This window comes from Pinus tabuliformis, chromosome 8 (genome assembly GCF_031772625.1).
Source record: "Pinus tabuliformis cultivar Carrire ecotype Pingquan chromosome 8, CPIR1, whole genome shotgun sequence".
Lineage (NCBI taxonomy): Eukaryota > Viridiplantae > Streptophyta > Pinopsida > Pinales > Pinaceae > Pinus > Pinus tabuliformis.
Genome location: NC_142294.1, coordinates 1,546,816,797 through 1,546,888,885, shown reverse-complemented (window position 1 = coordinate 1,546,888,885; position 72,089 = coordinate 1,546,816,797). Strand labels below are relative to the sequence as shown.

Here is a 72,089-nt window from a genome sequence, read left to right as displayed (position 1 = left end):
CCCAGTTGGGTTCCTCTAGAAACCATTGTGTACTTGTGGTTTTGCTTGTTGCATGTCTATGCATGTTGCTCTAAATTGTGATTTTCATTTCGCATATTAGTAGAGTAGAATTTGTGTATCCTTATTTCAGTTCGATTTATTGAGTAGTTGCAATTTCTATCAAATTTCTACAACCACCTACCTATAAAATAGTTTGTCAAAACATCAAAATTATTAACTTTTGTCGCATAATTAAATTATCTACTGCATAACCAATTAAAAAAAAAAAAAAACTGGCAACAAACATTACAAAAGGCTACAAATCACAAGAGGTAACAAGTGTCAAATCCTTGACACTGGATCTTGGGGAGTTGACGTAGAAGAAACTCGTTGAATGTGTTGCTCAATATGAGCCACCTTAGTGTCCATTATTTCAAGACAAACATGTTGGTTTCTTTAGACACGTTTGACATCCTCAAGGCTTGCAAATGTATTATATTTTTATAATTGTTTCTCTGTAAGGACCCTACCCAATAAGGTTTCCATTTTCCACTATAGTGATAAGGAAATCAAATACTATTTTCTCCTTCCCCTAGCATGACTGGGGTCAGGAACCCATTGTCGAATTTCATCCATAGTATCTGAGTCTGAGAAGACTTGCCTATCTCTAGTTGTCAGGGTTTCCAATTGCCAAATTTCATTACGAGTTTCCAAGGGGGTAGCTGAATGAAGGTCTCAACAACCTCTTGGCCCTACTGTTGGGCTTGTTTTTGGCCCTGTGGCCTCCCCCCTCATTCTTGTTTCTTGTCCATTTGTGCTACATATAATTTGTGAAAATTTTAATGTTGAAATATTATTGCAGCAATTGGAATTAATTCTTCTAACTGTAAATTAATTATTCAATTTATTGTTTCTGCAAAAACAAATTAATCACACTGAAATCTTCACAAATAAAAATAATATTGCGGAAGATAAACTAGAATATGAGAAAACACTGGCACGCACACACCAATATGACATCGTTATTTTTGGACAAAAGGCCCCGGAAAAACCCAACTTGGGAAAATCGGTGATGCAGGTGAGGGTTTTTATTATTAAGCACCAGTGAGAAATTATGAGTACAATAAATATCACCAAAATGGAGAATATATCCAAGACAAATACTGACCAAAATTATCAGAGGGAAATTTCCCTCTCCAAGCAATCTCAACACTTGACTGCCACTGAAAAGCTAGCCATCCAACCAGCTTTGCGCAGGCCCTACATCACCCTAGCACAGTCCCTTAAATGCTCTGCCTGAATCAGTTTCCAATCTAGTTTCCCTGCCTTATGTCGACTGGAAAAATGCTTCTACGACCCTATGGAAAACTTTCACAACCTCTGGAATTGAAAACTTATTCCTCTCTAGTTGGATCGAATTGCCTTCTTGAGGCTTTGCGCTACCTCTATGCAACATCCTGGAGAAAATATCAACCTCCTTGCTTTTACTCTCTAGAACTGCAAAACTTCCTATGGACTCATTGTCTCTACCCCTTCTCTAACTCAAACTCTTATAGCTATTTCTCTCTAGAAAGTCGAATTGCCCAAGGAAATTGATCTCGAGTATCACAAGAGTGTCCTTCCATCTACCATCGAATTCTTCTTATAATCTCTAGTTGGGACTCCAATGACCAATATTCAAACTTAATCAATGGATGAGATTGTTTCCTAGTCGATCCATGTGAGTTTCTAGATAATTCTCCCATTTTCCTAAGTTTACACTTAGGAAATATTTTAAAATAGGCTAATAATCTAATTGAGACACTTCTAGGTGGAATTTCCAGAAACGATTTATGGGTTATGGAGAACTCTTGAGTTTTAGCCTCTCCATAAAGTTTAAAGAACACCTATGCTGCTACAAAAACTAACACTCCCTCTTAATGAGGAAGGTGCTCTATTGTTGAACTGCTCCAACACCCTGTCTCTGCGTCACCCTTTGTACATGCTGCTGATGTCTGGCCACTTTGACTGCATGCCACTTCCTACCAACCACTGCGCAACTCTAATGTTGAATTCTTATTGTTTCTGACACTTTTGTACTGCTGCCAACTTTGCATATGTGCTACAACTCCCTCTCATTTGTTGTTGTTGCAACTACAACTGAGAAGCATCCAAAATACGGAATCAACTGTGTTTGTGTTTCATCTATCTCTTGAGCATCTGACTGTTACTAGCACTTGCACTATCCACTAAATAATATGTGGTGTTGATGACTATATACTGAGCTACCTGCTCTGTTGTCAACACTACACCTGTGCTCCTCAGCACCCGACTACAACCAGTCTACAACTGTCACTCCAGAATCTAACTACATCAACTGACACCCATCCATCCTACTACTGAATATTTTGGGCCTCTGTAGCAAGGTAATGATCCATGAGGAGGACATCTCAAAGGACATTTCCCATATCTAAGCTACTCTGGGACTATAACTCCATATCGCCCCACCTCTCTCCTAGAATTATAGTTACAAACACGGAGAAGTCTTCCTCCAACCTAGAGGACAACTTATCTATCTCTACAGACATTGTTGCCTGGTCCTGCTTCTCTGCTTGTCCTTCTTATTGAGAGGACATTGAGTACTGTAGTGGTCAAATTCGCCACACCTGAAGCACTTGACCTTAGATAGGTCCTTCTTCTTCTTCTTCTCCCCTTGTTCCTGACTATGGCCCTTGCATCAAAGGGCCACATTCTCCTCTTCCTTTGCACCCTTTGATCCCTTATTGTTGCTTCCACTGATGGAGATCTCTACTAGACCTCGCCTCATCTCCTACTACTGCAAGTTTGACGACACCTTGTCCCACCTAAGCAATGTGTCTCGGCCCAAAATATTTTGGAAAAAGACTTATCACTCCTCTGAGACACTGTTGAGAGTCAAGCACACAAGATTTGTAGGTTGAGACACTTCCCCAACAACTGCAAGTTGATCCGGGATCTCCTGAATCCTGGTGAGGAAGGAATATATGCCTTCACCCTTATGCATCCTAATATTTCTCAACTTCTCTTGTAGGAACATCTTCCATTGCTCGGAAGGATTCTGATATAGATCAGTAAGAGCATCCCACATCTCCTTGGTCGTTCCTTTGTCTGCTATATGTGAGACTATATGATCTCAGACTCCATACAAGATCATTCGCTTCACCTTCTCTGTCTCTTTCTTGTACTACTTCAACTCATCTACATGCTAGGGTACTACCACAACATTATTTGCATAGGTTTTCAGGCCAAAGTCATCTAACATGAAGGACATCCTAGCCTTCTAGATGACATAGTTGGAGGCTCCCTCCAACCCATCCTTGTCTCTAAGCCTATATATGAATTTGAACTGGAAACTCCCTCTTTCATCTACTCAGTTGTTGAATATGTTATTTGCACTCCCTTCTACAGTGAGAAACTCTACTTGCAGCTACTATCGACTGCAATTGGAAATTTAGATTTCTTATGCTAGAAACCCTCTGAGAGAAATTCCCTCTTGTGTGTTGCTGCAAAACATTTTTGCGCCTAAACAAGGAATTTTCTCAGTGAAAATCTAACATACAACTACCTTTTTGCTTGTTATAATCACTCGAACTGGAAAGCTGATTTTTTCTGCCAACTTACATTGAAAAACTGAACTTGCTCAAGCAACCCACACTGCTCGACTTATGCCCTACACAACCTCCAAAAATCCATCATGATGCTCCCTCTGAATAGTGAATTTACGCTTCCACTTCTGAGCTTCCCCGTATGATAAATCTCACTCTGATACCATGTGAAAATTTCACTACTGAAATCTTATCATGACAACTGGAATTAATTCTTCTAATTGTAAAATAATTATTCAATTTATTGTTATGACAACAACAAATTAATCACATTGGAATATTCACAAAAAGAAAAAATATTGCAGAAGATAAACTAGAATTTGAGAAAATATTGACACACACACGTAAAATATAATGCAATTATTTTTGGACAAAAGTTCATGGAGAAACCCAACTTGGGAAAACCGATCCAACAACTAAGGTTTGTTATTATTAAGCAGTAGTGAGAAATTCTTAGTACAATAAATATCGCCAAACTGGCAAATCTATTTAAGAGAAATATTGGCCAAAATTATATGAGGGAAATTACCCTCTCTCCGAGCAATCTTGACACTTGAATGCCACTGAAAAGTTAGTCGTCCAACCAGCTCTACACGGGCCCTATGTCGCGCTAACATAGTCCCTCAAACAATCTTCTTGAATCAACTGCTAATCTAGTTGTCCTTCCTTCTGCTAATTGGTAAAATGATTCTTCAGACCTATGGAAAACTTTCCCAGTATCTGGAACTGAAAACGTCTTCCTCTTCAACTGGATCATATTGCCTTCTCGAGGCTCTATGCTACCTCGGCGCAACCTCCTGGAGAAAATATCGACCTCCTCTTTCTGACTCTCTAAAATTGGAAAACTTCCTCTAGACTCATTGTCTCTGCTTCCCTTCTTTGGTTCAAACTCTTCCAATTGTTGCTCTCTAGAAAGTCGAGTTGCCCAAGGAAATCAATCTCAAGTGTCACAAGTGTGTCCTTCCATCTACCCATCGACTTCTTCTCATAATATCTAGTTGGGACTCCAATGACCAAGGTTAAATCTTAATCGATTGAGATTATTTACTAGTTGATCCATGTAAGTTTCTAGATAATTCTCACCTTTCTCAATTAATACTGATTAATTAGCCCCTTTTCCTAATTTTAGACTTAGGAAATATTTAAAAATAGGGTAATGATCTAATTGAGATACTTCTAGGTGGAATTTCCAAAAAATAAAAATTTGGTTATGGAGAACTCTTGTGTTTTAACCTCTCCACAAAGTTTCGAGATTAAAACACCTTCGATGCTACACAAATTAACATATTCAAACATGTTTATCCTCTAGGTATTAACACAAGATTGGCTCAGAACATAAATTTGGGTGCATAGGTAAGGAAAAGTCAAAGTTGACGATAATATTGGGATGATGAGAACCAAGAGGTACAAGACCCAACTCCAAAGTGAAAAATGCCAACAATAGATAATTAGGCAACTCTGCTACATTAGGGTTAGGAAAATGTAAAAGGAAAGCTACCATAATGCAAGGATAAAATCCCATCGTTACAACTATGCAAACAAGACAGACAAAATGCAAATACTAGAAGCCAACACCATAAGCGAATACCAAAAGCAAACTCCTGAAGTTAAGCATAATACCAACATCTAAATAATGCATACAAGATGGGTTTATAGTTACCTAAGTTGCAATGACCTATATGTGTTGAGGGAACATGACTGCCGAGGGTCCTTGCGTGACAATTACATTGAGAGAAACCAAACCATGGTGGTCAATTGCTAGAAGGTGTTTCAAACTCCGATTGGACTCCCTGGGCCTCATGCTTCATAGAACCAACGCCTGATTCTCCCTCACATAAATTACATACAACACCATTGTGTTATCCTTTCCCTCCATAGTTGCTCTCGAGGATGATAAACGATTAGAATCCCGAATTTAATTTAGCTAGACACCTCTAGCTAACCCAAATTTCTCACAAAAAACATGCTAGACCTTATTCTTAAGGACTCCAAGCTTTTTCCCTGTAGCATTGCACCTCAGTTGGACTTGCAGCCCCACTTTCCGCATTTGTACTCCACTTGTCATGGTTGATGAAATATCATTTGCTCACATGCTTATACATACATGGGGGGTGGACACACCACCTCGTCTATTTAACATATTCCCCTTTGCAAAGTGGTAGGAACAACCCCCAAGTCCACCAATATCCTTGAAAAGCACCCCCATTGGGGAGACTCTATGACCTCCATTTTACTTGAACTACTATAACAATATTTATAAACATTAGTTAGTTATCATTTTTAATTTTAATTTTATTTTTAAATTTTAAATTTTAATTATTGAGCCATCATTAATAATTAACAATTATAATTACTAATTTTTTTATTTTTTATTTTTGTAGTTTTTAAGTATCGAGCTGATGGTATATTACATTACATGACATAACATTAAAACCTCTCTCCCATACCAGTTTGGAGAGCGTCTCTTGGCACAATAAAGTTTGATTTTACAAAGACTTTTAAATTTTGTATATGTATTTTATTTTTTATCTTTTAAACAAATATTTATGGATATTAAAGTTTAAGTGTTTTGAAAAATTAATTATTTTTTGTAAGCTAAAATTCTATTGATCAATCAAGAAAGCATACATCAAGCATATTTTCGTCGTGTTCTGCCACTTGGGAACCAAACCTACGTCGGAACAACAAAGTCCAAGTCCAAAATACAACATATAGAGTACAAAATTTGACATTATAAACATTGTGTTCATATAATTTGGTAGAGACAAAAAACTGAACTAAACTAGCAAAGTCAAGATAACAAAAATGCTGCGAAGATATCACAAAGCATGTCATGGAGGAAAATTGCTGAAATCTAGGTGGAGGTTGAGAGATCGATAGGGGCCATTGGTGTGCCTTGGGAGGCACATACTTTGCCTTTGAGCAAAATAGCATTGATCTTTGAGAGCTTTGTTGACTTTTTGTTGTGCTCCACTGAAAGCTACTTGTTTTCTGCTTAAATGTGGTTGAGTTTGTTAGGTTCCTATAATACTAGTGATCCCCCCATTACTATTGTCATTTTATCCTTTATTGTTATTGTTGTGACCCTATTGTCCCCATATTGTTATTATTGTGCCCCATAGAAGCCCACTATTGTTATTTTTGTGCCCTTATATTATTATTGTTATGTTGGCTTGATTATATTGTGACCCCTTAGACTCCTATATATAGAAAGGAGGTTTTGTCATTTGTATCATCCAAGAATTTTTCATTTGTGTAATGTAAAAGAGGTTGCCCCCTCAAAGAGGCTGATCTATCTTTTCTTCTGTTTTGAGAGCTGGATGGACTGTAGTTTTCTGTGAGTAGGTTTCAGGTCTGAAGGTCGAAACAGTGACATGTGGCACTTTGTACAAGTTATCTCTACTGAACAAACCCATAATTAGGTCATCGTGGGAGATTTGGCATAACTCTTCCTCGGAGAATCCAATCTTGATCAGACTTGCTGGGTTGGAATGAGGATGTAGAGGGCTACCACGTGACCAAATTTCAGACCTATTAGATCCACAATTACAGAGATACAACGGATTCAATATCAAGCTCCTACAAAGCCAAAAAAGGTGAGTAGTATTTTCAAGTTTTTGCATAAGTTTAGTTTGAAAAATTAGTTTGAAGGAATTCAAAGGACATAGTGAAGCATCATTATCTTTAATTGATGCCCCGAAGAAAGGAAATGGAAACACCTAGTAAGCAACCTGAAAGCTCTAGCATGACTCATGAAGAAGAGGAAGAAATGCAACATGATATATCAAAATTACGAGACCAAGTGCAACAAATTTCACTCTCACAAAAAGGAACAGAAGCTAATATGGATGGTTTAAAGAAAGGTGTGGAAGCTAATGTAGTAGCAAAAATTAAAGGAAACATGGAATATTTGAAGATAGACTTGACAAAGTTATTACAAGAAATGCTTGCTAATGGAAAAAGGGTAGAAAAGGAAACTTATGATGAGAAAAAAGAAATGCTAATCATGATTTCATAGACTCTAACACTGGATTGAAGACCCACCATGTTCCAAAGATCGATATGAGGAATTTTGATGGCAAGGATCCCATAAAATGGGTACTACAGATGGATCAATATTTTGATCTCCATAATGTACAAAACACACAAAAGGTACGCATTGAAACTTTATATTTGGAACCCAATCCGTTTGTATGATATCGATGGCTTTGCTCTCATAAACAAATTGTCACTTGGGGAATTTTTATGGAAGAAATGATATCACATTATAAGGATACAAAAAGCAACACCTTTTTTATCCAATTGATAAATCTCAAACGAAAGGGTTCAATGATGGAGCACATTGAGGACTTCCAAAAATGGAATATGGGTAAAAGATACCCCACATGAGCATAGGATTGATGTGTTCATAGGGACTTTAAAAGATAACATCCAACATAAGGTTTGCCTTTGGGAACCTGATTCATTGGAGAAGGAATTCAGGTTAGCAAGAAAAATGGAAAGCAAAATTATGGCAATAAGGAAGCCTACCACTCACAACTATAAAGATGGAAGTTTTGTTTCCCCTAACCTTCCACAGTCGACAAGGTTGACACCACAACAATTGGAAGAAAAAAGAGCAAAAGGGATTTGTTATAGTTGTGATAGAAAATACACTAAAGGTCATAAGTGTGCTGAGAATAAATTATTTTACATACACTGTGAAGAGGAGGAAGAAAAGGAACAAGAAACGTCAAAAGAAGAGGATATACACCACAAACAAACCCTAGAGAAAGAAGAAATGAATCCGACCATATCTTGTAATGCATTGGCCGGAATTACCACTCCTAAAACTATCAAGATAGAAGTACATATCAAGAAGAAAAAGGTAATAGTGTTGATTGATTCGGGGAATACCCATAATTTTATTCATTGTAGGATAGCTAAGGAATTGAATTGCTTCCTATATCCAGCACCAGAGTGTCTAATGATGGTTGCAAGTGGAGGAACCATAAATTGCTCTCGAAAGTGCCATAATATCAAGTTATCCATGGGAGAATACGTATTGAATAGCCCAATGCTTTCCATTCCAATGGGTGGTGCTGATGTTGTACTAGGAGTCCAATGGCTACAATATTTGAGTACAATTTGTTTTAATTTTCAAGAACTTTTCATGAATATTTTTTCGGAAGGAAAGGAAATTGAATTAAGGGGTATCGTAGGGAAACTGGGAAAGATAATCAGCTCTAATGGAATGACAAAGCTTCTAAAGAAAGAACAATGAGGCGTAATTACACAATTATGTTCACTAGAGGTTCCGACAACGAAATCATTTATTTCTCCAGATCTCCAAAAAGCCTTGGACAATCATTATAAGGTATTTGAGACTCCCAAAGGCCTCCAACCTATTCTGATCATGATCATGCTATTAATTTGATTCCAGGAAGTGTTCCTCCAAACATCAGGCCTTAAAGATATCCCTATGCCCAAAAGAGTGAAATTGAATGTATGGTTGCAGAAATGCTAGAGGTTGGTATAATTCAACCTAGTCAAAGTTCTTTCTCTGCTCAAGTAGTATTGGTGCATAAGAAGGATTGATCATGGCGCATGTGTGTGGATTACAGGTGTTGGAAATAATACTGAGAGGGGGGGTGAATCAGTATTAGTCAAATCAATAACTTTTTAATTTCATACTCTAATTTCTATACGCTACTTCAATGAAGGTAACTTGCGTGTACACGCAACTGTATTTAAGGCAACCAACGTATATCCAGTAAACCTATGATTCAGTTAATTCATCATATGTTGATCTTTAATCAGTGCATCAATACTTCATTAACCATATAAATAGTAACCATGTGCAGTAATAACAGAACAAACCATCACACACAAGAAACACGCATGAACACCAAGATTTAAGGTGGAAACCCAATGCAGGACAAAAACCACCTGTTGTTGTCTTCTTTTAATATAAGAAAAACATGTTTACAATCTTGTACTGGTGCATACTCATACCAATACGCAGGCACCCACCTACAGAAGGCTACAACCTTCTGTCATTCTCCAGCTTCCACTGGAAGTGAGCTACAACCCCCTAGCTCGTGTACTAGCCGATACGTTTACTAGTACGTAGGCGCCGACCTACAAAAGGCTACAACCTTCTTTCTTCCTCCAGGGACCACGTTTCATAAATTTTCAGACTAGATACTCCTAGAACACAACACCACAATCTAAAGGCCATGTTTCATTCAATTTTCATAATGGACCCATCAACAACATCATAACTGCAATACAATCATCAAATACATCTGCATCAACCAACCACTGAAACTCAATCATCAATCTCTGAATCACCCACAACTGAATCACTGAAGGCCCATCATCACTGAAGCAAATCACAACCAATCAATCTGAACATTCAAAGCACTTTTATCAAAACACAGTTACCAGAATACAGTCACCAGAACCCAAAGCAGAACCCAAAACTCTGCAACAGCAAACAGAAACAACTGAAACATACTTCATAAGGCATACGCTACTTCCATGTGTCGAACCAGCGTGTATATGCGCTTTTATCAAAGCCAACCAATGTACACATTTGCAAATATTAATTCATAATTTTGCAACTATTCCAGACTTCAGTTATACCCAGATCATAATGTTTACAGAATAATACATGCGTCAATATTCAGATCTAGACTATACATGATCAAACCACATAATGATAATTCATTTAAAGCCTTAAGATCTTGATTAGATCTTATCCCTCATTAGTCGCTAAAGTTCATCCTTGGTTCAAATCAAGTAAAGCACCATAAACATACATACTAAATCTCACACCTCATCAGATATTCGATACTTGCACCCCTTGGCCTAATGATCTTCTCCTCCTTATATAGTTTTATTCCTTTCTCAATACCATGGACCAATACCTTGGACCAAATACCTAGGGTCAATACCTCGGACCAAATACCTTGGATCGAAATACCTTGGACCAAAAACTTAGTTTTCCAACATGTACGCTCTTTTCCTCTTGTGAAAGTGCGTGTATATGGTATACGCTCCTTTTGTTCTGTTAACCCGCGTGTATACGCTACTTGGACAAAGTGAACCTACGTATACCTCTCTTTCTTCATTCTTTGGAGTCTGATCTGTAATCCTTTGCTTGTTAGTCTTCTGCACTGTGAACTGTCATCTGAGTGAGTTGCCATCAAGGACAACATTTGTATCATAATGCCAACAATCTCCCCCTTTGGACTTGATGGCAACAACAACAACACCAAGTTACTCTCCCCCTTTGACATCAAGGGCAAAGGGCAGACCAAGATGTTCTCCCCCTTTGATATACATTATGTTGTCCATGCTCCCCCTGAGTACATGCTGAATTCTCTAATTGAGCTCCCCCTTTGTACATGCTGAGATGCACTAAAACTGTCCATGCTCCCCCTGAGCACATACAGAGTCTGGAAAAATATTTTTCAAAAGAATAACATGACTCTATAACTCAACTAAGTGAGTATGATCTTCCTATCACCAATGACTCATACATACATCAATCTCCCAACCAAGTGGGGATACACCAATTTGTTTATACATGACTGAAAATTTACATCATCCTTCCCATGCAAAGTGGGGTTACAAATTAGGTCTTTTCATGACCTTTACATCAAATGATATACATGACATTTATAACAAGGACCAGCGATCTAAACAAGACCATGATAGCCATCAACAACTATCATACACCATATATGATTTGCACCATCAGCAGCATCAGGATCAACAACCTGTATATTTCTATCATCAAAAGAGTCACCTGAATCAAAACAACTATGTGGATTTGTACCAAGATCTTCTAAGATAATGCCAACAATGCATTATTAGAATCATATGCTCCCCCTGAACCTATGCCAACTGTTCATTGTTAGATTTGATCATTGCAAATATCAGTGAGAGTTATCAAGGTATCATCATTAATAAGATATACATCAACTTTTTAGCACCAACACATTTCTACAAATCATCAGCACATTGTAACCATCATCAAATAGAGCAGATAAGTGACTGAACCATATCAGACTCCTTTTCTTGAGTCTGTCCCGCTGCTTTTTCCTCAAAACACCATATACACGACTGTGCAGCTTCTAACTCGCGTATATACGCGACTTCTTTTCATAATAGCTGCGTATGAAAATTGGAATACTGAAGTTTTACACTTTCAGCTTCCCCTGGGTCTATTATGTCTGTAAACTGAGCTATGCCACATCTTTCTAACAATAATTCTATCTTCTTCAATACCTTGGATTGTGATGATGTATGCTCCTTTTGGTTTGGTGTCCGAAATTTGCTTCTGCATTCCCTTTCTTTATGTCCAAACTTGTTACACGCATAGCATCTTACATGTTTCATATTCCTTTTATTGCAATCAATAGCCTTGTGACCAAACATATTGCAAGCAAAACAATATCCCTTAAAGTACCTGGAACATGATGATCTTTCTATATGACAGTCTTGAACCATTCTACTTCTGCATCTGGCTGCAACATGTCCAAAATTATGACATATAAAACATTCAACATCATTCATCGAAGGAAATAATCGACTATTACTTCCACAGTTAGGAGTAAAAGATTTTCTTTGAAGAATTTCTTTCCTTGGTTGTTGATGGGGTTCACCTCTCATCTCCTTGTTGAGCATTTCAGATTTTGCATTAGAGTTCCTTGCCTCACCTTGTGAGCTAGATTCACCTTCAATAGATTCATGAAAACCAAGACCAATCTTTATAATGGGCGAACACTGAACTTTGATGATTTCATCTAACTTTTCTGATCCTTTAGCAAATCTAAGATTCAGAGTCTTTGTCTTTTCAAGTTCTTTTCTTAGACTTACTACTTCACATTCTAATACTTCATTGTGTTTGTCCTTTTCAGTGAGTTGATGTGTCACTGTGTTTATGATTGTATCCTTTTCTGCCAAACTGATTTTAAGTTGACTGATTTCTTTAAGGAAATCTTCCTTTTCTAAGGCATTATTTTCATATGCCATGAGTAGTTTAATTTCTTGATCATATTCATCACTATTGGACAAGCCATCACTATCATCATGAGTATAATAACTTCTATTACCTTCTTCAGACATCTTTCCTTTGACATGAGGGCATCTAGCAACGTAATGACCAACTCTACCACAAGAAAAGCATTTGAAAGGTAGCTTACCTTTGAACCTTCCAGAACCCCGTTGAAGCTTCTTGACAAAATTTACCTCATCTTCTTCTTTTGAAATGTATCCTGATTCATTGTGTTTTTCTTTTTCTTTTCCCTTTGCTAATGCTTTAAATGTTTCTTCTCTCATACCTGATGGTCCTCCTTTTCTCATCTCAAAGGTAGTTAAGATTCCGTGAAGCTACGTCATAGTGATATTCTGCAAATCCTGTTTTTCTTCTATGGCAGACACTTTGGGTTCAAATTTAGCAGACAAGGATCTCAAAACTTTCTCAACTAAGGTAACTTCCTTAATTTCTTCACCCATATTCTTCATACAATTGACAACCTCATCTATACGTAGGAAGTAACTAGCTATGCTTTCATCACTATGCATCTTAAGAGTTTCATACTGAATTCTGAGAGTTTGAAGCTTAGCACGTTTTACCTGAGAGTCTCCTTCATAGCTTAGAACGATTTTGTCCCATATTTCTTTGGTTGATTTGAGCTGCATGACACTGACAAACTCTGATTTTGACAAACTTTCCAATAAAGTATTGACAACTCTGGCATTGGTTTCATATTGCTTTTTACCTGCAGTATCTGTAGGAATTGTTGTTGGAAATGTATATCCTCCTTCCACAATTTCCCAGACATTCGTTCCAAGTGATTGTAGATAGGATTTGGTTCTTATTTTCCAATAAACAAAGTTGTTCCCATCAAAGATTGGCGGTCTGATGGATCCCATGCTTTCTTGATTACTCATGATGATGGATCTCCCTTCAAGTGATCAAGCTTCTTCTGAAGGACCTGCTCTAATACCAATTGTTGGAAATAATACTGAGAGGGGGGGGTGAATCATTATTAGTCAAATCAATAACTTTTTAATTTCATACTTTGATTTCTATACGCTACTTCAATGAAGGTAACTTGCGTGTACATGCAACTGTATTTAAGGCAACTAGCATATATCCAACAAACCTACAATTCAGTTAGTTCATCATATGTTGATCTTTAATCAGTGCATTAGTACTTCATTAACCATATAAATAGTAACCATGTGCAGTAATAACAAAACAAACCATCACACTTAAGAAACACGCATGAACACCAAGATTTAAGGTGGAAACCCAATGCGGGACAAAAACCACCTGTTGTTGTCTTCTTTTTAATATAAGAAAAACCTGTTTACAATCTTGTACTAGCACAGACTCATACCAGTATGCAGGAACCCATCTGTAGAAGGCTACAACCTTCTCTCATTCTCCAACTTCTACTGGAAGGGAGCTACCACCCCCTAGCTCTTGTACTAGCCGATATGTTTACTAGTACGTAGGTGTCGGCCTACAAAAGGATACGACCTTCTTTCTTCCTCCAGGGACCACGTTTCATAAATTTTCAGACTGGATACTCCTGGAACACAACACCACAATCTGAAGGCCACGTTTCATTCAATTTTCATACTGGACCCATCAACAACATCATAACTGCAATACAATCATCAAATACATCTGCATCAACCAATCACTGAAACTCAATCATCAATCTCTGAATCACCCACAACTGAATCACTGAAGGCCCATCATCACTGAAGCAAATCACAATCAATCAATCTGAACATTCAGAGTACTGTCATCAAAACACAGTTACCAGAATACAGTCACCAGAACCCAAAGTAGAACCCAGAACTTTGCAACAGCAAATAGAAACAACTGAAACATAATTCATAAGGTATACACTACTTCCATGTGTCGAACCAGCATGTATATGTGCTTTTATCAAAGCCAACTAGCGTACACATCTGCAAATATTAATTCATAATTTTGCAGCTATTCCAGACTTCAGTTATACCCAGATCATAACATTTACAAAATAATACATGCGTCAATATTCAGATCTAGACTATACATGATCAAACCACATAATGATAATTCATTTCAAGCCTTAAGATCCCGATTAGATCTTATCCCTCATCAGTCGCTAAAGTTCATCCTTGGTTCAGATCAAGCAAAGCACCATAATCTAATATCCTGCATACTAGATCTCACACTTCATCAAATATTTGATACTTTCACCCCTTGGCCTGATGATCTTCTCCTCCTTATATAGTTTTAGTCCTTTCTCAATACCATGGACCAATACCTTGGACCAAATACCTAGGGTCAATACCTCAAACCAAATACCTTGGACCAATACCTTGGATCAAAATACCTTGGACCTTGGACCAAGACCTTGGATCAAAATACCTTGGACCAAATACCTCAGACCAAAAACTTAGTTTTCCAACATGTACGCACTTTTCCTCTTGTGAAAGTGCATGTATATGGTATACGCTCCTTTAGTTCTATTAACCCGCGTGTATACGCTGCTTGGACAAAGTGAACCTACATATACCTCTCTTTCTTCATTCTTTGGAGTCTGATCTGTAATCCTTTGATTGTTAGTCTTCTACACTGTGAACTGTCATCTGAGTGAGTTGCCATCAAGGACAACATCTGTATGATAATGCCAACAATAGGGAGCTCAACAAGCTCACTATTAAAGATAAATTTCCCATTCCGACCATTGATGAATTATTGGATGAATTACATGGATCATTCTGCTTCACCAAGTTCGATCCTCGTTCAGGATATCATCAATCAGAATGAAGGCTGAAGACATTCCGGAAACAACATTTAGAACTCATGAGGGTCATTATGAAATTTTGGTCATGCCTTTTGGCCTTACCAGTGCACCTTCTACATTTAAAGGTTTGATAAATTCCATTTTCAAACCCTTCCTTAGAAAATTTTTGTTATTAATTTTTGATGATATACTGATCTACAACAAGTCTTGGAAGGATCATGTTCAACATGATGACAGGGTGCTCAAACTATTGGAGGAGAAACAACTATATGCAAAAAGCTCCAAATGTTTCTTTAGAGTACAAGAGGTGGGATATCTGGGTCATACTGTATCTCATGAAGGTGTTAAGGTAGACCCTAGCAAAATTAAAGCCATTAAGGAATGGAAAATCCCCACATCCATAAAGCATCTGTGCGGATTTCTCAGGCTGACAAGGTATTATCACAAGTTTGTTAAGAATTATGGGAGAATAGCAGCACCTCTTAACAATATTATTGAAGAAAGATTCATTTTCATGGACTCCAGAAGCAACGAAGGCCTTTGAACATCTTAAATAGGCAATGTGCCAAGCACCGGTCTTAGCTACGTGGGACTTCACAAAAACCTTTAATGTGGAATGTGATGCCTCAGGAAATGGAATTGGTGTTGTTTTAATGCAAGAATAAAGACCCATTGCTTTCAAAAGTCGTCCAAACAAATGAAAGTATTTACACAAAGCTATTTATGAGAAGTAAATGTTGGCAATACTACATGCACTTAAGAAATGGCTACCCTACCTAATGGGAAGACACTTCAAGGTAAAAACGGATCATGATAGCCTCAAATACTTTTTAGAACAAATATTATCTTCAGAAGAGCGCAAAAATGGGTCACAAAGATGTTGGGTTATAACTTTGAAATCATCTACAAAAAAGGGAAGCAAAATGTTGTGGCAGATGCACTCTCAAGAAAGGATGAGCATATGGAACCATTTATTTGCGCCATTTCTATTATCCAACCAAATTGGATAAACGAAGCAAGGGATGAATGGAAGAATGACAAAGAAGTGTGGGCACTCATTCAAAAGTTACAACAAGATCCAAGTACATCTGATACATTTAGCTGGAAAAATGATTCGTTATGGTACAAAGATTGCTTATACCTATGTAACAATTCTCAACTCAAACAAAAGTTTCTTATGTAATTGCACACCTATCCCTTAGGAGGGCACTCAAGATTTTTAAAAACTTACCACATGGTTAAGAAGGATTTTTTTGGGATGGCCTTAAATATGATATTCAAAAGTTTGTGGCGGAATATATGGTTTTCCAAAAAAATAAAGTTGAAACAATTAAGACCCCAGGTCTATTACAACCTTTATCCATTCCAAGCCAACGTTGGGAGGAGGTTTCAATGGATTTTATCACAGGTTTACCCCAAGTCTGAAGGAAAGAGTGTCATCATGGTGGTAGTTAACATACTTACCAATTATGCACACTTTTGTGCGTTATCTCATCCATTTAAAGCCACTATAGTTTCTATTGCATTTGTGGAAACAATTCAAAAGCTACATGGAAACCCAAAGATTACTGTAAGCAATAGAGATCCCATTTTCGCTGGAAATTTTGGACAAAATTATCTTCTTGTCTTGGTACTCAGTTAGCTCATAGCTCATTTTATCATCCTCAATCTAATGGGTAAATTGAGATAGTAAACAAATGTTTGGAAGGATATCTTTGTTGCTTTGTATTTGATAAACAGACACAATGGGTCAAATGGTTGTCTTTGGTTGAATGGTGGTATAACACTTCCTTCCATACTGCAGCAAAAATGACCCCATTTATGACACTTTATGGATATCATCCACCATCCATCACATCATATTTAAGAGAAATTTTGAAGGTTCAAGTAGTGGAAGATCATATTGAGCACCAACAACAAGTTCTCCAACTCTTAAAGGATAATCTCACTTTGGGGCAAGATAGAATGAAACAACATGCATATCAACATTGCAGTGAAAGAAGTTTTGATGTAGGTGAATGGCTATTTCTACGGCTAGAACCATATAAACAAATGTACCTCAAGCAAGCTAAGAAGGATAATAAATTATCACCAAATTATTATGGTCCATACAAGGTGTTGTAAAAGATTGGTACTATGGCATACAAATTGGAGCTTCCTACAGCTTCCCAAGTGCACCTAGTTTTCCATGTTTCATGCTTAAAGAAAGTTATAGGTGACAAGCTCTCAGTTCAAACAATATTGCCAGAACTTGACGAGAAATGAAAAATAATATTGGAACCTGAAGCAGTCACAGAAACAAGAACTTGAAAGCTACGAAATCGATCAATTTCGGAGTATCTCATTAAGTGGAAGAACTTACCTGCTGAAGATTCCACATGGGAGGATGAAAATTTTATACAGAAGCATCCAGAACTACTCAAGCGTTGAGAACAACACTTTTTTGAAGGAGAGGGGCATGTTGGGTCCCTATAATACTAGTTATTCCCCCATTACTATTGTCATTATCCCTTATTGTTATTGTTGTGCCCTTATTGTCTCCATATTGTTATTATTGTGCCCCATAGAAGCCCAGTATTATTATTTTTGTGCCCTTATATTATTATTGTTATGTCGGCTTGATTATGTTGTGACCCCTTAGACTCCTATATATAGAAAGGAGGTTTTGTCATTTGTATCATCCAAGAATTGTTCATTTGTGTAATGTAAATAAGGTTACCCCCTCGAAGAGGTTGATTTTTAAGTTGTTGATCTATCTTTTCTTCTATTTTGAGAGCTGGTTGCATAACAAAGTTGAAGAGAGAGTTTGTATTTATTGTCATTCCAATTGATGACAAGGAGTAGGGCTAAAGTCATTGAAGTCACGTGGGTGCCAACATGGGAGAGCTCACCAATGCAGTCATCACTACACTAACCCGGGGGAGTGTCCAGGTGCCTGCATTGCTATGCTTCCAAATAAAGAAGCCTATGCCAGTTTCGAAAGAAACAACAAAATATGGTGAAGAAAATAGTAAGGTAATAAGGTAAAAATCCAATGAATTTCTGAAGTAGTCTAGGTCAAGAAGGCTTGGACAGTCTTTGATTTCGCAAGGCAGTATAGAAACTGTTAGGAAATATGAAAGGCAAAAATATTTTCTTATATTGATAATTACTTGTGATAGTATTATGCTCTTATTATTATTTGTGTTCTTCCATTATCTTTTTCTAATCAAGCGATTATCAAAACATAAACATGAAGATCATGGACACCAAATGTAGGCACTCGGTTAGGGCTAAAACCCTTATATAGGGGAAAACCCAGTCAGAAACTCTTCCTTCAGTAGATTCAAAACGAGATAGACCAAGACTTTAGACCAACAAAATTTCCTCCTCCGCCAAGTCAACCTTCCAAGATGATTTAGTAGTCTCTTCTTATTTAACAACTTCAACCCAACAACTATCCAAAAATTCGACTTCCCATCTATAGAATTTCGACCCCCAACTATAGAATTTTGGCCCAGCCTCAACACTGCAGTTTTCGGCCCCTCCAGCAGCTTCATAGCTTCACACGTGAGAGAGAGAGAGAATTTCGACTTCTTATGCTTGAGATATACCTCCTTCTTCTTCGCTGGTCCTTTCCTCTTCTTTCCTTGAAATTTTCACTTTTTTCTGGCCTCTGAAGTTGCAGATTTAACTTGCTGAGTGAGAGTGACAAATGAGGTTGAGTTGATGCCTTTATATAGGTGTTTATGCTCATGAGTTTAGACCGACTTGTCCAGTTTGAGGCCGACTTGGTGGAGGAGGCCTAATTGACCTATTTTACAATAATAAAAAAATTATTCTTTGACAAATAGAGACCAAGAATGGTCTTTTACAATATGAGATGGACAAGGACACTTGATATAAACCCTAGAAGCCTACAATGGAGGTTTTGACCTATAAAAAATTGACCCAAGCATGAAACTCATGCTTTAATAAGTCATTTTCTTTAATAATAAAATTTATTTTTCTTTCTTTTGACAAATACATTACATTATGACTGAAATACAATTATGAAGATCGACACTAGTTACATTCTTCAACAATCCCTCTTAACTAGGGAGGTATTCATAATTACATATATATAGAGGTACATGGAAGATCTCAAAATGAACTATGAAGAGTTTTAGCACACTCAGTGTTGCGGACTAGATACTTGACCAGGGTATTCTATCCAGGTGGGACTAAGATGGACTCAAGCTTTCAACCATTCTTGGTACCATCAAGCTTACTAGCTAACCATCAACCCAGGGATCTAGGTGTGTATCCAAGGTTGGATCTCCATGACCAACGCCACCCTCCCTCTTTGGGATTTGGACATCAACACATAGGCTAGCCAAATTTCCTCCCAAGCATCCACCATTAGATGCTTCAACTCTCCCCATCAAACTAGATATATCCATTTGTCCACACATGCTTACAGAGTGTTCAACCTTTTTATGGAGAGATTACCGGTACAAACAAAAACCCCAATCAACAATAAACTTTCAAATATACATACAAGTAAACACAAACCTTTTGGGGTCCCCATTCATTTAGATGTTGCTTATATCATCATCAAATTATCTAATCTAAAATTTGTTGGAAGCTTTCTTCTTCTTTCATTTCTCCTGCAACACCAAATACATCTTCAAGTATTCTCAAGTATTTTGTTTGCAACTTCATGAACATTAATCAATAGTACCATTGCTTACTTCAAAGTATTCATTGTCATAATATGCCCTCCCTCTCAACTGGGGAGATACCTTCTTTTATCCATGCTCCCTCTCAACTTAGAGAGATCAACCACTTTCTTCTTCTATAACATCGAAGAACCTTTCACAACTTCATTCCTTCTTACAACATCAAGGTTATCTTGATCATCATTATTCACATAACTTCCTTCATCATGCTTATCAATATTATCAAGTCAACTTTACTTATGAACATCTTCAACATCTTGAAGATTATGTACTTGCAAAACTTTTAATAGCAAGTACGAACATACATAAGCATGAATTTAACTATATCAAAATCATATGGAAGCATTTTGACTTTAGAGATTAAACACTTAAACTTAGTTAGGTTCATAATCAACAAAAGTTACATCTCTTTACATACTAGACTTCAACTTCTTGCTAGGGTTTTGTCACAAATCCTAGACTTCATCTTCAAGACACAAAGCCTTAGATTTCAAAAAAATATCAATCCAATCATAGTGCTTTACATCAACAATATGCTTTTACATGTCAGACTTCTACTAGGGTTAGTTGCAAACCCTAGATTTTATCATCAAAACTAAACATCATCATCTCTTAGAATATCAATTTCTATTAGGGCTTTGCTACATACCCTATAATTCATAATCTAAAACATGAACATCAACGCATATACATATCTAGGATCACATTATCATGTACTAGCATCTCATATCAATATCCATACCTACTAGGTAAACCTAGGACACAAACATCAATACATCAACAATTTTCATCGGGCTAGGGTTTCGATCAAACATATGAACATACACCTAGGGCTTCATTCCTAGGATCTTACTATAGTCATTACATGGGTTTTACCAAACCCTAAAGTTCTAGGGTTTCAATACATAATTTAGACATTAACAACAAACCCTAAAGGGCTAGGGTTTCTATAATATCAAAACCCTAAACATCAAAATAATAGGAATTCTAGATTTCATCAACAACCCTATGTAGACTAGGGTTTCATAATCAATATTGGCATACCCTTAGCAACAAGAGGCTAGGGTTTTGTAGTGAACCTTAAAGGTTAGGGTTACACAAGAATGATCAAATAATATCATGAGGGTTGATTCAACCTAATGGTTAATCACCCTAACAAGAATCTTTGTGATTCAAAACCCTAGACATAATGATGTCAGTAATGTAAAGCAAATTTCAAAAAGAAGAATGATCGTGCCGTTTGTAAAAAGAGAACTTTATAACAGAGCTTATAATTTAAGGCATACCTTTGACTTGTTCCTTAACAAACCTTGTAGGACATCAATTATTGAAGAGATTTTCTTTGCAATGGAACTTCTACCATGCTTCAAGTTTATCCTTTGAAGTCTCCTCCATAACCCTTGGGCATTCAACAATATTTCCTAACCAAGGAAAATATATAGAGAAAGGTTATTAGTAGGAAATATAAACAAGTCTTGATGTGAGAAGGAAGTGAAACATGAAAAGATGGTACAAGGAACAAAATACTTATCTTTTGTAGAATGGTGAAGGATCCCGGTTAACCCAATTCTTTTCAGAGATACCTGCAACTTATCAAAATAATTAAAAAATGTTTTAACAAGACATGTTAGATCTACAAACTTTAGAAATCAAAACATAAAGGAAAAAAATACAAGACTAAGAAGGATATGTAGGATAGGACTTAGTAGTATATGTCCTTGACTTCTGATTCCTCATTCTTATTCTTCTTTAGTGGTGCTTCATCGACGATATTTGCTTGATCCTTATCTCTCTTCTTATTCCTTGGGTTCTGAGGGCAATGGATTATGTAATGACCCATCTTTGGCAATTATAACATTCAATCTTTGATAGGTCAACTTTCTTCTTTGGTCCTTTGAACTTCTTGAAGGTTTCCTTCACGATCTTCTCGTGATGAGCATAATAGGCATTAGAGGTGTTTTCTTCTTCATCTTCCTTCTTGTTGTTTACTAACAATATTCGAGCTCCTTATTGACTGCATGCATTCCACATTTTCTCAAATGTTGGTGTATCCTTCCAACTGTTGATTCCTGATGCAAAAGCACTCCAAGATTTCGGTAGTCCTAGAAGAGTAGTAATTATAAGCTCTTTTTTCTGGTACAACTTCATCTATTGCTTGGAGTTCATCTCTGATTCTAGATATCCTTATAAAATATGATGAAACAATATCATCATTCGTCATCTTAACAATTCTTAGTTCATTCTTGAGGCTTGCTATTTGACCAATGTTCTTGATTGTGAATAATTTGGAGAGAGCCTCATACATTTCTTGAGCATAATCTATGTTGGAAATGTATGGAATTAAGTTTTCCTTTACTCCATCCACTATTAGGTTCATGGCTACAATTTCGGATTCTCTAAATTTCTTTTTCTTTTCTTCATCTGTTGGTTTCTTGATTTTCCTTTGAATAAGATTCAATACTATGTGCTTTTCGAGGATAATATCTATCCTCTTTTTCCATGCCTTGTAGTTGGAGGCTCCTTCTAGTTTGTTTTCTGTCTTCATTGAGTTTGTCATATTGATGTCTGCTACTCCTTGTGACCTAACCTTGAAACTCCTTATTCGACTCCTTGTGACCTAACCTTGCAACTCCTTATTCTCCTTTCAGTAGATCTTTAGGTTTCCTTTTTCTTCCTTCTTTCACCTTAGCCCTGATACCATGTTAGAAAATCGGAAATGAAAAAATATTTTCTTATATTGATAATTACTTGTGATATTATTATCTTCTTCCTTTTTCTTTTTCTAATCAAGCGATTATTAAAACAAAAACACGAAGATCGTGGACACTAGACGTAGGCACTCGGCTAGGGCTAAAATCCATATATAGGGGAAAACCCAGTAAAAAACCTTTCTTTCAGTTGATTCAAAATGAGATAGATCAAGACCTTAGACCAACAAACTTTCCTTCTCCACCAAGTCAGCCTTCCAAGATGATTTAGCTGTCTCTTCTTATTCAACAGCTTCAACCCAACAACAATCCAGGAATTCGACTTCCCAAGTACAAAATTTCTTCCCAGCTTTAGCTTTGCAGTTTCCGGCCCCTCCAACAGCTTCACAAGTGTGATAGAGAGAGAATTTCGACTTCTTATGCTTGAGAGAGACCTCCTTCTACTTCACTAGTCCTTTCCTATTCTTTCCTTGAAATTCACACTTTTTTTGTGGCCCCAGAAGTTGTAGATCGAATTTGATGAGTGAGAGTGACAAATGAGGTCGAGTTGCTGCCTTTATATAGGTGTTTTTGCCCCTCAGTTTAGGTCGACTTGTCCAGTTTGAGGTCAACTTGGTGGAGGATGCATAATTGACCTATTTTACAATAAAATCAATATCTTCTTTGACAAATAGAGACCAAGAAGGGTCTTTTACAATATGACATGGACAATGACACTTGATATAAACCCTAGAAGCCTACAATGGAGATTTTGACCTATAAATAATTGACCCAAGCATGAAACCCATGCTTTAATACATCAATTTCTTAAATAAAAAAAATTGTTTTTCTTTCTTTTGACAAATACATTACATTATGACTCAATGACAATTATGAAGACCGACACTAGTTACATTCTTCAATAGAAACAATGCTGGGCAATACAAGCATCACCACAGAGATAACCAAAGACCGCCTTCGAGAAATGTCCCAACCCCTAATAACCATCTGTGCCTTAGGTAGTGAGGTAATTGAAGCTTAGTAATGGAGGGTGCTAGGTGGAAGGCACTCTAGCACCACCTCTTTGCTCCTAATGTGGAGTGACGACGAGAGCTCATTCATATCAACCTTCGTACACTTGCCATGTTGTTCACCTAGATCGGGGAGTCAAAATTTTAATATAATTTGAAATGAATAATTATTAATGTTGATTAATATCCTATAAGATAAATATTAAATAACAATTTTAATTTATTTGAAATATATTTTTTTGGTTAATTGAGATTTATATTGTCTCAAAATATTAATTCTGTGTCAAGAGTCTAGGTGTATCAAAATTCAAATAACAGTTACCACTAAATAAATCACTGCTAAAATAAACTATTCTATTGAAAGTAAAAGACAACCAAAACAACTAAATAAAACATCGAGTATCCAATGATGATGATGATGATGATGATGGTGGTGGTTAACGTCCACTGAGACCAAATTGGTCTATCAGACCTACAATTTTCTTAATTTTTACTTATCTGGCTCCTCGTCTTTCTTGGCGAGATTGGTGTTGTAGCTTTCTTTTTTTTCTCTACGGTCTTCCAACTTCCTTTATCTTGCATCTCCTTCATCTCTTTTGGTTCTTGGGACATTGGTGTCTTAGCTTCGCAATCTATTGTGTTCGTTCTTTTGAAGATAGTCGGAGAAGAAGTTTGGTCTAGGAGATCTGCTTTGCTGTTAAATGAAGATTTATTTTGTGCGGTATTCGAATCCTCATAACTGTTGATTTGTTGGGGCGGGCTTTCTTCTTGCTTATCTTCAGAGCTGTTTCTTTCTTCCCTGATTTATTGTGACTCAGAGTTTTCTCTAGAATATTATTCTTTGATGACAATGTAGTGTTCTTTTTGTGCTCCTTCCCACCATGTAGATCTGTGGTGGTTTTTTTTAGAAAATTTTTTCTCAGAGGCTTTTGGGCAATTTTTGGCTAGATGCCCTGTCTCAAAGCAAGATCGACATCTGATGAGGACACTTTCATAAAGCTGAATAAGACCAAATTTTTGGCGCTTATCCTTAATAAAGCTGAAATTTATTAAAATAATATTAATATAAACTATTTTTTTAAGGTATATAACATATTTGCTCTTAAGGTGAGGTTTCTTACAAATTTAAACAAAACTTTGTAACAGTGTGCATAAACTCGGTACAATATGTTTGTTTGTTTTTAAATAAAAGGCGGGCAATATAATACCTGTGCGTGAATGCGCAAAGGATTATCCTTCATGTAGATTGTCCCAATGGTTCCACAACCTCGTGAGAGCATCCGAAATAGATGGTAAATGCAAATGTTTTTCAATTTTCTACTCTTGCCGGCGGCACAAACTTCCGCCAAATGCACCTAGCAGGAAATATTTAAATCTAAAACGTAATTCTCTCTTTGCGGGCTGTTACCGATTTCCACCTGCGATGGATCCCAGATGGCTTCCTCTCAAAAGTCAAAATAACTGCTATTTTTTTGGGTTCGTGTAAAAGTTCAAATTGTCTTGCCATTCCAAATCAATATTTCAGATAAAAGTTTATATTTGCAGTTTACTCTGAATTACGCCGATTATTTTCTAGATAACAATTACGTGTGTTTTATGTTTCAGGGCAGGAATTTCCCTTCAATATACTTAATTTGCCCCCGTCATCCGAAGCAGGAAAGAATTACTTAAAAAGTGTCAAGTTGGAAAGAGACTGGGAGCTAAGAAGCTTGCTCGCAGGCTTGGAACCATTGTTTAAACAGGTAGATATCAGTTTTATATGACAATACAATTGCGTTGTAGTTTCATAATCTTTATCAAAATAAACTCAACCTGAGATCAACATTGTGAAATGCCAGACTTATTCAATGCGGTCCAAGACTCTCTTGAATTTTATATTCGATTCATGTCAGAATTCCCAACACTCCCCATCATCCCTTTTCGTAGAGCTTCAAGAAATAGGGCCCGAGGGTTGAAATGGCCGATTTCCTTTGGTTATTGCTCAAAGATCGTCTGGGCCTTGCAACTCACCTCATCTGCTTGAATTACGTCACATAGGTTGGATGGACCACCAAAAAATGGAACCCTGATTCATACTCTATCAACCTCATCATTGAACACTCAGTCGATAGGTTGAAGATAAGTGCTCTGCGTATAGTTATATGGGTTTTGCTACCTTCCATATAGCATGAGGATTGTCCCAATATGAAGGCCCTGCCCAAATAAGTTGCAACTGGAGGATTTTGGTTTTGGAGCTGATGTGCAGATGCTTTGGTGCATATTTATTCATGGATTATCACTTTGATAGCATTATCATTCTATATGTTGGAGGCTTGCATGTTTGATCTTGACGGAGTGTTAACCTTAGAGTGTTTACTCATTTGTTGAACCCTAGTGCATTCATTGAGAGGGGAACCCATCAACTAAGGGCTTTCTCTAGGTATAATGGTTCATTATGTGATTTGCTTGCTCATTGAGGCGGTGCATTGGTTTGTTTGGTATGTTGGTATTCATATTGCTCTTTGTGCACTACGGTGAAGAACACACATCAACTTAGGGGTTCCTAAGGTTTTGGCATAATATTAGTTGAGTTGTGCACTTTGAAATTTATGATGGTTTACTTGGATGGTTGAGATGCTTTCTTGAGGAGCGCCCCACATGTGCATACTTTTCTACAGTGCCTCACTTCTTTGTAGCTTTTGTGGGTAGATGTGGTCAAACCCACAACACTCTAGCTTCCATTGTTATTTCCGGCATGCTTTAAGAGTTTTAGTGGCTTTTCACATTGATCCATGCTCTTGGCACACTTGATGAGGAGTTTGATTTGGTCATAATGCAGAAATTGAAGTTTCATGCACATTCTTCGAGGGCATCCTTGCTTTAAGGGGTTGTTATAACAACCATTGTAGTATTTAAAACACAAGTACAATATCTAGTTGTGACAAAATACTACATTGGCAGTTGCAAGACAATAAGCGAGAAGAGAGAATGAAAATTAGACTAAGTAGCTAAAAGACCAATTCAAATTTTCTTGTATTACATTGCATGGTTTGAGTGCAATTAAATAACACTACCATAGAGAGGGCCAATGCTCACTAAGTGTGGTTCCTTGTGCATGCACAACCAGTGATAAAGCAACTTTCCCTTAGTTCCAATTAACTAGGCCAAAAATGGAGTTGTAGGGTCTAAAATAGAGTTAGGGTAAATAATAGAGTTGACTAAGGATAGGATGAGCCAAAAATAAGTGAGAATTGAAGAAAAAACTCACATGATCACTCCTTACTCTAGAAGTACAAATAAATCCCAAAAATAGGACTAAAGCTCCAGAGATAAGGTTTCCTAGAATAAAGGGATAAGTGGATAAGGTTCTAGATAAGGTTTGTCCTCAAAAATAGGAAGGAAGTGTGCATTTGTGGATAAGGGGGCAAAGGATAAGGAAGTGCACATTAATAGATAAGAAATAGCCATGTCATTACCTAGTCACTGCCACATGCCAACCCATGCTAAAAATAGACATGCTCAGATATTTATTAATTCATGTATTACTTCACATGTATGTGTGTGTGTCTCTCTCTATATATACACACTATTCTATAATATACATTCATATTATAGGGGGCCTAATGTATAAATACTTTGATATTATTTAGATATACATTTTATTATCATTTCATTAATTCAATTAACCTTTAATATTAATTTGAACATAAATTAAACCATTCCATTTTAATTATTATATACCCTTAATCATTATAAATTTATAACCAGTGTTGATAATATTGCCGATATTTGAAAATATCTCGATATTTTCGGCAAAACGATATATCGCTGAGTAAATATCGCGATATTTTCCGTTTTGAAAATATCGGCTAAATATCTCCATATTTTGAAAATATTGGCTATGTTTAAAAATCTGAAAATTTTGATTTTTTATGTTTGCCGATATTTTTGCCGATATTACCGATAAAATGTTTTCAGGACGCTCGCTGATATTTTGCCGATATCGATATTTTCAACACTGATTATAACTATATTAAAAAATATATATATTTTTAATTCTTTATTGTCTCTAGTCAGCCTTGTTGAATTTTCCTTGGGCCCTAGATCTAGTCTATTGCTAACCAGACACATAAACAAACTAAAAACCCTCAACTTAACAAGCACTTTGCACAACGGAATTCTTCAGCAGTGAGATCAATTTAGTACACACAGATTTGAGCCCAAAGCATGATTATTTATTAATACATCAATAAAAGAATCATGGGGCTCCCATACCAGGGATCATGGCCCTCGATCACCAGTATAACTAGTATACATAGTATACAACACTAGGGCTTGTAGTCTGCAACCTCATATTTGCAATCTGCACACAAAGAAATAGACAAGAACAAACACATAACTTGCTGAAGTAGGCCATCTAGATTAGCCCTTTTTGCACTTGTTCTCCTTGACACCTAGCATGTCCTTTTGCCTCCTTAGATCAATTTGCTCTCAAGTGTATTTGCTTCTACAAAATACACTGTATACTCAACCCTAGTAGATTTGCTTCTCATAGTGGATTTTCCCATCAAATCACTGTACACTCAGCTCTCTAACAATCAGTTAACTCACAACAAATTTGTCCATCAACCCACTGCACACTAACCCTCAAAATGCACTTTGTTCACAACTACGTTTGTGAACAGACTTCACAATCTACCTTTGCAATTATCCAATGTTGAACAAAGAGCTCCTATTCGCAACCTCCAACACTTCAAAGCTCCATAAGGGTCTTGACCTTCTATAGAAGGATCAGATCCAACCTAAAGTATTTTAAGGTCTTTGCCGCCTCTCCTTTTTATCTGCATATTGTCTTGAGAATTCTCGCCCCCTTACTCAGCAACCTTAAGGTCTCAACCTACTTGTAGCAGAGACATTTGGGCGACGACCCTCTCAACATAGAGCATACCCTTGTTAGGGCTTTGACCCCTTTTCCTTGACAAATCGACTCTTTTCATACCCTCGACCATCACTCCCTTACACTTGATCTGCTTCAGACATGCTCAAAAGTTATTTGGTCCTCTTCTAGAGCTATTCTCTTCTATGGAAATGCTATAGTTTGACCTCTCTTAAGGTTTTGTTGTAGCGGCTACAACCACCCTCCAAAATTTTGGCCTGCACCCAATTTCGGAGCCTCCCTTGAGAGTTTCACTTGATGACTACACACCCTCAGGTTCACTCCGTGAGCTCGTGTGAGTCTTTGCATCCGCCTTGCTTGTTCATTTCATTCAAGTTTTTGCATGTTGGTGTCTAAGTCATGCTTGCGACCATGTTCTGGTTATGCTCAAAGTCTTTGCTTCGTGTGTACTTGTTGTGTCTGCTATGAAAGCATCTGTCGCACTCACACACAGAGTCACATTCACTGTCGCACAAGTGTCGTCATGGTCGATCAACGATCATTCACGAGTGTCGTGCTTGTCGCTTGCACCGTCGGTCAGTCATGTTGAACATGTGTGTCTAGATGGTTTGAGTCATTTCATTGTTGAGTCATGTGAGTGTGTGTTTGCACGATCACCTATGCATCTTTCGATCGTTCACACACTTAGTCATTTTGCCGAAGTTTTGACGACTGGACTCCCCTTTGACAGCCGGACCATCACCCCGCCATCGACTCGATCGACTGTCACCTAGAACAGTGCATAAGCACCAAGCAAGTCTTTCCAAGTTGCGCTGATCACAAGTGATCCAATCAGCTTTCATGCTGGCCACCCGGAGAGTCGGACTCGATAGTCACCTCGGGCTGACTCCCCTCAAAAATTGCGTAGAGGCTGCTGACCTTACCCACTCTGTTGATTGAGGAAATTGCGCAGACAGGCCAGACAAACCCCAAGTGCCCGTCCTTGTCTCCCTCAGAAAATTGCGCAGTTTTCCTAGTCAGTCCTCCCGATAGTCGACTGACTGCTTATCTAGGAAATTGCGCAGTTTTCATGAGCAGGTCTTTTGCTGCCCAGCAGTCTGCTCAACTCAGACATTGCGCAGAGATGATCAGCAGGCCGACCTCCCAGCCTCAGTGCAGTTTCCCTCACTAGCAATTCCTAGCAGCGGACTCTGCCCACTCGTTCTGGAAAATACGCAGATTCTGTTTGCCTTGCCTTCCTGTAGCCCATACTGTCCCTCCCAAAATTTGCGTAGTTTTGCCTTCCAGCCGAGCCAAACCTCGCGGACAGTCACTGTCGACTTGGATTGCCCATCTTCATCACCTAGTGACTCTTGCGTAGTTTTCATCAGCAGTGCCCGAAGCCATCATCTCGCCTCGCAACCTTGCTGCCTCTCTTGATCACCTACATCCGAAATGATCATGTGTCATGGTAGACTAGGAGGTTTTTGGATTTGATGTCGTCTCGTCATGAGTGACTGCAGGCACAGGTACACTAACAAACATGGCGCAACGACGAATGGGATGAATGAAGGGAGCACATGCAGAAAGACAAGTTCACCAATAGACAAACGAACGATGCATGCGAAGAGATGTGCTTGCGAACGAATGATCATGCAAAGATATGTTCACGGACGAACGGATGAGCAAACATGCAAGATATGCTCACGGACGGACGAACGGACAAACATGCACCTTTCACGAACAAACGAACCTGTTAAATTTTCCAACATACAAGCGAGGAGCAATGTGCCAAAGCAACATCAAGCGAACCAACAACCATTGAAGACTCCGTGTACCTTGCCATGCAGAGGTGAAGCTGTGACACACCATGAAAACATCCATCACCCAACAACATTGCGGCTCGACATGCACTCCAACAGTAGCATGAATGTACCAGCACTGTCATGTCGCCCACATCTCTACTATGGGCTATGTTGTCAATCAATGTAATGTAACGTGGAAGTCCAAGAGACCCACTTGTTGTATAAAGAGTCATGCAAAGTTGAAAAGACATGGAAGTCAAACGGTCATGAGGGTAGTCGAACAGCCACAAGGGTTAGTTTCACTCTTGGCTATAAATACTCCCTCATTTGTACATGAAAGGACTTTTCACCTCAGCTCCTCCCACATAGCCAAGAGTAAGCAGTGGCTCCAACGTCCCTCACACGGGGTTAGTGATGTATGGTGTAACAATGTGTCTTGGAACTTTCGCTTAATTCAGAAGCCTGCTAATAGGCCAGCACGTTTTCACACATGTATTGTATCTGTTGTAAGACTAATCTTTAACACTTGTAATGCATGTTGCTTGAACTCGTGTTTAACACTTGAACTAATTCACTTGTTGTAATACACATATGTTGATGAAAATGTGTTGTATATGCTGTTAACACTGTCTCGACTGTGTAGACTGCTCTCCCGGACATTAGACAGACCTTTCACATGCGGACTACTCCACTGCGTGTTATACATGTTATCTTCCCTTTTGTGTTGTGATTACTGCATTCGTGTGGACTGTTCCGTCGGACGCTATGCACGTCTTGTTGTGTTGTGTGTTCCTAGCAGAGTTGGGACTTCTCGCAACCGACTTGGGACTCACTCCCACCCTCTCCCTCTACAGTGAAAGAACCATTGACACAAGAGACAGGGACAATCACCAGGCACGTGAACCTCACTTCTCGCAAGACAAAGCAGACCACTCTCCTGTGCTAACAAGCAAGAGTTGAGGCAAATCTTTAAGATAATGGCAACCGGGCCATCGTATTGGATGTGACTCCCACACCAAACGGTGTGAGGTCTAGTTGGGACTTCATATCGGGGAGATCCTTGAGGTTGGCGGGTCCAGCATCGTCAATAGGTTTGTGGCTCTCCTTCTTGTATTAATGTTTAAACTCTGTCCATGGCCTTTCCTCAGGTCCCTGTACATGCAACCAAGTATCATGAGGCCCTTGTCCTGCATCCTTCAAGCCTCAACCTTGTATTCAACGCTACTCGACCTTCCTCTTTCAGCAAAAACCCTTGGCCTCTTTCATGGAGAGATCTCAGCTCCTTTTGCAGCCCTACTCGGCCTTTAGGTTTGGCTCCTCTAAGGCTACATCCTTCTAGCCTTCACACACAATGGGGTCCTTCTCATTGACGTGTCTAATGAACCTCTCCTAGGTTCTCTTTATACTTTTCCTTGGATCACTAGGAAACCTTCTAGATCTAGGGTTTTACTCTCTTTGACCCTTACAATAAATTATTATCTTTCTTTTGGTCCTAAACCCACACTTTGGGTCCAAAACCCCACTTTTGGGTAAATCGCCCAACAAACTCCTTTTTGTTGGGTTGTCCTCTCTCGGAAATGCCTTCTGAGCTACCCAAAATCTAATAGGCCTTAGGTTTTCATAACCATGCTTATCTACTATATATTCCTCCTTTGCTCTTCATATTTCCTCATGCCTTGACAATGGACCTTGTTGGTGGCTTCAAAACATTGACAATACATCCCACATTTGTGGATATTCCTTCATCAATAAACAATTCCGACCACAAAAGCTTGAAAAATGCCATAGACATACTATAAATAGTAACTGCTAAAAAGAGTAGGACCTCTCAAAGGGTAGGAAATGTAGGGTGGGTAATGTGCATGTACACCAATGAATATTTCCCACTTTACACTTATATATATGTAGATCCACTTTATGTGGGATTTGTTAGCATGATTTAAGTAGTGTGGCACTTCTTATTGGCACACATGTTGATGGCACCCTATGTTTGAGTAGTTGTTATAACAACTAATGGACTATTGGTTGCACATTGTCTATGGAACGCACTTTTGAAGTTGTTTGATAGCTTTATTGGAATGGCATCCTAGTTCATGGGCAAATATCTTTTGGCGAAGTGCCCGTATTGTTGCCAAATTAGTGCCAATAGATGTAATAAGGATTGCAAGATTTTATAATTGTGGTTTAGTAGAAATTTTGATAAGAAGTAAGGGAGTTATGGTGTTTGCAAATTTACCGACTTAAAACCCTCATATCATTTTGAGTTTGACCAACATTTTTGAGGAATGCCCCACTTTTGTTATTTAAGTGTTTTGCTTATTTGGGGAGGTTAAGATTAATGAATGCACTGGGTGGAGAATACCTTGCACATAAGGCTAAGCTTTGCATGTTCTTAAGGATATTTTAAGTGAGGCGTTTGCATGAGAAGGACAAATGGCACATCAAGCCTTCACACTTGGCTAAAGTTGCATCTTGGACAGAACATTTTGCATGGAAGAGAGGATATGTGACTTCACTAAATTATTTCTTATGAGGGCATTTTACCTTTGAGAGCTCTCTTATGTATTTAGTATTTTTCTATAATGGATTTATAAGCCACTAAATATTGTTAGTTTTTGATGATTTGGTAGCATCAGACAAGTGTTCTAGTCTCGATTTGTGCTTAAGAGGCTATGGAATAAGAGATTTCCAAAACCCAGAAAAAGGTTTTGCGAGATAAGCTTGCGAAGTGCCTTGATTAAATTAATTTGCCATCATTTAAATATTTCCTAAGTCTAACTTAGGAAAAGTGGTTAATTAATGAGAATTTATTGAGGATGATCGAGAATGCTCTAGAGACTCACATGGATCGAAGTTTAATATGATCTTAGCTGTTGACGAGGATCTAATCATGGTTTTTGAGCCTCCAACTAGAGATTATAAGAGCAAGTTGATGGGATGGAGATAGACATAAGAGGGGAGTGAGTTACCTTGGCAGATTGAGCTATCTAGTTGCAGTGATTCAACAAGGAAGTGAGTTCGAGCCAGAGAAGGAGAGCATCAATGATTGAGGGAGCAACAAAGAGTTCCCAACAATTTTCCAGTGCTAGAGAGGCATGAAAAGGGATGCTGAAATTATTCTATAGAGAGGTTGAAGAGGCAGTGCGAGTTATCGGAGAGAGGTCGTTTCAGTTGTTGAAAGCTGAAAATATCATCTAGAAGGAAGAGCGAATTTTTCCAGACGTAGAGGGAGGTAGGATTACTCACCTAGAGACAACTAGCAGGCTGTAAGAATTTCCCAGTCTAGGTAGTGCAAATTCCAGGCAGGTCAAGTTGTTGGAGAGAGAGTTCGAGTAGGCTAGAGGGAGGTCGAATTGTTGTAGAAGGGAGGAAATATCTCCCAGATTTTTTTCCAGATTATTTCCGGAGGATTGCCAATGATGAATCCAGATTATTGTACTCTCCATATTTGCTGCATAATAAAACAAACAGTCATCTATTGCATCAGTTTTCCCTTCAGGGTTTTTCCGCGGACTTATTAGTCCAAAAATTATTGTGTCGACTTTTATGGTGTGTGCATCTATTTTTCAATTCCTGATTTTATTTTCCGCAACATATTTTTTTGGTGAAGATTGCAATTGTGAATTATCTGATAATTGTCGTAAACAATTAAACTGTGAACAATTAGGAGAATAATATCCAGTAATTCCAATCAAGGATTTTTCACAAATATTACTTACCACTGAGGAGTTGAAGCTCAAATCTATATAAGGATTTTCTCTCTCCATTGTCAGGCATTAATCAATCTGGGAAGATCCCCTCAAGGAGACTAGATGAATAACTTGTGAGGGAAATTAGAATGCAAGGGTTCTTTCTTGCTAATGTGAGATTTATGTCTCCATCTCAATTGTTGTTGAAATTCAAGATAGCTATGGTCGACATTTTTCATCAAAGCATGGAGAAGAAATTACTTTTTGATCAACTACAAATCTGCTATATCACTCCTTCAAGTTGGCTTCTAGGGAGACATCATGTCGGTCTACAAGAGCTAATTAGGCCTCACACTACACCTATATATTGAGGCTCATTGATCCTCATTTGGACCATCAAGCAAGAAACGAATTTGGTCTGCAATCAATAGCAATTTCGGTCATCTATTACAGGCATATCCTCAAGTATGAAGGGTGAAAGAAATTCTACTACAACTGCATTGACTTACTCTTTGTCTGAAGATTAAAGCGAACTATATTGGATATATTACTCATTGATCGGGTTATCCTCTTGTGATCCGAATTGGATCATTATATTGTTTGTCATCCATCTCGATGCATTTGGAGTGGAAAAAGTGGAGAAATCAGCTCACGGGACTGTTTTTACCAGCGGGACCTAGTTTGGCGAAACAGGGTCTGAAACCTTTTAGGAGCGTTTTGGGGCATCAAACAATGTTTTTTGGGGTAAAACTTTGCCCCCAAGCGCAACACCTTTTCATGCTATTCTACACAAAGCTATCCAACGGCACAAGAATCGTGTCAATCGGAGTTCCGTATGCAAAAGTTATGCCACTCAGAAATTGACCTTCTTGTTTTCACACCTATAGTTCGGGAAGATGCCGCGTCAACCCCCATTATTCATGGAGAAGGGGCTAGCCACGTGTTTGTGATGTAAAAGACTTTAGAAGAGTCTATTTTGTAACTCTAGTTAAGAGTTGATGTAGTCAAACTTAACCATTAGTAGGTTATCGGGCTGTGTTATAACCAGGCCACTAAGAGGAAGAGGCATTCCATTATTTCGAGAGCATTTTGTTCCATAGCTGAGCAAAGATAGCTAGGAGAGATAGGAGGTAGAGCACACAGAGAGGATCTGTGCACTATAGCAGCCCATGGGCCACATGCATTACTTCTTTGTATTTTCAGCCATATTTCCAGACAAAGAAAGAGAGCGAAGCGGCCTCACCTTCCAACTGGGTTTTTGTTAAAATTGGCAACTAGGGCCAAACTCCATATGGGTCGCCTTATTTATGGCAACTAATATTTTTCTTGGATTCCTCTCTCCGAGAGGTGTAGGATTGATCTAAAGATCATTCGATTCCAACATGTATATATGGAGATATGAATTTATTTGTATTATTGACAAATTGTCAAGGTCGGCCAACGAGCAAAACAAACATTTTCACCCCCAGTTCAACCTCAACGTTGCATATAAAAGGAGACCTAAACTCATTATTCCATCATCTCATCCTCACATCTCTCTCTCTCCCCAATTGTTTGGGTACGCAAATTTGGGCAGAATCTCTCACATGTGCGAAGGCAGAAGGACATTTTTGTTTAGGGTTGTGTTGACTAGTTTGACTGAATTTTTGAGATGCTGTTTTGACAACGTTGACCTCTCTTGGATTGCGGATTGGGTGAGGTTGCTTCTCCTTGGCAGGCCGTAGATTTGGGCACGCAAACTGAGGTGATCTGACCTCTGGTTTGACCAACGTTGACTGCTCTAGTTGCTGGCTGCAGGTTGACTTTTGTTGACCAGTGTTTGACTGGATTTTTTGGATTGTTTTGCGCTGATTCATCTTGTTGTTGGAGGCCGAGTTGACTGGGCTTTGACCGAGCCGATTTGGAGGTCAAATCTGACGTGTTTGACCAACGTTGAATTTGCTGGTTAGGGTTTGTTGTTGCTGTCATAAAATATCAAATTTGTATATTTGTACTATCTCTCTCTTTGCTGAACTATTGAAGAATATGAGAAGAATTGATCAAGGGTTTCGCCACATTGGGGTTTGTCCCTGACTGGTGCCATATCTTGTGTCCTCTTGTCTTGGCTTGTCTTCTACTATTTAAGAAAATTGAAGTAAATTGCTCTTAAGCATAGAACATACCAAAAATTAATAGTTTTTTCCCGAAAGGGTTTCCCACAGAGCATATCTTGTGTATTATGTGTGTGAGCTTATTTTTTCGTTCTCTACTTTTTTGCTTGATTTACTTTTACATGCTTGCACTAATTACAATTATTTTTTCAGATCTAGAAATTAAATAAAACTGTAATAGTGTCGAATCTCAGATTTGAAATATAATATTATCAGATCTGTTGTGACGAGCTATCTAGTGGAATATCCACGGCGGTTTACGGATCATTTGGTATCAGAGCAAGTTTCTTTGGGTATTTTGTGGAGATTGTAGGGATCTAGATCGACGGGGCCAAAAATTGTAAAACCCTAATCATGGGCGACGAATATGTAAACAAACCTCGTGATCTTGCAGAGGTGAGGTTTTCGCGGCTCGAAGAACAAGTCGCGGATATAAACTGCAATGTAAACCTCCTCATGGTGGCCCTAAGCAATAAGCTGGGGATATTTGGAGAAGAAGGGGGTTTGAATGTAGAGGACAAATCAAAAGGGGGATCGGGAGATCGGGAAGACGTAGACAACTAACCGAAGAAAGAACTTGGAAAAGATCAACCCAGTTCGAGTGCCATGAACCAATCCCTGTTTAAAGTGGAAGCAAAAGTCGATATCAAGCCATACAACGGCGAGATCGATGCTCTGAAGCTGAACCATTGGTTGCAATAAATGGAAGTTTATTTAAGTGTCCATCAGATTGAGGAAGGGTAGAAGATCTCATTCGCGCGGCTGAAATTAGAGGGACATGCATTGACTTGGTGGGAGAGCCACATAGAAACCCTGAGGTTGGAGGGAGAACCTCCAGTGACTAAGTGGGAGGATTTCAAAACCCTCTTTAAGTCACAGTTTTGTCACATTGGGTACGTGGAAGACCAGTGGATCCAGTGGCATTACTTCAGGCAAAAGCTGGGTGAAAGCATGCAGGAGTACACCACAGAATTCAGAAAGATGGCTATAATGTTGGATATCTCTCCAAAGAACCCAAATGTACTCCTCAAGTATTTGGGGGGTCTGCATCGCCATTTGCGTGAGCAAGTGATGCTGTTCAAGCCCAAAACGGTGGACGAGGCTTGTGTACAGGCATAGTACCTGGAGAACATAGGCCTAAAAAGAGCGCAATCAAGTGGATCGAAGCAAAAGGAGCAACAAGACGCTTCTAAGGATGGGAAGAAGAAGCAAAAAGGGGGAAAAGATAAAAAGACGACAACCACAACACACCAATGTAAAGATCCTAGCAACCACTGCAACATTGATGGCCATACAGAGGAGAAGTGCTGGAAGTTGCATCCAGAGCTAAACTCGAAGAACAAGAAGAAATATAATAAGAAGAAGAATCTCATGGCCACTGATTCGAGCAACCAAGTTGAAAGTCAGTATGTAGAGGAGTCAATAAGAGGCAAGGCATCCCTAGAGGGGTGTACTAAGAAACAAAAACAACAATTGGAGGAGTTGTTATAGATACAAGGACGTTTTCTGAGAGCCTAAAGGGTTACCCCCTACGAGAGAAGTGGAGCATGAGATCCAGCTATTGCCAGACTCCCCATTACCAAATATTGGGCTATACAGACAATCTGTTATAGAAGTAAGTGAGGTGAAGAAACAGTTGTAGTAGCTACTGGAATAGGGTGTCATTCGACCGAGCACATCACCATGTGGGTCACCGATCATCATTGTGCCAAAGAAGGATGGGACTTGGAGGATGTGTATAGATTACAGGGCGTTGAATAAAATCACGCTTAAGAACATATACCCCCTGCCCAGGATAGACGATTTGCTAGATCAGTTGCAACAAGCAAAGTATTTCACCAAGTTGGACTTGAAGTTTGGATATCACCAGGTTCGAGTCAAAGAAGAAGATACATGGAAGACCGCCTTCAAAACTAGGCAAGGTTTGTATGAGTGGTTAGTTATGCCATTTGGCCTATGTAATGCACTAGCTACATTTATGAGATTAATGAATGATGTACTGTGCCCTTTTATAGATTCATTTGTTATTGTCTATTTGGATGATATACTGGTATATAGTGCTACCTGGGAGGAGCATATTTCACATTTGACGCAAGTGCTGGAAACATTGAAGAAGCACCAACTGCTAGCAAATCTCAAGAAGTGTGAGTTTGCGCAGCAGTCCTTGGTGTATTTGGGATATGTGATTGGTGGAGGAGAATTGAAGATATATCCTTCCAAGATGGAGGCCATCATGAAATGGCCGGTGCCTACTAATGTTACTGAGGTTAGGAGTTTCATTGGAGCAGCACAGTACCTGAGGAAATTCATAGCCTCGTTTTTAGCAGTAGCAGCACCGCTCCATGCCATAACAACAAGTGGCAAGAGTTTCCAGTGGGGAAAAGGGCAGCAAAAGGCTTTCGATGAGTTAAAGAAGAAGATTAGTGAAGCACTAGTTCTGGAATTACCAAACTTGCAATGACCCTTTGAAGTGGAGACATATGCGAGTGGGTATGCTATGGGAGCTGTCTTGATGCAAGGAGGAAGGCCCGTTTGCTACCATTCTGAAGTATTTCATGGGGCAGTTCTTAACTACCCTACTTACGATAAGGAGCTCCCATAAAGTTTGCAGCACTAATTTTAGGTGTTCCTTATGTTCTTCTTCATTTCTAAAGTATACCAGAATATCATCAATAAATACTAGTGCAAATTTGTCTAAATATTTATTGAGTATATTGTTCATTAAACACATGAAAGTTGCTAGGGCATTCGTAAGACCAAATGGTAACACTACAAACTCGTAGTGCCCATATCTGTCCTAAATGCTGTTTTATAGATGTCCTCATTTTTAATTCTCAACTTATGATATCTTGTTCTTAGATCGATTTTGGAAAAGATGGTGGCTCCCCTTACTTGGTCGAATAAATCATCAATGCGAGGCAACATAGACTTATTCTTGATAGTTAGCTTGTTTAACTGACGATAATCAATGCACATTCTAAATGTGCCATCTTTCTTTTTAACAAAAAGTACAGGTGCCCCCCATGGTGACACACTAGGCCTAATATATCCTTTATCTAGCAGCTCCTGTAACTGCATCTTCAACTCCAATAACTCTGGTGGACTCATCCTGTAAGGTGCTCTAGACATTGGGGCTGCACTAGGTACCAAGTCTATGGAAAAGTCTATATCTCTATGGGGTGGTAGACTGGGAATTTCCTCCGGAAAGACATCTAGAAATTCCTTAATGATTGGTACAGTATCCAATTTTAGCTCTTTGCTTTGCTGTTCACTTTCTTCTACATGAACCATAAATATTGACACCCTTTCTGGGCATTCTTTTTCATTTGCAGGGCTATAATTTGCCTAACTGATATTGGTTTTGGCACACCTTGAATTGTTTGAGTTTGTCCTTGCTGGTTTACACAAGTCACTGTTTTTGATAGGCAGTTTATAAGGGCTGCTTGTTGCTCCAGCCAATCCATTCCAATTAATATATCATAAGACCCAAGGGGAAGTACATTTAAGTCTACTGTTGTTAAGTAACCATTTAAATTAAGTTGACATTGTTTCACTTGGCTAGTGACTCTTCTCTTGGTGCATGTTGCTAATTGCACCAGCCAAGCTGTTCTATATTTTTCAGTTTTCAGTTTACATTTTTCCACTATTTGTGGTCCAACATAGCTTAGACTAGCCCCAAGGTCAATTAAAACAGAAACAGATTGGTTGGTGAGAGTACCTTCTATCTCAATCATTGTGGATTGATGTTTCGCTTGTCTATCCTCCAAGGCTGCACTTATTCTTGGAATATTCCTAGCAAGGTCATTCATTGTAGTAGCTTCATGGACAACTTGTATATTTTGTACAGACTTGGGGTTGTGTGGACAATCTCTCAACAAATGAGGTTCGCCACACCCCCAACATTTCAGTGATCCCTTCTCCTTGTCTCCATTACTTCTTTTAACATTCAAATCCATGGTTTTTGACCTCGCCTGAGAATGTGCTTGCTGATTTACATTCACCTTGCTGAACTTTTTCCGCTGATGATTCCTGCCAAAGTTCTTAAGATATCCTGGTTTTTGTCATTTAACTCCCATTGTGGCTTTGGTCCTATCCTTATTCTGCCAAATCTTAGAACCTTCACCCTTGCTTTAAACTGTTGGTAGCATAACCTTGCTTTCCTCACAACCTCATCCATTGTTTTTGGGTTATCAAACTTGATCCGTTCCTTGTAAACTGTAGGCAAGAATTTCACGAACCGCTGCACTTTAGCTTTTTTTTTTCTTTAAGATAAGGGACGTATCTTAGTAAGTTTGTAAATTTTGCTACAAACTCATCCATGGTGAGTTGTCCTAATCTTAATTCATGAAACTCTTTGGCACGGTCATCATAATATCGCTCACTTAAGTAGTGATTCTTAAACTGTTTGCGGAATTCATCCCATAATACTGTTTTTTCCTCCAGCAAATGTACACTCTTCGCCTCTTCCCACCATAGGGAAGCTTTGCCTTGTAATTGATAAATAGCTAATCTAGCTTTCAGATTGCTTTCATAATCATAAACCTGAAAATACTTGGTCATATTCAATAACCAGGCTTCTGCATCCTCCTCCTTCTCCCCATCAAAAGTAGGGGGCTTGATCTTCCAGAATTCTCCTTGGAGTTATGTTTGTTTCTTCCATTTAGATTTTCGGTGATAAGTTCTATTTGACTCCTTTCCTACCAAATTTTTCTGATTCTGCCCCTCCTTCCTTCAATACCTCTGGTTCCACCGTCTTATGGCTTGATTTTTTTCGTCAAACTTCTAATCATCTTTTCTTGCTCCTCGTTGTCATGCATCAAACATTCATTGCCATTTCTTAAATATGCTAATTCTCATTGCAGATTTCATATGACATCCATGAATGGATTAGTAGTTGGGGTAGCTCCATCCCCCAGTTCCCCAGTTCAACATACAAACTGTCCCTTGTTGGGATGGTAGGTGTTTCTTCAACCATCTTACTGAATATGTCCTTAGCTTATTTACCCTTCAGTTTAGACAAAAAAATCGATTGTTAGTTTTTTTTTCCAATATCTTTTCAATCATACAATTCACACTTCTATTCATTGTTTATTTTTCTGTGGTGGTGCATTAAGGCCCAGTGGAGAACATGGGTTCTGATACCATCTATCACATCTCCCTATTAAAAGTACCAATTTTTTGTTTTGTTTTCTAACCTAACTTACTTCCTTTAGTCAAATATAAATAAACTCATCTCTAGCAACAATTATACTACTGCCACTATAATAAATATCTTCTAATATTTTCCAGACCACCATATGCTTGGCCTGTATACATTATGTGTGTATAGTTTGCTATCATACTATGTTTTTGGGATTAGGTTTCCAAAGTATTGCTAGTGTTGCTATAATTTCTTAAACTTCTACTTTGGATCAATGTGTGTCACTATAGCTCAATGTTACCATGATTGGTTTATTTTCTTTCTTTGGTTCATGCACATCCTTTATACTTATTTATACATATATTTACCCCAATGTTAACTTCAACGCTATAGGTTTTGAACTCTCACACACTTTAATCACCAATACCTAGGGACACCTTGGTTAACCTTATTAGGAGAGGGGCGCTAATGAATGACTATGATAGTATTTTTTTTTTTCTTCTATGCCCTACAATGGTCGTATGGTTTATGTCTATGCACCACACGCCCTAAGCTTGTTAATGGGCCTCTGCCTGTCATGCTCAGAGTACAGAACGCGCCAGTCCAACACTGCCACATAGCCCTCTTCACGTGATGAGTTGAGGGGTGTTCACGTGATGATCTCTGGGTTCTTGGTTTGTGTTTAACGGTGGCAATGGCTCGATGAGAGATCAACGAACGGAATTGCTTTACTCGAACCCTAGTCCTTTTTTCCTAACCTAACTTCCATTCAGTCGCATTTGCCGCCGCGTTCGGTGTTTGGAGGGTTTTGTAATGACCAAACACAGTAACCAGAATCTGAAATACAGAAAGCCTGAAGAATTTAAGTTTGTACTTACCTTAAACACTACTGATTCTGCTACTGAACTGGTGATTTTGCTGATGATGTCGTGGCTATTTTGATCCAATCTCCGGGAGACCAATACCACCCAACCAGACTGAGCAAACCTAGTTGCTCAATCCAGAAAGCTTCTCAACAGAAGCTCTCTGTCCCTCCGTGCCCAGAACCTCAGACCGCTTAAAGCTCTTCCAATGGATAATTATCTTCCTCCTGGTTTTCTCCTGGTGAATTTCTGCTTCTGGTTTTTTTGCTTCTCTCTTGTTTTCCCCCCTCTTGGTTCAGCGCTCCGGTTTTTATCTGCGGGCCTGGCGGTGACCACCCTCCTACCTGCAGCCACCGCCTTTCCTCCTCCCGACACGCCTCCATGCACTTACGGCTCTCAGATATTTCCCTGCTGACATAGCGCTCTGTTATAAATGTCCTACTGGGTTAAGCGTCCCCTTTTATAAGGGTGCTTCATATGATTTTATTTTTATTATATAGTTTAATTTTATAAAGTTTAATTCATATATTTTATAAAGTTTAATGGTTTATATTTAAAAAAAAAAACTTAATCATATTTATTTTAAAGTTCATCATTTTTGTTTTAATATAAGGATTTAAAAATTTATATTTATAAGGCTTCATCATATCAGTTTTCTTATAAAGTTTAAAACTTTATATAGTGGATTAGTTTAGATGGGTCGTTACATACACTCCTCCTTCTGAAAACTTCGTCTCGAAGTTAGAGTTTTAGGTTTAAGGTTTTAATGGACATGACTTTTTCTATTCAGGTTCCCAAGCTATTCTAAAATCATCCTATCCTCCCTAATCTCTTCTGCTCCCATCCTATCCGTCCTCTACCGGAGTATGCCATGGCGTCAGTTTTACTGACCTGACCATTCATAAACTCTAAGGTGACAGCGTCGGCTATACCTACCTGATCCCCAGTAGGCATCCGGCAGTCATCATCACATGTCTAGGGGAGCGTGATCCGCACAGTCCTCCCATGACTCCAGGGTTCGAAGGATAAACGGTGGGCAACACCTCCACCCCTCCTAGTAGAATTTAGGGTTAATACCCTATCATAGAATCACTTGGAGCTTTAATTGTTCTGAGGTTCTGTCATCACGTGGTCATCCCGGTAACTGCCTATTACCTGCAATCATACACTTATCCATGCATCCGTAAAATGTGCATCAGCATATTCAAAATAACTCACATATTATTCTTTTATGAATTCATCTATGATACTACAGTACAACATATTTTGCCATATCCCATGTATGTCTTTTGACGTTCATCTAGAATGCATTCACTTCCGGATTGCTATCCCATTTGATCATATTGACATAAATAAGTAAATCAGATCTATAATATCTTAATTTCTATCAGAAGAAAAATTATTCAACTGTCTTAACTTTACTTCGGCAACTATAATTTAGTAAAATGAACCACATATATTGTTTTGGTATCCATGTACCAGCAGGAATTAAACATATATTATGTCACAAATTTCCATGTTTATCCATAATCATTCAAAATGTTTCTGAGTCTCTGATTGTAGTGAAGTAAATATATACTAAACATAGTGTAAAGTTCTTCAAAATGGACATAAATTAGGGTATCTCTGACATATGTCCTCTGTATTCTCCCAAGTTGCTGATCCAGGACTATACTTGTCCCATTGGACCTTAACTTGGTCCACCAGGCGGTTCCTCAGCTGTCGAACTCTACGCTCCAGTATACGTAACGGTTCGACCGTTATGACTCCCTCGTCCGATACCTGCAATTCCTTCCATTGAAGGTTATGAGATAGATCAGCTATATAATGCCTTAATACAGAAACATGAAATACATTATGAATTCTATGCAGGTGAGGTGGCAGGGCAAGACGATAGGCAACAGGTCCAACTCTTTCCACGACTTTAAACGGTCCAATAAATCGGGGCGACAACTTTGTCCCTTTTCCGAATCGAATAGTACTTTTATTTGGTTTGATGCGGATGAAGACCTGATCCCCTACTTCATACCTCCTATCAATTCGGTGAGTATCAGCATAACTCTTTTGTCTATCCTGTGCTTCCTTTAATCGTTGTCTAATTTGTCTTACCTGCGCTTCCATTTCATGGATTAACTCTGGTCCTATTATCACTCGATCTTCTAACCTGTCCCAACTTAACGGTGTCCTGCAAGGTTTGCCATATAAAGCTTCAAATGGAGGCATCCCAATCGAACTGTGGTAACTGTTGTTGTATGCGAATTTGACTAAGGGTAAATACTTTTCCCAGTGTGATTGCTGGTCCATCACATACATTCGCAACATGTCTTCAAGTACTTGATTTACTCTTTCAGTTTGCCCATCAGTCTCAGGATGGTAAGCAGTGCTTAAATTTAGCTGAGTACCTAAGGCTGTTTGCATGCAAGTCCAGAATCTGGAAGTGAATCGCGAATCTCTATCGGATATAATCTTCTTAGGTACTCCATGAAATCTGATAATTTCATTTACGAATACTCGAGCTACGTCAGCAACATCGTAAGTATCTCTTACCGGAATGAAATGGGCGCTTTTTGTTAATTTATCCACCACTACCAGAATGGCATTGTGTCTTTGAGAAGTAAGAGGTAGTCCAGTGATAAAATCCATAGAAATGGTCTCCCATTTAGACATAGGAATGTCGTGGGGTTGTAAGAGGCCCGCTGGGTGACAATGATCTGCCTTTACTTGGTGACATTCCAAACATTTTGCAACAAATTGAGTGATATCACGTTTCATGCCTGCCCAAAAGAAGAGTTTCTTGGTATCCGCATACATTTTCCCTACTCCAGGATGAGCACAATATGCTGCTTTGTGGGCTTCCCCAAGGATGGTATCTCGAAGATCTTTATCATCAGGAATGTACATCCTTCCATGGAATCGTAAGATCCCATCGTTTTCTAATTCATAACCCTCAAATTTAGATTCTTTTGACTTAATACCCTCAAGACTTGCTCTCACCTTTAAATACCAGCTGTCTTTTATAAGATGATCCAGTACTCGCTGTCTTAAGTCTACTTTAATGGGTATGAGGGAGAATATCCGAGGTCTCCTGCTTAAAGCATCTGCTACTACGTTTTCTTTTCCCTTAATGTATGATATTCCGAAGTCATACTCACTTAGAAATTCACTCCATCGCCTTTGCCTGGCATTTAAGTCTCTTTGGGTGAACAAATATTGTAGACTTTGATGGTCGCTTTTAAGTATAAAACTTCGTCCCACTAGATAGTGTCTCCAAATCTTTAAAGCTAGCACTACAGCGGCTAATTCTAAATCATGAGTAGCATAGAGCTCTTCGTGAGGTTTTAACTTTCTGGAAGCATATGCTATCACTCCCCTATCCTGCATCAATACTGCACCCAGCCCTTGCTTGGATGCATCAGTACATACCGTAAAGTCTTTGCCCATATCGGGGACTCTTAGGATTGGTGCACTGGTGAGTAGTCTTTTGAGTTCAGAGAATGCTTTATTACATTCCTCGGTCCATTCATACTTAACACCTTTGCGCTGAAGGGTTGTGATTGGCTTTGAGATTTTGGAGAATCCCTCCACAAGTCTCCGGTAATAACCGGCTAAACCCATAAAGCTTCGTATCTCATGTGCATTTTTCGGTATTGGCCATTCCATGATCGCTTTTACCTTCTCAGGATCTACTGAAATCCCTTCACCTGATATGATGTGACCCAAATAATGAATCTTTTCCTGAAAAAAAGAACACTTGGATAGTTTTCCATATAACTGACGTTCTCTAAGGCAGGACAATACTATCCGCAAATGATCTTCATGCTCTTCTTCATTCTTGGAATAGATGAGAATATCATCTAAAAAGACTTGCACAAATTTATCAAGATATTGACGGAAAACACTGTTCATAAGATTCATGAACACGGCTGGCGCATTTGTTAACCCAAATGGTACCACAGTAAATTCATAATGTCCAAAACGTGTCCGGAATGCAGTCTTAGTTATATCATTTTCAGAAATCCTTAGCTGATGATACCCTGATCGAAGATCAATTTTTGAAAAGATAGCAGCTCCTTTCATTTGATTGAAAAGATCATCGATTCGCGGCATAGGGTATTGATTCTTTACTGTAGCTCGATTCAAGTCTCGATATTCTATGCATAATCTTAAGGATCCATCTTTCTTCTTCACAAAAATTACAGGAGCGCCCCAAGGTGAGGTACTGGGCCGAATATGCCCTATATCGAGTAGTTCCTTCAACTGGATTTGCAATTCCTGAAGTTCTGGAGCTATCATTCTATAAGGCGTTTTAGAGATCAGTTGGGTACCTGGCTTTAATTCAATAGTGAGATCCAATTCTCTTACCGGGGGTAATCCAGGTAGTTCCTTTGGAAATACATCCGGGAACTCGGCTAACACCGGATATTGTTCTAAGGATGGCCCTTTTTCTTGGCTTACTTCGTGAATTGCATAAGCCTGGCAACCCTTTCTTAAACAACGCTTCACCTGCATTGCCGAAATGTAGCGTAAAGAAACTTCCCTCTTGATTCCTTGAATTTGGATTACTTCTCCCTCATCATTTATGCCTAGAATCCTTTTTCCATAACAGTCCACCCAAGCTTGGTGAGCTTCCAGCCAATCCATACCTATGATAAGATCATACGTTCCTAAGGCTGTGACATAGACTTTCAGTTTAGTCGAACAGACCCCTAGGTCAATTTTGCATTGATCCACACTCAAGCCCACGGTTTGGAGTTCTCCTGAGGCCATTTCCACTTGGTGGAAATCATTTTGTCTACGAGCTGCCAACCCACATTTGTTTAATGCATATGACGAAATGAAACTATCTGTGGCACCAGTATCAAATAAGATTTTGAGTTTTATGCCATTGATAATACCTGAAGATTCCACTACAGTGGATTGATGGGCTGCTTGGTCGTGGTTGACTACTGCATGAATTCTATGATTACCTCGATTGGCTGATATCGGCTCCTTCCCAGTCCTATGCAATATATTCGATGAAGCTTCTGGGCAGTTACGCTGGAAATGCGGTCCTCCACATCCCCAACAATTGAGCTGCGTTGATCCTCTTGAATCAAGGTGTGAATTTCTAGAGAACGAGCCGCGTCCTCTCATGTTGATTCCTTTCGCACTCCTTCCTCTACCGGCAGTCCCTCGCGATGCCCATGGTCTGGTGTTGGACGATTTCGCGGCTATAGTGTTTACTGCCATGGGAACTCTTGTCCCCACATTTGGGGTAAACCTGTTACCGTAAGGTGGCCTCGAGCTACCTCCTCTGAAGAAGTTCCGGGGAGCCTTCCCTGGAAATCCTGATTGTAAAGGCCCTGCTGGCCCCATATCTTTTTTGATTCCAAGGTGCTCTTTTGCATAACGACCACATTCGACTGCCTCGGCTACTAATGAGGGTTTCCACATGCTTACCAAGGCTCTGATGCGAGGATTTAACCCAAATATGAAGCGTTCAGCTTGACGTTCATCAGAATCTAAGTAGTGAATGTATTTTACAAGTTCCATAAACCTTATCTCGTATTCTTCCACCGTTTTATTTCCCTGAATTAATGTATGGAAGGCTCTGGCTTGCTGTTGTTGAAAGTATGGAGGCAAATACTTTGCGCGGAACCTTTCCTCAAATAGTTCCCAAGGGACATTATCCGATGTAAGGTGCAGCTGCTTTTCCAGATTTCCCCACCAAATCAAGGCACTTTCCTTTAGTTGAAACACGGCAATTTTTGTTTTTGCTGAAGGCGAATATTCTCTTAACCTAAAGCATCGGTTCATTCCTTCCAACCATGCCTCAGCGCGTTCACCTGCTCGACCTCCTGAGAATTCGGGGAGTCTAATTTTCTGAAGCTCCCTAGAAATGTCTTCTCTCGATCTTCTGGGCTCAAGATTATTTGGTTCCGCTGAACTGGTGGCTACATGCTGAAATTCCTCTTTGGTTTTGGCCTTAGTTGATTCTTTTAATGTTTCCAATAAGGCTTCCAAAGAATTCATTATCACAGTCAACTCTGGCGCTGGGGCGATTGATGTCGATGATGGTCTTGGCGGTGACGATGGTGATGGGGATGATGATGGCGACGGTGGCGGCATTAATGGTGGTGATGCTGCCTGATCACGTCGTCGTCGCTCATACGTCCTCACCATTGTAATGGTTCCTGAACACATAATAAAATTCCGTAAAAATTTTGAGGTGGGCAACCGAATTTAACACACAATTCTCTTTTGCAACTTCACATTCATAAACGGGTATAGTTTTGCTATTTTACCCGCTAGGCGGATCTTACTGGTACCGAGGTCAAGGAGGGTGGTCTCGCGACCTCCTTGTCCTAATGCAGGGTATTCTATCCTAATATGAATAATGCAGAAGTGGGGTTATCAGCTCCTAAAGTAAGACATCTAAAGTTTATTCACCTAATAATATCCATGATATTCTGTATATATTACTAGGGTACAGGTTAAATCTATAAAAGGAAGGGTTGCTCTGGTTCCATATTAGGATGAAATGTGATTATGAATTTTTAGAACCAGTTTTGTTTTAAGAGTGACTCCTTCCAAGGATATAATTAGTATAATTTTGTCCTCTACATGATGCTTTTGAAAAGTAGTTTTGTGAACTGCACATAACACTTTAATGGTTGATGCAAATGCAAATTGACTGCAATAGGATTCATAGAAAATTTTGTGCTATCATAAGTTCAGATTTCACAATTTTTGGCAAAAAAATTTGCATAGATATTATCTGAGAAATTTAGCTGTTCCTTTCAACTTGAAACTGGCAATCTAGGAGGCTATGAATGATCAAATAACATAACAGGGAACCTATCAAGTTAGAATTGATTACTGTTAGGAAACATAAAAGGAACCTGTTAGAAGGGTTCACTCCCCTTGGGAGAGGTGTAACAGCTTGCAATGATGACTAGTCTAATGCTTGTCTTGGACAGTTGACTTTATTTAAAATTGGTTTGGCAGAACAGATAACAACCACAATATATGAGCATAGAAAAGATGTAGACTCTGTCCAGACTGGTGCTAAGGTGAATGCATTGGCTCTGCTCACATAAGTTGGGAGGGAGAGTTTAATTGCAGTTTTATACAAGGCACTGATGGTCTTGCAGTTTGCTGATGTAATGCTATTTTTACCTGTAATACAAGTGGTTCATAAAGGCTGCATGCAAGGGCCAATCAACATGCGTATTCCTAGAAAATGTCAAAAGATAAAGTATCCTAGAAATTTGTCATCTTAAAAGTGAGTACCATCCTTCAGAATTAATGACAAAAGGGTTAAAAGAGTTCAATTTAGACGGCATCATAGGATACAGGAGTCCATATGACAATAGAATCTAACCTTACTCTTAACTAAATCAAAATGACAAAAACTTACTTCAAAAGTATATTATAAAAGCATGCTTTGCAAGTCAAATTTTATCACTAAAATTTTATGTGATTTGTATAAAGCAGACAATTTAACATTATAGAGATGGTGTACTTTAATGAATGAATGCTCATTATAAGATTAGGTCACCTCCTCGATCAGAATAAAAAGGATTGCAACATCTGTGTTATGCTCATCAACTCTCTTTATTTTATATATTTCCAATACATTCCTTCAATTAGGGGTGTTGTGCTTGTTAGCATCCTCCTCTTAGTTCAGAACTTGAAAAATCTGCTGAAGGGCTTGTCATGGCTATTGAATTGCGTCTGTCTCTCCTGCTAGTGGTAATGGTGTTTAACGTTTGGATCAAGTCAAATTGAGAATGAAAACTTATTTAACTTAGTAAAAACATCTAGTAAAAAGATGAAATGAGGAGTTTTATGAAAAAAAAAAAAAAATACTAAAAAAAAAATTATTGGAATTCATTCAGAAGCTTCCTTATGACAAAGCAGATATAGCAATTGGCGGCACTATATGGACAATCTATTTGTCAGGAAAACATCCAAATATAGAATGCAATTGGACATGTGGTTCTTTGAATAAAACACGCAGGAGAGGAGGTTTTTTTTTTTTGAAAGGCCAAAATACTCTGGAAAACAGGGCTTTGCCAACACGAAATATTTACAGAATTTGGCAAACAAGAAATGATTTTTCACTTGCTCAGAAAGAGTATACACAATGGTAATGGACAATGCAAGAAAGGTTGCTCATCAAACCCAGATTGTAAGAACCCAGAAATTAATTCCTGAGGTTTCAATTGGCCGAGTTAGACTATAGGACCATCATTCGAAGGCTCCAACGAAGGCTCCAACATCTAACTTCCCTTATCATCGAACAGGTCAACTCGCAAGACTTCAACCTAACTCAGAAATTAGCGAGACAGTGGATCGATATTGCATACAGAAGTGTGTCGCTACCTTAGAATGGATGTCTACCCGTCGGAAATGACATAGAGACCCTCTCGGTCTTCCCCAGATCAGCCGCTACAAGCATGAAATGATTTCGGCTTTTGTTTTTAAGAAGTGTTACAGACATACAATGCAAAATATTTCTCAGACACAGTCACAATCAACAATGTAATTGCGCTATTGACTATCGGAATCTGCTGCAGTCAAGCAGGATCCTTCGAATGTACCACAATGCGGCACAAAGCCGACGCATATAATTGAAACAGCGGCCAAGGAAGCGGAAAGAAAAGGATACAAAAAAAAAATAGAATTATAAGTTACACGTTATACCTCTGATCCCGGAGGATCACCGCCTCAAACCAAATTCATGGACTATGCTGTGTTGCTAGCTTGTGGATTTCCCGGGTTACGCGTTGTGCAAGAATCCCGTGGGATCATCTTTCATGATAATTCGTGGCTTAAAATGTGTCCGAGGGTTGCTGCCGGGCTCAATCTTATTATTATAGATACCCGTCGGAGTTTCCATTTATGCCAAAGAAAGCGAAACATGAAAAGAAATAAAATAAATAAACATGATATATTATATTGGATAACCTGAGGTCTCACAGTCCAGCCCGGATAAATCCCAGGTTTAGAAAATTCTGTTTTAATTTACAGTGAGAACGACTTACTTATATGACCCAATATTACCAACCCTACAACCAAAACCTAAAACGCACACAGCGCAACACAGTCATTTCATATAGCAGCCACGCAAAACCCCATACTGCTTAATTTTGCCGAATTTTACCCAGACGAAACCTTGACCGTACTGAAAATATATATAATTAAATTTGACTTTAATGAAAACAGGAACCTGCCATTATTACCGGAACCCAGAAAGCTCAACTGAAACTTTCAATTTCGTCTTGAAACAAATACAGAGAGGCAAAATGCGAGACAGAGTCAGATTTTATCCAAGGAGCAAAATACGAGAGGCAGCTCTCAGGACGTGATCTAACCTTTGGTTGTTGGATAAAATCTGACAGGGTTTTCATTCAGAGTCTACAGCAAAACTAGATTCTCATCCAGAAATGGGGATTCGGGAATTGGGACGATGGAGTTTTCTCTGTTGGTACGCTGAAGTGAAGTTTACACAGACCACAACGCAGGGCCGATGAGGTCGAAGGGTTTGAACAAACGCCTCTGATACCATATGTAATGACCAAACACAGTAACCAGAATCTGAAATACAGAAAGCCTGAAGAATTTAAGTTTGTACTTACCTTAACCGCTGCTGATTCTGCTACTGAACTGGTGATTCTGCTGATGATGTCGTGGCTATTTTGATCCAATCTCCGGGAGACCAATACCACCCAACCAGACTGAGCAAACCTAGTTGCTCAATCCAGAAAGCTTCTCAACAGAAGCTCTCTGTCCCTCCGTGCCCAGAACCTCAGACCGCTTAAAGCTCTTCCAATGGATAATTATCTTCCTCCTGGTTTTCTCCTGGTGAATTTCTGCTTCTGGTTTTTCTGCTCCTCTCTTGTTTTCCCCCCTCTCTTGGTTCAGCCCTCCGGTTTTTATCTGCGGGCCTGGCGGTGACCGCCCTCCTACCTGCAGCCACCGCCTTTCCTCCTCCCGACACGCCTCCATGCACTTACGGCTCTCAGATATTTCCCTGCTGACATAGCGCTCTGTTATAAATGTCCTGCTGGGTTAAGCGTCCCCCTTTTATAAGGGTGCTTCATATGATTTTATTTTTATTATATAGTTTAATTTTATAAAGTTTAATTCATATATTTTATAAAGTTTAATGGTTTATATTTAAAAAAAAAAACTTAATCATATTTATTTTAAAGTTCAACATTTTTGTTTTAATATAAGGATTTAAAAATTTATATTTATAAGGCTTCATCATATCAGTTTTCTTATAAAGTTTAAAACTTTAAATAGTGGATTAGTTTAAACTTTAGATGGGTCGTTACAGGTTTACAGAGTTCCTCTGCTGGATTCATGAGGGAACAGGGTCTGCAACCCTCTCAACTCATCGTGTGCTGTCCATTCGGTGCGACTACAACCATATTTGGCGCGATTTGCTGCTCATAGGTAACGATTTTTTTTTTACCGAGTTTCATACAAACGCGTTTCTGCAGATTTCAGGATCTATATATATATATATATAGAGATATATATAAGGTTTTCTACCATGGTTTTTCTTCCCATGTTGAGGTTTACTTTCGAATTTGGTACTGCGTGTGTAGGTGCCACATTTCATGTAGATACTTCATCCTTTTTAGGCATAGTGTCGAAACATGGTGAGCAGCTTCAAGTAATACCTTTACTCTGCCTACGCTCTGGTCCCTTAAAGGTTTCTACTGAGTTGCCTTTTTATTTTAACATTCTCTTTTTCTCCATGTACATGGATGAAGGTACAAACTGCTATTGTGATCTGTAGGGTTTCCAGGCTCACGAGTCCTTTGCTGCAACATTCCTTCACTAAATTTCTAGAGTTTGGCTTGAGCTATGAGCTAAGCGTCTCCTGGGTAAATAATTCGTGTTTTATGTTGCTTCCCTAGTGAAATTTCACACTGAGATAGGGGTTTTATAATTATTCTATCTCCCTTACTCTGTTCTCGCTTGACGCAGGTACCAGGGCTTAATTTCCTTCCTCCCTTTGCTCGACAGGTAAAATTCGACCCTAAATTCTTTGTTTCTTTTCTTCAGTGGTTATTCAACCAACATACTTTGTCATTGCTAATCTTGGGTCTCTACATTTTTTTTAATCGTAGGTACCTTATGAATCTTTTGGCTATGGTTTGATTCCACTGCTCGCAAGGTTTCATCCTTCTGTTAATTCGTTTCATTGTTGTGTCAATTCTAGGATGGTTGAAACTCCTTCACTTCAATGGGATTTGGGTACTGGAATATCTGTGAACTTTTCTTGAATTTCTCTTGCTGCTCTGATGCACGGCACTAGGTCGCCTTTCCTGGAACATTGTTCCTTGGATGGCTCTACAGAGGAAGCAGATACCTCGGCTCTAACTTGTATTTAATTGGCAAAGTCTTATTGTTAATTATAAATGTAACCTTAATCATTGGTAGCTAATCTTAGTAGACTTCGCTCTCTGGAGATTACTGTGTTTTAGTTTATTTATCTGGCTTTCAAATGTATGCATGATATGAGGTCGACGACATACATGTTATCTATACATTTCACTTATTTAATGGAAATGGACTTTGCTGGGGTTTGATTCTCTAAAGCTCTATTATGTTTATGGTTTCTGGAGTAAAATCTTTCAGTCACTAATTTACTGTGCCATCATATGAGTTCTTCTCCAGTTTTCTTACTCTTTTCTATATTACACTATACATTGAGATTTGTATGACATATATAATAGTTTGATCGCTGTATAATTTTTCTTCTGCGCTTCCCCTGTTTCTAATTCTACTGAAACTGTGCAATTCCTTATATAATAATTTATGGGTGCATTTTATATCAACCTTGTTTAGATGGAGTAATCACTACACGTCTATGGTATACCCTAGAGTGTGGTTCCAATGCCTATGGACATACTGTGCATGCACTTCATGAAATTCGAATTCATTTCTCAGAATTTTTCATATCTAATAAGGGTTCTCTATGGCCTGTTGCAAAAAGAGTAGAATGGCTCCCACCCTTAATCTAATGGATATGATTTAGTTCCTGTTTGTGTAATAGACTCCCATCTTCTCAATTAATTAATAATTATCTAGCTGCGTGGTTCACCTGTCTTATTTAAATTTTCATAGGTCTCGCTACTACCCTACGGTTGTAGTCTGGGATGGCGATAGATTACAACAATTCAGAAAGATTCTCTTTTTCATCATCACCCTACATGGATATTGCCTTGCAGCTATTCATTCCTACAGTTTGTACACAAGTAACATTTGTCTACAGTTAGTATGCGTAATCCCCTATTTCAAGACCACAACTCTAGCATCATCGTACTCCCCACTATTTACAATAATTTTTGTTGTAAATCGACTAATCAGTAATGTATTTAGCGTGCCATCTAAATTCCTTAAGGTATAAAAAAAAACTATCTACAACAGCATAATAACATTCTTTTCAAAGATTCAATATCATAACAAGGATGATGTCTGTAGACCCCGACATGATATTTCCAGAACCTTTTAAATTAACAATAATGTATTCATCAATCCACAGTAATAGACTTAACACAGATTATTATAATCGTAATAATTTTCATGAATTACTATTTTCCAAATTATTCTAAGGTAGATTTAAAGCATTCTTAAGCTACAATTGTAGGCGTAACTCATATCATCATGAGAATAACAATTTCCACATGCCATTTCAGATTCTAGAGGCATAGCAAAGTAAGAACAATCTTTAACAATAACAAATAATGATCTAACCAGTAGCACTGCAGAGAAGGTACACTTGAAAATAGACACTGTTTCCTCCCAACTGTAGAACTGCTTCTCCTCAGTTCACCCCCGAGCAGAGATTCATTTTCCAAGGCATCAAGAACCCCTATTGATCCTTGCAATAGGCATTTTATGCCTTCCTTCCATGAGGGATTTTTCCTCTAGCAGCATCTTGCTTTTGTGGTTTTTCACACCACTGGCCTAGGTTTTTTTTCTTCAGAAAAGCTCGCGTTTATCTCCAACAATGTTTTATGCCAATCCCAACTTAGCATTTATCTCCAGCTAAGCACTTAATGGATCTTTCTCTCCCATCCATTAAGTTTATCCATAATTCTTTCTAGAATTCTTATCATGGAAAAATTATCTTATATAGAATCTCATCTGCAAGTGTCTAATTTTCAAGTGTTTCCAATTTATCATTCATTTATTAATAAAACATTTATTTACATAATTATGTCATCACATTTCATGACTTTTCTATCATGCTGACATCATAGTTTAGTTTTAGCAACACAATAATAACACTAATACTTTCAGTACCGGAGGGATATCACAACTCCTTTCCAAGGTGGACCAGTTAAAGGGGAGGAAGCTAAGTTGGGCCTTAAAACCAACCGTGCTTGCCCTAATACAACACAAGTTCTTGGAGTACCCTTGTGAAGGGGTCAAACTTCCAGTGGCATCCTACCTCGGTAACATCATGAGGTTGACTGCACCTATACCCCCTTACATTGATGATATTATGAGGAGAGTCTTCAGGTTGATAGTAGAAACCTTTTAGAATTTGGATAACACCGTGGTCTTACCTTTGGGAAAAAACTCCAGATTATAGAAGATGTGGCCATGCTCAGATCATATGACATCATGTTTGATCTAGAGTGTGATGACTTGATTCTAAAAATGTTCCAATGCTTCTTCAACATTAATAAACATCATACAAACACGGTGACAACACACATGCAATCCATTTTGTCCTCATGTATGGGAGGCCATGATACCATTTGCAAGAGGTTGCAGTATAAGTTGTTGAACATTTGGAGGAAGAAACATATGGTCTCACCTACTGCTTATGAACTAGTTGAAAGGTTAGTTGAGCAGAACATTAAGCTATTCAGAAGACAATTGACCAGGGAGGAGCTGCTCAGGTTTGGTGGACCACGCAACAAGAATGAGTTGAGGAGGAAGGGTCTTTGCTTCATCTGCTAGGAACCTTGGGACCTGACCACTCATGCTTGAGCGACATAGAGGAGATGACAAGGGTATATTAGGAGGAGACTCCCTCTGACTTTCAGGTTGAAGATTCTTCTTCTATATTTGAGTCCATGGGTACCTGTGAGGAGCATGAGCGGTCGTATGGAGTTGTTGACAACAACCTCGGTATGCATCAATGTGAGATGGAGGAGTATGATGAGCAACAGATTGTTCCCATGGGGGAAGAAGATCAGGGAGTAGACTCGCTGTTGAAGAATGTAACTAGTGTCGGTCTTCATAATTGTATTTGAGTTATAATGTAACGTATTTGTCAAAAGAAAGAAAAAGAAATTTTATTGTAAAAGAAATTTACTTATTAAAGAGTGGGTTTCATGCTTGGGTCAATGATTAATAGGTCAAAGCCTCCATTGTAGGCTTCTAGGGTTTATGTCAATAGTCCTTGTACATGTCATAATGTTATAGACGCTTCTTAGGATTTGTTTATCAAGAAAGAAATTTATTTTTTTATGTAAATTGAGTCATTTAGGCCTCCTCCACCAAGTTGGCCTGAAACAGGAGCCAGAAACAACTATAAATAGGCAACTACTCGACCTCATTTGGACACTCACTCAAGAAAGTTTGATCTGCAATTCGAAGAAGAGAAAAAGGTGTGAAAAAGGCAAGAGGAGAAGAAGGAAACCTAAAAGCGAAGAAGGAGAGACCCTAGCGAAGGAAGAAGACCATCTTATCTTGTCTCTATCTCACACGTGTGAAGAAATTGAAGTTGTAGGAGGGTCGAAATTACAGGGCTGCAGTAGGGCCAAAACTTTGAAGTCGGGGGCCGAAATTCTGAAGCGGGGGGCCGAAATTCTAAAGTCGGGGGCCGAAATTCTGACTTGAAGTTGCGCTGAAGCAGTTTGACAAAGGTTGACTTCTAGTGTTTGGTTTTTCATCTTGAAAGGCTGACTTGGTGGAGGAGGAAAGTCTTTTGGTCTGGACTAAGGTCTTGGATTGTCTCAAGTTTGATTTGAATCTACTAGTGGAAGAGTTTGACTGGGTTTTTTCCTGCATAGGGGCTTTAGCCCTGGTTGAGTGCCTATATCTAGTGTCCTTGATCTTCATGTTTTATTTTTGATGATTGCTTGATGAGAAGAAGATAAAAGAAGAATATAAAGAAAGTAAATAAGAACATAAGTATATCACAATTAATTGTCAAGACAAGAAAATCTTTTTTCCTTTTTGATTTTCTAACATGGAATCAGAGCTAAGGTAAAGGAGGAAAGAAAAAGGCAGCTTGAAGATCTATTGAAAGGGTCAAAGAAAATGATCATATAAGAAGAGAAAAGGCTACTATCTATATCAAGAAAAGAAGACATTGTAAATTCTATGACAACCTCAATGAAGACAAAAAATAAGCTAGAAAGAACCTCCAACTATAAGGCATGGAAGAAGAGGATAAATCTCATTCTTGCTAAGCACAAAAACTTGGATTTTGTTCTAGGAAAAGTTGCGAAACCAATAGATGATGCAAGAAAGGAAAAGTACAGGGAAACAAACATCTTGGCCATGAATCTAATAGTAGATGGAGCAAAGGACAATCTAATCCCCTACATATCCAACATAGATATTGCGGAAGAGATGTATGAAGCTCTCTCCAAACTATTCACGATCAAGAACATTGGACAAATAACCAGTCTCAAGAATGAACTAAGAATAATGAAGATGACAAAAGATGATATTGTTTCTTCATATTTTGTGAGGATCTCCCGAATAAGAGATGAGCTCCAAGCCATTGATGAAGCTATACCAGAAAAAGAACTTGTGATTGTTGCACTATTAGGACTACCAAAATCATGGAGCTCTTTTGCATCAGGTATTAGTAGTTGGAAGGACACACCATCTTTTGAACAAATGTGGAATGCTTGCAGTCAAGAAGAAGCCTGCATCTCATTAGGAAATAATAAGAAGGATGAAGATGAGGACAACGCCTCCAATGCATACTCTGCTAATCACAAGAAGGGAGGATACAATAAATTCTAAGGACCAAAGAAGAAGGTTGATCTATCAAAGATTGAATGCTACAATTGTCATAAGATGGGACATTACAAGAGTCAATGGCTTGAAAATCCAAGGAATAAAAAGAGAGAGAGAACATGCAAATGTTTTTGATGAAGCTCCACCAAGTCTTAAGTCTTTCCTTGCATATCCTTCTAGGACACTATTTTAAGTTTGAAAAGTTTGTCTTTTATGTTTTGATCTAATATGTCTTGTTGGAAATTCTTGAATTGTTTTGATAAGTTATAGGTATCCCTCAGAAAGATTGGATTAAGGGTGAGCCTTCACCATTTTACCAAAAGATAAGTGTATTGTTCTTTGTTTCCTCTTTCATGTTTGATTTCCTCCACACACCTAGATTTATTTGTATTGTATACTCGTAATCTAAGTCACATGACACGAGGACACGAGACACGGAGGACACGTAAATACGTGGTATTCAATACGAAACGCAGCGACCTGGAAACAGGACACGGGGGACACGTTTTATATATATTTAATAAAATATATATATATATATATATATATATATATATATATATATATACCGAAATATAGTTTTTTATCCATATTAAATTGCAGGTTGCAGCTTATCTAATCAAATTAAAATATAATTACTTCTCAAAGTTCATAGTTCACTTTAAAAAAATAAATAGAATCAAAATTTACAACTTACAAGCACATAAGAATAGATATTAAAACCATAAAATGCAGATTTTCCATTAAGTCATCAAAATCAAAATGTATCACTGTTCAGTGCTTGCAATGTACATAGATAGATCATAGACTACAGTAGATACTGACTCCTGAGAGAATGCCAATGGAAAATACAAAAGAGTAGATACTAGATACTAGATACAAAATAAGTAGGAATATCATAGCTCGGTACTGGTCCATGAGTCATGACTCATCACTCTATCAATAGTCCATGTCCTCTATGTCATAGTCACCATCACTGCCACTGCCATCTGACTGTACTCCATCCTCCTCCTCTATGCCCAATCCAGGATCTGCTACTGTGGAGGATGACCCCTCAAGATGCTGTGTCTCATCATCAAAAGTCACTGGCTCTAGCACTGGGTCATTAAGATCCATGTTGGCTAATGCCAACTCAATACTGTCGTCCAAGCCCATATCATCAAGAAACACATCCCACATCTTTGTTTTTCCCTTCAACCACTCCTCTCTCTGCCTGTAAATAAGACGAAGGTTGGTGTGCACATACACCATTGTCTCCGCCTTGGATTGCTCAAGCCTGCTCTTTTTCAAACTATATAGATTCCCGTAAGTGCTCCAATTCCTCTCACAACAAGAAGATGAAGTAATTTGAGAGAGGACCCTCAAGGCTAACTGTTGTAGAATAGGGCATGCTGCCCCATGAGTTGCCCACCATGCATAGGCACTTTTGACCCCCCTATCTCCAAGTACATCATACGCCCCAAATCTCCTGGTGCCAGTGGAGAACTCTACAAAGCCTTCCTCCACCTCAAGAAAAGATGTGTTATCCTGAAACATCCTTCTGAATGCTATCTTCCTCCCCTGTGAAATCTCTCCATCCATGTGAGGAGGGTATCTGTGTGAGGTCCCACCATGGAGCCACTCTTGACTGTAGTACTTGGGATTCAAAGAGTGAGCTAAGCAATGCAAAGGTGTGCAATTCTTATCCCACCTAGAGATAAGAATATCCTGTATGGTGGACCATAAGCTCTCTGCTGATGTCTCATATGCAGGGCACTCATTCTCCATAACAATAGTCTTCACAGACTCAATCATGGAATCCCAACCCTCATAAACCTCTCCTAAGATGGGCTGGTCCGTGTCTGCAAACCGCAAGAAAGAAATGATAGGGTTCATGATCTTTATGGTAAGATCCACCCTTTCCCACCAACCATCATCTAACACTATGTCCTTTACCTTTTTTGAAGCTGTTTGATCCGTCTTTCTCCAAAAAGACCAAAGATCTGAAATAACCATGGCCCCAAGAGCGGCCTTCACCTCCTTCAACCTCTTAAGCATGATGAACGAGGAAGCAAACCGAGTATCTGCAATCTTCAACAAGGATAGATGTGTGTACTCTTTATATATTGTGAGGGCATTGGTATGGTTTTGCACAAAATTTCGGATATGGCGTGCATCCTCAATAAGATTGCCAATCCATGTCACATCTGAAGCAATAGATTTGAGTGCCAAATTCAAGGAGTGAACAATGCATGGTGTCCAAAATATTTGTGGATATTTAGTTTCCACAATCAAGCCAGCTGCTTTGCAAACAGGTGCATTATCTGTGATAATTTGCACACAACTTTCAATGCCTACTTCTTCAATAACTTTAATAAACAGCTCACCCATATATTGTGCATCTTTGTATTGTCCAAGAGCATCAACTGCTTTCAAGAAAACCGGTCCATTTTGAGAATATACCATGAAATTGATGAGAGGATGGCGTGCTGTATCTGTCCATCCATCAGAGACAATACTGACACTAGATGAGATCCATGATGATTTAATAGGTTGTAGAATTTTATCCACCTCCTTCCTTGCCTTCACCAACAATGTGGTTCTAAGTTTTTCTGAACTTGGAGGCACATACCCAATTGGAGCCCTATCAACTAGAGCTCGACAAGCCTCAATAAACATAGGAGACCGTGCAACATTAAAAGAAATGAAGTTGAGATAGAAAAAGAATGCCAATGTAAGATCAACCTCATCTCGCTGCTCACGCTGAAAAATCTTGTCCATTGGACCACTATAAGTTGGGGCTGCCCTCTTTTTTGTTGGCTGAATTTCTTTTCTCCCAAATCTACTAATATTAGAATTCCTCAAGAATGGAAGAGGATCTTCATTTTTACTAGCTTTCCTGCTTGCTGCCACCACATTCACAGAGCCAGCTGCATCCTCCCTTATCAAATCCATTCTTTCGTCCTGACTGATAGCTTTGCATGATGCAATTCCACAAGGCAGGTCCAACAAATGGCCCCTAACTCGATTGTAAGTGCTCTTATATTCAAGCTTGCAGAAATTACAAGACCATTGCACATTCCCTCCCAGACCAGTCTTTGGCACTTGCTTCTTGGTTACATGCTTCCAGAGAGGGTATTTTTTGAGCTGTGCTTGTTGTCTTGCTGCAGCAGCATCATATTTTAATGTTGGCTGACAAACACCTACAGCTTCACTTGAAGCACTTGGGGCACTATGACCAACAGAAGGTGAAACACTTGGAGTTGGAGGGCGGGGACCACGAAAAGCACTGCCCTTCCTTTGACCTCTGCCGGCTGCCTTGGATGATTGAGCCATTAATGTGAGAACTGTTATAAATTCCACACACCTTCACCTACAAAAAAAACAATTAAAGTCACAATTAAAGTCTTGCTGTTTCTGACTGTCTGTAAATTCAAATTGTCAATCTGTCTGTTTATTAATTATGAATTTGACACTCTACACAGGTAAGAGGATGACTATTTGGCATAAACTTGTATATTTCTGTCTACTGTGCAGGTTTCTCTCATGGACATATGGAGTATGGTACACAGTCCCCTTCAATAGTCCTGTTGGCCCTCCCTGTTTTGATTTTCCTCTAGTTTTATGTCGATAAATTGATAATCATTATATTGGATTAAAAATTATTTTTTATGACTCAGAATGTTTCATCTGAGCAAACAACAGAATCTGGAGTTGATGGTAAGAAATCAGTTGTTGAATTAGATGCAGTTACAAGTGGTAATTCAACTGACTTGCATACTTCAGAAAATTCTGTCAGAAATAATATCTATACATCCAGGGTAGTAGACAGTGGAGCAATAAAAGATGTGGAGAGTCATGAGACATTTATGTCTTCCCTAGAAATTTCTGAAGATGAAGATCTCACGATCTCAACAGATCCTTCCTGTGTTGTCTCAGTTTCAGCTCAACGTTGTAATGTAAAACTCTCTGAATGCACTGAATCTGGAGATATTTTGGAACCCCATGAGCTATCCCCATTCTCAGAAGTTCTGGAAGATGAAAATCATGGTATCTTATCAGGTTCTAATGTTGTTTCATTTGCACTTGATAAGCATTGTGAGGCAAAGCAATCAGTTTGCAAGGAATCTGAAGAATTTTTGGGACCCCATCTGATATCTACATCTTCACTAAGGGAAATATTGGTACTATGATCACAGATTTCCATTCTGAGTCAGCATGCAAGCAGCAGTAGGGCACAAAACCTTGGACTTATTTTTAGATTTTTCCTTGAGAATCTGAGATCTTGCGTATAGTATCTTTGTTGTACAAATTTGGGCAAAATAACATTCAATACAATGCGTTGGTACCAAATCTTACAGAGTGCCTTCACATTGAAATTTCCATTGTCTACAGACTACAACATTTTCTATGGTAGTTTTCATTTGATAAGTAACATGGTATTATACTATTAAGTTTTCATTTTTCGATATCTGACTTTAATAAGTAACATGGTATTAATACGTAGGAAATTTGAAAGGATTTCTTCGACCTTTACCGCTGTTTTTGTAGGAATACAGTGAATGATTTCACCTGACACTCTCATGGAACTGAGACTTTGTAACTGCCTTAACACGTGGGTACTGGGTACTTATTTGACATTTAGACGCTATATATCGATGGTTAAAACCCTAAAAGGCTATACAGGAACCAGAATCGAAAGTTTCCACTGCTGGAAAAATATGTTGTATCTGTTGATCACTGCTAATATCTCGCCCTCTTACTGGATCATTGACATTTGTACGCTAGATTTGAGAATTCGGTGGTCAGTTGAACACACAGGGTTTAAATTTGCGACACAAATTTGGCGCCTTTTTTTATGTATCTCTCTGTGGTATTTATCCCACACGGATGACGGGCAATGGGCATTGATATCTTTAAGTTTATATTCTTCGATTGTGGATACAGTAAACAAGTCTTGGTGGAAACATATGGCCTCATGGTATCCTTCCTTGGTACTTCGAAGGAGGTGAACAGTTGGGATTTTGCAGGAATTAATCCGTCAACAGCAGCTAGACACTCTTAACAAAGACTTAATAAAAAATGACACAAATTACTGTATAAGTTTAACGCTTACTGGTTTAAGTTTTAAGTTTAACGCTCCACACGACAGAACACCCGCAGCTCGCTCCACACGACAGAACACCCGCAGCTCGCTCCACACGACAGAACACTCCAAAGTCCAAACAAACGATAATAGGCCGGAATTAACCTTATAACTTATAACTTATAAACCACTTTTTTATAAATACGTATTCAATAAGCGAAATACGTTAGGGCATCGTTTTTCATTCACCAAATACGCGTATTCTAAATGTAAAGACACGATTCGAAAACGGACAATACGCGTTTTCTAAAAATATGACACGACTAGAAAACGTAGAATACGTATTCTATTTTTAGAATACGTTAAAAACCGTATTGGACACGTATTTTGGACGTTTTCGTGTCCAATACGCAAAATACGGGACACGGGCCCCTAGGGGACGTGTCCTGTGACTTAGCTCGTAATGCTTTCTATGTATTTTCCTTGGTAGGAAAGCCTACAAGATTACACAAAGTTTATGGAGGAAACTTCAAGAAAGGACTTATGTCATGAAAGTAGGCTTGTTACTAAAGAATCTCTACAAGATTTGTTAAAGAACAACTCAAGGTATGTTTGATTTGATTTGACTTGTTGCAAAAGAAGGTATGATATTCTTCATTTTGAAATTTGCTTCATATTGCTAACTCTCTTATGTCTAGGGTTTTTGAATCATAAAGATTTTTGTTTGGGTGATTAATCTTTAGATTGAATCTACCCTTATCACCCTATTTCTTGCTATTTGCTCATTTTGGTGAAACCCTAACGCTTAGGGTTCACTGTAAAACCATAGCCTTTCAATGCTTAGGGAATGTTAATGATGAAACCCTAATCTTCTTAGGGTTTATCACTTGTCGAAAATCATACTCTCTTAATTTTTAGGGTTTTGGTTATGTTATGGTAAAACCCTAGCCTTTTAGGGTTTGTTATTGATGTCTAGAATCCCTAGTCTTTCTTAGGATTTGGTAAATTAAGGTTCATGACAAAACCCTTGTAATAATCTATATAAAACCCTAGAAATGGATCTCTGGGTATATGTGCTTTCGTATAATTGAAACCCTAGCCTGGTCAAAATTTGTTGTATATCTAATTTTGGAGTTTGACGTTTGTATCTAGGGTTTACAATAAAACCCTAGTATGAGACAGATATAAGTCTCTTGGAAAGAATAATGGAACCCTAGAAATGAAACACTGGTATGATGACTTGATTGTTTTTGAAATCTGGGGTTTGTAACAAAACCCTAGTAGTTGATATTCTAGGGCATGATTAATGAAACCCAGAAGTCTAATGTTTTCAATTGTTGATATGATTTAGTTTTTATGATGAAATCTAGGGTTTGTCCCAAAACCCTAGTAAATGTTTTTGCAAGAAGTTCAATGGATGAAGCTCTTGATTGATTATAAAACCTAACTAGGTTTAGGTCTTGAATGTCTAAAATCTGATTTATTATGACATGCTTAACTTCATGCTCTTGTATATTTGTGTTTGGTTGTACTTGTTGTTAAAGGTTTACAGGTACATAGTCGTCAAGATGATGAAGATGCTTAACTCATATTTGATGATAATTTGATAATGATGTTGAGCATGATGGTAAGAGAGAGCTATGAGAACTTCGATGACATGACCATGTTACCATGTGAATGAATGATGAAGTTTTGAAAGGTCTAAATTCTCCGATGAATTGTTGATGCAAAAAGGAAAATCCTGTGTGACTGGAAGAATAAGATAGTTGATAAACTTGTCCCCTGATTACTTCGATAAAGGAAAGTGTATGTTTCCCTAGTTGAGAGGGCACTTGAAGAGAAGTGAACGACCTGACGAAAAGGGCATGAGGATGTTTGAAATTGAAGAATAGTTGAAGCAATACTGATGGTTATTCGTGATTGATAAAGTTGTGAACAAAACTTGGATGTTTTGGAAGAAAGTGCTAAGGTTGAGTTTGGTGTTGCTGAAAAGTTGAAGAAGTAAAGCTTCTGACTAGATGTGTTTGATATGATGATGATCTAAGCAACATCAAAATGATTAAGGACCTCGAAGGTTTGTGTTAAATATGTATAGTAAAAGTTTATTACTAATTGGGGTTGTGTTTGTGCAGATCTCTCCATAAGAAGGTTGAATGTTTGAAGCATGCTTGGATTGATGGATATATCTGGTTTAGTTGATAAGGAGAGATGAAGCATCTTGGGGCGACAAGATTCTTGGGAGGACATTTGGCCGATCGGTGATGATGTCTAGATCCCAAAGTAGGGATGGTGGTGTTGGTCTTAGAGCTTTGACCTTGGATACACACCTAGATCCCTGGGTTGGTGTTAGAGTAGAACCCTGATGGTACCTATAGAGGTTGAAGCTTGGAACACACCTTAGTCCCACTCGATTAGATACCCTAGTCAGGTATCTAACTTGTAGCACTACGTGTGTCGTGACTCTTCATAGAGCACATCATTGAGATCTTCCATGTACCTATGTATATATGCAATTATGAATACCTCCCTAGTTAAAAGGGAGTGTTGAAGAATGTAACTAGTGTCGACTTCATAATTGCATTTGAGTTATAATGTAATGTATTTGTCAAAAGAAAGAAAAATAAATTTATTGTCAAAGAAATTGACTTATTAAAGCATGGGTTTCATGCTTTGGTCAATTATTAATAGGTCAAATCCCCATTATAGGCTTCTAGGGTTTATGTCAAGAGTCCTTGTCTATGTCATCATGTAATAGACCCTTCTTGGGATTTTTTATTATTATTTATTTTTAATTTATTTTTTAAGTTTTTAATTTTTTTATTTGTTTATGTAAATTGAGTCATTTAGGCCTCCGCCACCAAGTCGGCCTCAAACGTGAGCCAGAAACAACTATAAATAGGCGCTACTCGACCGCATTTGGACACTCACTCAAGTAAATTTGATTTGTAATTCGAAGAAGAGTAAAAGGTGCAAAAGAGGCAAGAGGAGAAGAAGAAAACCTAAAAGCGAAGAAGGAGAAACCCTAGCAAAGGAAGAACACCATCTTATCTTGTCTTTATCTCACACGTGCAAAGAAATTGAAGCTGCAGGATGGCTGAAGTTATAAAGTTGCAGTAGGGCCGAAACTTTGAAGCTAGGGGCCAAAATTTTGAAGTTGGGGTCCGAAATTTTGAAGTTGGGGTCCAAAATTCTGACTTGAAACTGGGAAAGGTTGACTTCTAGCGTTTGGTTCTTCATCTTGAAAGGCTGACTTGGTGGAGGAGGAAGGTCTTTTGGTTTGGTCTAAGGTCTTGGATTGTCTCAAGTTTGATTTGAATCTACTAGTGGAAGAGTTTGACTGGGTTTTCCCTTGCATAGGAGTTTTAGCCCTGACTGAGTGCCTATATCTGGTGTCCTTGATCTTCATGTTTGATTTTTGATGATTGCTTGATGAGAAGAAGAGAAAAGAAGAATATAAAGAAAGTAAATAAGAACATAAGTATATCACAAGTAATTGTCAATACAAGAAAACCTTTTTGCCTTTCTGATTTTCTAACACCTGCAAGATGAGCGACTGATGATTCAACATGAAGAGCACATAAAGTAGCATGAAGGGGATGATGTTCATAGTGTGCATGATGAGCCATTCTCGGAGAGCCAGTTGGAGGCTCATGTGGAGCCCATGGTGAAGGAGGTTGAGCTGTCATCTTTTGGATCAACCATTGATGAGGAACACATATATCCACAGGCAGCTGGCAAAGCTGCAGTACTTTCAGGCATCAACCCTCTCTAGGAGTACATAGACAAGGGCTTGCAACACAGTTGGCCTGCTTGTGTTCATTATAAGGAGAGAGACGGGGTTTTCTAGATGGATCTTTTTGATTGACCAAGCATAGCTGCATGAATTGAGCATGGACCAACGTCAACATAACAAACTTGTTCCATGCATAGGTATCCATGCATTTGATCCTTCCCACGCGATGGATTGGTGGGGGGTGATGAGTTGGCATTCTGTTGGTGGAACAATTAGAGATAGAGCACAGTCAGAGCCTTGGGACATGGGTGATGATTGGCCATGATGGCATTGGGATCAAGGTGGATCTACTGATGGCAGGTTGAGTCGGAGATGGGTTTGGGATCTAGGTATTGAGGGTCCATTCATGTTTGGTTAGCGTGAAGGCATGGCATAGCATAGTGCTTCATATGGGATCTTGGTATCAGTTTGCAGATGCCTTTGCAGTGGACATATACAAATTACTTGAGGGCAAGCAATCTTGGGGCGGGGAGATTTCTCATGTGCCCATTTTTTTTTCCTTTATAGTACAACCAGGGTGGATTTCCAGGGCACAAGATGGCCAGGTTATGGGAGTAGGATTATGTCATCAGGGGTCCTGAGGGAGTTTCAAGGAGTTTTTCCTGGATTTGATGGCATTCGCTTGGCATATTCCATCAACTGCACAATTTGCATTTTGTTCCGTTGCATTCCGACAACTTTCATAAAACGAAATTATTACTAGGCCTGATTTAATTAATTATGCTTGAGGTGGTATTCCGGGAGGAATATTTGCTTGAACACCTTAGTGTAATAGCTCGTTGGAGCCAGAACGAGAAGATCTACAGGATGGGATGATGAGAAAAGACTTCCAGTGGCCAGATGAAGCACAATGAGTGATTTACCATTTTTCGGGATTTAAAAGTGACTTTAATTAGTCACTTAATTAAATAAAAGGAGGGGAAAATAATTAATTGAAGGAAAAAGGCCAAAAGTGACCTAAGTGAAATAAAATAAAATTAAAAGTCACTTAGATGGAGTCGAAGGGGAGCTTCTGAAAAAATATCAAAATAAGACACTTCTAGAAGCTTGGAGATCTATCTAATTGAGTCTTTAAAAGGAGGAGGAAATCATTTGAGGACATCTTGAATTTGAACATTTTGGCTTTGATGTGGTTGAGAACTTAGTTTTCTGCTTCCATAGCCCTAAGACGGAAACCCTCGGGTGATTTTGTGAGAGTGGGCGAGAACCCATCTCTCCCCTTGGTGAATTCATCCAAAATTCACAAGTGTGCTCATCAGTTGCAATTATTGTGGGAGGCTAACATCAACTTGTAACATAATATTTGGAGGTCTTCTAATGATATTATCTCAGCTATTGTGTTAGCATGTAATCGTGCTCTTATATTATGATAAATAAAACTGAGTTTATCTAATGTTGTTTAGAAAAACACTGTGTATTCTTAGGTTTCTCTAAATTTATTATTGTTTTAAGCTTTGCAAATTTATGGGGTTTCTGCATGTATTTATGGACTAAATTTGCTGTGTTAAAATCTCTGCTATTTTAGCCAAATGTTCCGTTTGGGTTATTACACCTTGATTGTTACGTTTGATAAGTGGGTAGTGTTCAAGAGACAATAGAATGAGTCTTGAGTCATATTATTGTCTTATCTTTTTAGTTTGCATTTTGTCATTATCCCGAGTCAATTATCCCCCCTCATCCAGCAGTAGGGACATGGTGTTGTATACTTTATTTTGTTGATCACTTCTTTTTAGTTTGCATTGAGTCATTATCCCGAGTCAATTATCCCCCCTCATCTAGCAATAGGGACATGGTGTTGTATCCTTTATTTTGTTGATCACTTCACGCTGATGGAATGGAACCTATAATTATCTTTCTTTTCAATAAGTTGCCCCTCATCAACTGCAACACCATATCTAAGTGGTAGCCTAGAAGTTGAGCGCCTTGGTGCTTGTTGGCCTCATTGGAAAACACCTTGTATTTGACAAGGTCAACCATCATGGGGCTTTGATCAGATGATCTTTTCCAATCATTCGACTCCAACACATTTTTTTATGTTGGTGAGTTATGCATGTAACTTAGGGCTTGTTATTGATCAATTTAGGGGTCCTGGCAAGCTTCTCTGAGGCACTAAGGTGGTACCATATAGGACAAGTGCCCACTGTCACCTCGACACAAGTTCCCACTCTTAAAGCCCAACTCCTACTAAAAGTCTATGGAAGGCTTCCCTAACACATACAAGTAACTTCACCCAAATTTATTAGACGATTGCCTAACATTGAAATCTAAGGTGAAGATAGGAGTTAGTAATATGATTTGTTGCTACACACACAAGTAACTTCACCCAAATTTAGTAGACAATTGCCTAAAATTGAAATCTAAGGTGAAGATAGGAGTTAGTAATTTGATTTGTTGCTAATCTGCAAATGAAATTTATTGCAATAATAACCTGGATGAGCAAGCAAAATATCATACAAGCCTATAAATATTTAGCCTTATCATTAACAAGAGGATGAGTGGTGAATACTCTTTTTTTTTTAACAAGGTCGGGTAGTTGATATATTATCAAAAGCTTTGTTGGAGCAAGCTCCTATTACAAATGACTGCAAAAAGATAAACATCTAAGCCAGGAGATAAGAACGTAGTCTCTTCTCCTAGGCTAGTGTTCAAGACTTCATGTATTTTTATGGGTATTCTAGTGTATTGCCTAACAAACTAACCTATTAAAAAGAGAAATCTACATGCCATGGATTCTCTGACAGTTTTTTAAGTCTTATAGATTGTTTGCTTCTGAGTTGGCTGTTTCTTCTTTTCATATTTGACCGAGTTCTCTCCTTCATTACTTGTGCTGCTGATTTTGTAATGTGCCACTGTGGTTCCATTTGAGTTGATTTCCTGTTCTTCCTTTGGCTTTGCATTCTGCTCCTTGTTTGCTGTGCTTCCTTGGATTTGTAATGCTTGAGGTGCTTTTTCTTCTTCTGGTGTTGACCGCTTTCCTTTTGTCGGGCACGGGGGCCATTGGAATCGACGAATGGGGTTTTCAGTTTAATAACTGCCCAGATTAAGTCGCAAAGTTCGGAATCATGGGATGGACGGTAGAGATTATCCAGAGGTGCTGCAGTCTGGAGGAACCGTTGCTGCCGTCGATGAATCAAATCAACGGTCATCGGGCACGAAAAGGTTCGAACAATAATCAATGAGAAAGGTGGGTTTAAAGGCGAAGGTGGTATTTCGGGCGGATAAGAAACCGTGAGTGGTAAAAAGGGGAGGACGCCCGATTCCATTGACTGGGCGACACGTAGCAGCGGAGGAGAGAGAGAAAACCGCTTTTCGGGTGGGTAATCTCCAAGCATGTTGTCGGCCCGATATCAATAAGAACCATCAGATCCGATGGGGACAGATCGACGGTGGGAGAAAGTCGCACAAGTTTGGATGGGTGGGCTGATTGCCAACCGTCGGATCAGGTGCCAGATCAACGATCCAGCTTTGATCAGAGATCGGAGAGAGGAGAGAAAAGCGATGCGGTGAAGGCTTGGGGGGGCGGACCCGACGATATATTTAGGTGCGAATGAAAGCTTATTTGAAGTCCAAATTAAGCACTCAGTCATGATTTTCCATTGTATTTCGGTAATAATGAGGTCCTAGAGAGAGGACCGAAATCTGGACATAACAGAGGCTTTACGTTGCAATGGGGCGCTAGGTGGAGGGAGTGGAGGGGATGGGGGGATATGGGGTGAATGAGCTGGGTAAGAAGAGGGGAGGGCTTAATACGAAGTCTGCTCGCTTACTAGAGGTTTAACGCTGCCCAATCACTACCTTTGATGAAATACTTTGCAACATGGTTTTTGTGACCATGGTTGCAATCTTCCTTCCTGCAGTTTCTCATGCTAGAGTCTAAAGTTTCATGGATTTTCTTATGCATTTCCGTGACTTCCTGGTTGTTACTGCAGTGATGAGTCCTTTGTTGCTTTTTGACTGTTGTTTTTTGATTTATTGCTTTTATCCTTGTGGTTTTTCCTTGATTTTGGTGATCTTTATACTTGTGCTTTTTGCTGCTCATTAAGGAACAGAGTTATGATATTCTTCCTGGTTTTCACGAACATGCCCTTCATTTTTTTCCACTACTTAGTTTGCAAAATAATCTGCCTGTTGATTGTGAATTCTCAAGACATGTTTGAAGATTACATTGCTAGAGCCTTCCAAGTTCTTCCTTATTCTTCTAAGAATTCTGTTCATGAACTCATTGCTTGGGTTTTTGTTTCTTGCCATTGCCTCTATTATTATGGCTGAGTCACCTATTATGATAGGATTTTGAATTTCTCTTTTTTTGATTATTCTTGTTCCCATCAACAAGCTGTATGCTTTTGCCTTATTATTTGAGATTTGTCCCAATCCCCATTCATATGTGACATTTTCTTTCCCATCAGGATCTAGGATTATTCCCCCTGCCCCTGCCTTTCCTGGGTTATGCTTTGAGGCCCCATCAAAGTATAGACAATATCTGTTCTGATTTTTCCTCCAGTTTGTCAGTTCCTCTTCACTCATTCTTATTTTCCAAATATTTCCTGAGTTTATCTTCCTGTTTCCTTTTTGTCCATTATTGTTTATTATGGCTTTGCTGAGCCAATCTCGCTCTTCCTGCTGAAGAGTGCTATAATCTGTTGGTGTTATTCCTTTGACATTGAGGATTTCAGAAGTTAAACCCCACGTTTTTGAGAGGGTCTTCCCTATCCTTGGAATTTGATTTTTGAATATGCACTTATTTCGTGTCAACCAAATTTGCCAACATAGAACTACTGGGATGCACTTCCATATTCTCTGAATTGTGACTTTCTTCTTTGTTGTGTATGGATAGGCCTTCTCGAGGGTCTGAAGAAAATCTGACAAGGACTGTTCAAAATTTATTCTTAGGACTTATCAGCTGCTGCCA

The 72,089-nt window shown here is 38.6% G+C and overlaps 2 protein-coding genes across 3 annotated transcripts; one reads left to right on the top strand and one right to left on the bottom strand.

Moving 5' to 3' along the window:
- The first annotated feature begins 24,979 nt into the window (after positions 1-24,979).
- Positions 24,980-53,907, top strand: LOC149241833 (uncharacterized). 2 transcript variants are annotated; one of them, XM_089367600.1, is made up of 7 exons: positions 24,980-25,116; positions 25,430-25,566; positions 52,640-52,772; positions 52,928-52,995; positions 53,122-53,209; positions 53,313-53,351; positions 53,456-53,907. In XM_089367600.1, exons 4-7 carry the CDS (start codon positions 52,979-52,981, stop codon positions 53,609-53,611), a joined length of 300 nt encoding a protein of 99 aa, XP_089223726.1. In that variant the 5' UTR covers positions 24,980-25,116; positions 25,430-25,566; positions 52,640-52,772; positions 52,928-52,978; the 3' UTR covers positions 53,612-53,907. The 2 variants fall into 2 exon arrangements, 1 of the variants encoding a protein (XP_089223726.1); XR_016245657.1 differs by lacking the exons at positions 52,640-52,772; positions 52,928-52,995 and having other exon boundaries at positions 53,548-53,907.
- A 6,235-nt stretch (positions 53,908-60,142) lies between these two features.
- On the bottom strand, positions 60,143-61,637 carry LOC149241832 (uncharacterized). Its single transcript, XM_089370670.1, has 3 exons — positions 60,644-61,637; positions 60,315-60,508; positions 60,143-60,163 (listed from the first exon to the last, which is right to left on the bottom strand). Exons 1-3 carry the CDS (start codon positions 61,635-61,637, stop codon positions 60,143-60,145), a joined length of 1,209 nt encoding a protein of 402 aa, XP_089226796.1.
- Positions 61,638-72,089: the final 10,452 nt, after the last annotated feature.

Excerpts from the sequence above, each read along its gene's own strand:
- LOC149241833 (XM_089367600.1), top strand. Across the intron at positions 53,210-53,312 it reads ATGAGCTAAGCGTCTCCTGG|GTACCAGGGCTTAATTTCCT; the intron begins GTAAATAATTCG and ends CGCTTGACGCAG. Across the intron at positions 53,352-53,455 it reads TTCCTCCCTTTGCTCGACAG|GTACCTTATGAATCTTTTGG; the intron begins GTAAAATTCGAC and ends TTTTAATCGTAG.
- LOC149241832 (XM_089370670.1), bottom strand. The coding sequence starts at position 61,637 with ATGGCTCAATCATCCAAGGCAGCCGGCAGAGGTCAAAGGAAGGGCAGT. Across the intron at positions 60,509-60,643 it reads AGAAGTAGGCATTGAAAGTT|ATGTGACATGGATTGGCAAT; the intron begins GTGTGCAAATTA and ends CTATTGCTTCAG. Across the intron at positions 60,164-60,314 it reads AGGCCGCTCTTGGGGCCATG|ACACGGACCAGCCCATCTTA; the intron begins GTTATTTCAGAT and ends TGCGGTTTGCAG.